Below are 72,089 nucleotides of genomic sequence, written 5' to 3'. Positions count from 1 at the left end.
ATAAAATCTAAATTTCAAAAATCTTAGATATTTGTTAGTGTTATTAATCTCAATTAAACTTATTACCATATACATATACATATATATATATATATATATATATATATATATATATATATATATATATATATATATATATATATATATATATATATATATATATATATATATATATAATATCAATTTAAATCTTTTTTCAAATTAAAAAAAAAAAGAAATTAAATTGATCATATAAAGTTTAAAAAAGAGAGTAATAAAAAATTAACAATATAATGTTTTTCCATAAACTCATTTCTTTTACTTCATAAAAAAAGTATGAAAAGTTTATTTTTCAAAAATGACGATTTTACCTCATTAATTTACATATACCTTTTATATTAAATAAAGATAACTTTCATTTTTATTTTACAATTTTTTTAAAGTGATTATAATTATAATATTTAAACTATCTTTATTTTACTTTTGATATATATATATATATATATATATATATATATATATATATATATATATATATATATATATATATATATATATATATATATATATATATATATCAACAAAAGAAATCTATTATATCCAGGGAGCTTAAAGTGAAAACTATTAAATCCGAAAAGTAATCGTTGGGTCTTGTTTGACATGAGATTATTCGATCTCAAATAATTAATTATTAAAATAACATATATTACTTTTATGGCCCAATTGATATCCGAGATTTGAATTTGATCGTTTTTATCACATGAAACTTAAACTTTGAATCTAACATTAACATTAGCTTAAATTATTGTAAATTGGTTTTAGTGATTAAAAAAAATTGTAGTATAAAAAAATATTTAAAAAAAATGTAAATAAAGGTAGACTTTTTATTTATATTTTATAAACATTAAAACCACGTAACATTGTTTACGATTTATTAATTTAAACGTATTTGTATTTTAAATTGAGTATTGTTTGGAGATATATTCATTCAAAACTGTATAATAAAGTTTAAATTTTAAAAAAGATGTGCGAAAATATTTGAAAAATTTGAAAAAAAAATATATATATTATTTTATTTTTACAAATGTAATAAATTAATTTAGAAAAAAATATTATTTAAAAATAAGAAGACTAATATTCAATTTTTTAAAGTCTCGTATAACTCAAATTTTAAATAGTTTGAGTCTTATACGAAACAATTCAATGTTTAAACATCATCAGATAAAAAATAACCTAAGTTACAACCCCAAACATTATATATTACAAATAAATAAATGTTATAATTAAAATTATAATTTCAATAAGTGAAAAATTAAAATACATTTATTATTAAGTTTTAAATAAAAACTTAAAACCATTTTAATCAAAATCTAACCTAACCAACATTCAAGAGAAAGAGAAACGCTCTGACCTCCACCTTCATCGCAGGGACTCTCAACCTCATCGCAGCCGCCATCGTCACTGCCTCCTTCATCGCATCAAACCCAAACGCAGGTAGGTCCTTTCGACTCTCTCTGTTCCATTTCTATGTCGTAGGTCTGTTAAGCTCCTAATTGATCCTGTTGATATAGCCGCCATCGTCACTGTATAGCTTGGAATTACTGCATGAATAATACCTTGATGATGTTGAAATATCTTACATCTTTGTTGTGTTTTTGTGATGAAATACACGAATTTGATGATGAATTTCACTCATGTGCTGAAAGTCAATTCATCAATAGAATATGTTATCATTAATGTGGAATTCTGTCTTGAAGGATATAATTGTTAGAGGCATAATGTAATTTTTGGGGTTTTCATCTAGTTTGTATTTCATTAGTCAGTGTGAATTGCATTTGATATGATTGCAACTTTCATGTTAATTATAGGAATTTTCATTTAGTTGCTGATTTCTTTAATGTTTTAGGTACGTCTTCAGATTGATACATGATTGACTACGAAAAGAGAACAGTTGGAGTCTCTGTTACTTGAGACACAAAGACAAATGACAAGACAAAGAGAAGAATTCTAGAACCTGGCGGCGTTTATGGCGAGATCACCTCCACCTCCGGATCAGTCTGTGTATATGATATGTTATTTAGACTTGCTTTTATCTTTTAATACTTTGATCGGTATATTGGATGATTGAGATTTTAGTTTATTAGATAATTGTATTTCTTGGATGAATTGAGATTTAGGTTAATTGGATGATTGTATTTTTGGGATTTTGGTATATGAAATTCAGTATTTTTAATTTATATATGATTTCTGTTTCAAATTGATAGGTTTAAATAGGTAATTATTCAGTTTACAATAGTTTTATTTTAAAAAAATCATCATAGCCGAAAGCAATAGGCTTCTGCACTTGGTAAAAATATACAATTTTCACCGAGAGCCTTTGATTGCTCTCACAAATACTCTCTTCTTTTCATCGAGGGAGGGCCTTTAATTGCTCACAAATACTCTCTTTTTTTTCACCAAGGGCCTTTGATTGCCCTCGCAAATACTTGTCTTCGAGAGCTAAATATGCCCTTGCAAATACTCTTTTCTTTTCACCGATAGCTGTATCACTGAGATTCTTCGAGAGCATTTATCGCCCTCAGCGAAGACTATCACCGAAGGTATTTGAGTTTTTTCTGAGAGTTTTTGCTCTCCTTAATAATCAATTTTTTTACTAGTACATTCAATATTCAGTTTCTTCGTTTCGAATTTAAATTCAAACTCAGACAGACACAAATATCTGAAATCGAACCATTGGTCTTTCGAGGAAGGCTAGGTAACAATTGGCACGGTATGCAGCAGTTATTCTTGTGATCTATCAATTATGTCATTATAAAGCTCTATTTCTATTCTATCTACCAAATTGAAGATAAATACAATATTGGTGATACAATTTGCAAATAGTGTAGAAAATATAAACTCTTTGTAACAAAGTATTAGCAATTAAGCTTTTCCAATGCATATATATTTTACCAAAGTAGTACAACCTTCACCATCAAAGCATTACCATAATTGTTTTGAAGTTTTCCTATGCATATGTATTTTTTAATTCTTTTTTCTATCCTGTTTTGAATTTCTCGAGCCAATTTTTTTTGTTAAAAATTAAATTAAAATTCAAAAAGGATATAAACTCACTCACTCCTTTTTCGATTTGAAACTAGAGTTGCAGTAAAATAGAAAAAATTAACATAGTCTTGTATTTTATTGCACTCGAAAAGAGCTGTAGCACTTTGTCTTATATGCTCTACTCAAAACAATCACGATCACCAACTCTTTTTTTTTTTTTTGTCATTTTCAAATAATTTTTGAATTTCAATTTTTTCTTATCGAGATTATAATTATTCATTTATAATTACGTCATATCTCTTCCTACAATGTGTCTAGTTATTGTTTAATACTATATCAAGAAAAGAAAGAAGTATGAAGTATTAAGAAAAATATGTTGTATTAACAAAGAATAACCGATCGAAATCTTGTACTTTTTTAATTCTTTTTTCTAACATGTTTTGAATATCCCAATGCACTTACATTTTTTTAGGTTTGAAACTTGAGTCACATCAAGAAAGAAAATTTTACATAAGTTCGGTGTTTGGTTACACTAAAAAAATGTCGCAGCGTTATGTCTTCCATGTTAGTCCGAAAATATTGGTTCTGATTATCGGATCTTATGAAAACAATTATGAGGAAAGAAAACGTTGGAAAAACTGGGAAGGACAATAAGATTTGGTGAAGAGGAAAAATTTTAAGAGTCTTAAGTGTTGTATATAAACCTTTACAAATAACCCTTATAAAGGAGTAATTAGCCTAGAAACCCTAAATTACTTATACATACAATACAAGCTCAAACTCATTAATAATTAAATAAGTCATAATTGCATTAAAAGACAATAAAGACCAACAACTTTCAATTTTCTCAATCAATGTTTAAACTCACAATCTCCCCCGTAAGCTTAATTTGGTTCGAGATTCTTCACGTCGAGTAGCTCTCGTATCTCCGTAAATTTGACTCTTGTTAGTGCCTTAGTAAAAATGTTTGCACGTTCCTCTTTGGTGCTTACAAACTCTACAACGATCTGTCGATTCTCGACGCATTCACGGATGAAGTGGAATCGAGTGTCGATGTGTTTGATGCATTCATGAAATACTAGGTGTTAGGATCGGGGACGCCCTTGGAGGACCGGGGTTGTTTCCGGTTTCTGGAAGGGTGGCCGCTTACAACACACACACCACTTTGGTGATAGTCCGGTTAGAGACTAAAACCGCTCTTAACACTACACAGATTGTCACAGACTCTTGAACCGAGTTCAAGTGCGGAAATGTCCGTTTCAATCTGAAGCAACGAATACGATTTGGATGAAGTTTATGAGGAGTCGGTTTAAGGAGTATGTATAGACCGGTTTTGATTATTGGAGTAGGATTATATTTCGGTTAACGTATTTCGGTTTTGGAGTAAATAAGCGGGAAATAAATACAAGACACGAGACAAGATTTTTTATGGATGTTCGGAGCAAACCCTCCTACGTCACCCCTTTTTCTCAGATTATGAGAAGGATCTCCACTAACTTTTATAGTTATAACAATACCTCCGGTCGAGCCCAACTTCGTTACTCGCCGGTTACACCAAACTCACTCTTTGATGTAATACAACAACTCAACACAACACAGTATAGAAAACTTCCGGTTTTAGACACACCGGTTTTGAATATACAAGTTTATCTCTCTAGAATCTTATCACTTGAATTGTATTGAATGATTTTCTTGCTTGATTCATTCGCTACTTCTTCCTTGCCTTCTATTTATATGAAAAGTATGACAACGGTCATATTTTCTCTCTCCCGGTAATGATCAAGAAGCTTGCACGCCTTCCCTCTTGGACAGATCAATTTGGACACATGGCAGACATGCGCTTAGCCGGTTTGCATGTTGGACACATGGCAGACATGCTCTTAGCCGGTTTGCATGTTGGACACATGGCAGACGTGCTCTTAGCCGGCCGCCTGACAGCTACCTGCTGTACCTGCTGCCTGGAGATTGCTTCTGGATTTGGACAAGCATGCCTGACAGCTACCTGCTGCCTGGAGATTGCTTCTAGATTTGATCAAGCATGCCTGACAGTTACCTGCTGCCTGGAGATTGCTTCTGGATTGATTTGGATTACTCATTTAATCAACCGGAACATTTATGACTGAGCGGCTGCATTTAATCAACCGGAACATTTATGACTGAGCGGCTGCATTTAATCAACCGGAACATTTATGACTGAGCGGCTGCATAAAGTGTCGGTTGACCAATCCGGTTTGACTGAACTTTACTGACCGGTTCTGGACTCCTTGACTGAACTCCGGTTGACCAACCGGCTGATTGCTTCTTGGACGAACCGGTTGACCGATCTCCTAACTGAACTCCAGTTGACCAACCGGCTGACTAAGCTTCTTGGCCGAACGGATTTTGCTCAATTTCCCTGAAATAGCAAAACTTTAAATATTATTTGCAGCCTGGTCACCTGTGTGACAAGCAGAGGTGTTAAACACTACGCTACAACAGCTTCTTGTTATATTTAAACCAATTAATATACTTGATATAACTTAGTGGTTTAACATATATATTTGAACTTAGTTTTATCTATTCATTAAACTTTTCATAAGTTATAACAATTATTTTCTATCAATTTCTCCCTTTTTGATTATTTAGAATAAATATTCAAAAATCGTAATGTGTGGCCGGTTCCACAAAATTAATCTACTTAATTTTTCTATCACTAGGTTCTTCATTAATGCTATTGCGGACTTGTTGTCGACATAGAGGGTTACCGACCTCGGCTCGCATCCGAGCACCTCGCTCAACAAGTTTCTCAACCAAAGTCCTTGACATGACACTACAGTAGTTGCCATAAACTCCGCATCACATGAAGATAAAGTAACAATTCGCTACTTCTGAGATTTCAAAGTGTTTAGATTCTCTTTGAGATAAAACACCATCCCTCTAGTACCTTTTTTGTCATCTGTGTCACCGACTAGGTCGCTGTTAGTAAAACCAATGAGTTTTCAACTTATCGTCCTCTTCTTAATTGAATCCCATAGCTCATTGTTCCCTTCACGTAACAAAAAATGTGTTTTACTACCTGTTGGTGTAGAGTGATGGGCTGCTCCATGTATCGACTTGTTATGCCAACTTTATAAGAGATATCGGGTCGAGTGTACGTCAAGTACATGAGACACCCGATGATACACATATACTCCTTCAGATCCACTAAGTTTTTTCCACGTCCTTTTCGAGCTGAAACTTTGCTTCCATCAAATAATTGCTCGAGTTGCAATCATCGATTACAAATTGTTTCAACACCTTCTTCGCATAAGCTTTCTACTTCACCTCAATGTTATCTTTCTTCTGGTCCACCTCAATACTAAGGTAGTATGAGAGTAGCCCGAGATCATTTATCTCGAACTCCTTCATCATCTACTTTTTGAACTCAGATGATGTAGCCTTTAGGTTGAGCAACATAGACTTCTTCTTCATTGTCACCATTGAGAAATGTTAATTTGACATCCAAGTGGTGAATCTCCCATCCACGGTGAGGTACGATGACAAGAACTAACTTGATTGTGTCAAGTTTCGCCACCGGTGCAAAGGTCTTCTCAAAGTCAATGTCTTGATTATGCACATAGCCTTTTGATACCAATCTTGTTTTGTGTTTGAGGATGTTTCCTTCGCCGTCTCTTTTCAACTTGAAAATCTACTTTAACCCAATGATCATGTAAGTGGGTTGTAATTCAGTGAGCTCCCATGTCTTATTCTTCCTGATAGACTCGAACTCTTTCTTCATGGCCTCATTCCATGGCTCTTCAACTATCGTCTTGTGATATGTTGTTGGCTTGTTGGTGGTGAGCAACAACAATTCATCAAGATTCATCTCTTACAGTGGTTCCTCCGCATAGACATCAGCGAGGAAATGATGTTTGATGGGGCCAACTTTGGTTGTGGACTCACATAAGATCTCTTGATGACGATGGGAGTTCGATGTACCTGTTGCGTTTTCTAACTCTGCTAGGTTGTCATCATCTCATAGGATTCTGAACTCAAAGGATTTTTTTACAAATTTGTTTTCGTCTTTGCACCACTCCCACTTCTCCTCCTCTTTGAACATGACATCTCTACTCACACGAATTTCCCCGCATGATGGATCAAGAAACCTATGCATCTTGCTTCTATCTTTAACACCAATGTACATCATGGCTTGACTTTGATCATCAAGCTTCATGAGATGTGGTCCCACAGTCTTAACATGTCCGGTACACCCAAATACTCTCAAGTGCTCTAGATGAGGTTGCTTAATAGTCCATGCCCGGCAAGGGGTGCAAGTTTCTAGCACCTTTGTTCGTAAACGGTTCAAGAGATAAACTGTATGTCGCACTGCCTCTCCTTAGAGATTTGTCGGTACCTGCATGCTCTTAAGTAAGCTCATCGCAGCACCCATCACAATACAATTTCTTCCCTCCACCATGTCATTTTGTTATGGAGTGTATGGTGGCATAATGTGACGTTCAACTCCTTCCTCTTTGTAGAATTCCGTAAATTTTTGTGATGTGAACTCTACACCTCGATCAGTAGGCAAAGTCTTACATGTAATATCGAAATTTCTAATAAGTTATTAGTATTCTGTAGTTGAGAAACTATATTTGTTCACATAGAGTTGCGACTCAAATATCAAATCGCTTGAGGGAATAACACATCCAGTTGATGAATGAAATGAGAAAGATGATTAAACATCGCCATAGAAATATGTAGGAAAATGAAATATTCGAAGATTATGCAGGCAATCAAAGAGAGCTAAAAATTGAATAGAGATAAAAAAGACGTAAAACTGAACGTAACTCTCGAGAATTGGCGAAGTCTAAACTATAGTAAAAAGGTAAGAAATCATAATAAACATTATTTAATTTTTATTGATATTTATTTATTTAATTTTTGTTTATAATGCTAAGTTTTTATTTTTTTTCCTTGGAGTGTGACTAATTTTCGATATTAAGTCCGCAAACATGTTTTCCTCTAAATGTCTAATCCACACAAGTTATTCTTACTTTTGTTACACCTTCTTTATTTTTGAAATTATAAAATCTCTCTCATTTATTTCTTTGTCTTTTGAGATAATGTTTCTACAAACTCATATCATCAACATGTGTTCCTCTAAATGTCTCAATCACACATGTTATCCTTACTTTTGTTACCCCTTTTTATCTTTAAAATGATAAAATCCCTCTCTCATTTATTCTTTATCTTTTAAGATGAGGTCATTTTAAAAACTCATCTCATCAACATGTTTTCCTCTAAATGTCTCAACCACAAAGGATATCCTTACTTTTGTTACACCCTCTTTATTTTTAAAATTATAAAATCTCTCACTCATTTATGTTTTTTTCTATTAAGATATGTCTTTCTGCAAACTCATCTCATTAACATGTATTTCTCTAAATGTCTTAACCACGGATGTGGATGTTATTCTTACTTTTGTTACACTCTCTTTATCTTTAAAATTATAAAATATCTCTCTTATTTATGTCTTTATCTTTTGAGATCTCTTTCTACAAACTCATCTAATCAACATGTCTTCCTCTAAATGTCTCAACCACACAGATTATCCTTACTTTGTTACTCTTTTGAGATGATGTCTTTCTACAAACTCATTTCATCAATATGTCTTTCTCTAAATGACTCAATCACACAGGTTATTGTTACTTTTGTTACACCCTCTTTATCTTTAAAATTATAAAATCTCTCTCATTTATGTCATTATGATGTCTTTCTATTTCTCTCTCATTTATGTCTTTCTCTTTTGAGATGTCCTTTTACAAATCCATCTCATCAAAATGTCTTTTCTCTAAATTTCTCATATGTTATCCTTAATTTTATTACACCCACTTTATCTTTAAAAGTATAAAATCTCTCTCATTTATGTCTTTAACTTTTGAGATGATGTCTTTCTACAAACTCATCTCATCAACATGTCTTCCTCTAAATGTCTCAACCACACATGTTATCCTTAATTTTGTTACACCATCTTTATTTTTAAAATTTTAAAATCTCTCTCAATTATTTCTACACTTATATTTTCTCTCATCTCCCATCATTTTCTCAATATTTTCATGTTCATCATCACATTCTTTAAATTCCATCATTTTGAACATCTTAATCTTCATCACCATCAAACTTCATATTTTGTCATCTCACATTTTCTACATATGTCTTAACTATAAAAGTTGATCCCAACTTCAATGTTCTTTTTACCGACTATTAAAGTCATGCCGACTGTTAAAGTCGAGAAAATCATTACCGATGGTAAGTCGAGAAAATCATTACCGATGGTAAGTCGAGAAAATCATTACCGACGGTTAAAGTCGAGAATAATTACCGATTGAAAATTCAATGTCAACCATGGGCCCTTCATTCGTCCCAAATTATTACACCCAAATTATTACATGGTCTCCCTGAAAATCTCTCATCATCAAATACATTTTTATTGATGATCAATTAGTTAATATCATCACCAAATTGCTTAACTCAAATCATTTTGCCTTGTTTAAGGATAATGTCATTCTCTCAAAAGACTTTTGGTTTTCTCAAGAGACTCTTAGTTTCATCAAACCATATTGTATTCTCTACATTCTCCATTTCATTATAATTTTCTCTCTACTTATCTTTCATTTCAATTACTTTAACTTACAATCTAATCCTAATATATTTATTATTTAGAAAATCAACTACAATTAGTGAAACTGAAATATTTTAAAAAGATTGAATATCGAAAATATCAATTTCAAAATATACTGGTTCGTCCAAAATGGTGATTTAAGATCTAACATCAAGATATGTTCAATACTGTTACCTGTACATTTGCACGGATCCATGCTAGCTGTGATAATAAAAACTCATAATTAATTTTTTTTATATATATAAAAGTAACGTGTAATAGATATTTGAATATTAAACTAAACATATCTTCAAGAATCTTTTGAATAAAACAAATTGATTCAATACCTTAGGTAATAAATTCACTACCATATAAATATAAAAAGTATTTATTTATTTTATTTTATCTTTTACCATAATATATTTAATCTAATAAAAAATGTTATAATTATAATTTTAATTTAAATATCAATTTTATCAAAATTTAAAATTTAAAATGCATTTTTAAAATTTTAATGAAATTATTAAAAACTTAAACATTTTAATCAAAATCTAACCTAATTCAACATTCAACTATTCATCGCAGCCGCCATCCTCACTGTCTCCCCTAGGCGACTAAATCACCAAACCCTCTCTCTAGGCCAAACACAGGTAGGTCCTTTCGACTCTCTCTGTTCCATTTCTATGTCGTAGCTTGGTAGTACTGCATTAATAATACCCTTGATGATGTTGAAATATCTTACATCTTTTTATCAAGTTCGTTGTGTATTTTTTTGATGAAATACAAGAATTTGATGATGAATTCACTCATGTGTCACTGTCATCAGATCAATTGTTAGTTGCTATTTGAATGATCATTTGATATTAGATATGATTTATTGGGGTTTTTATCTAGGTTGTCTCCCATTAGTAGTGTGAATTACAACTTTCATGTTAAATTTAGGAATTTTCATTTAGTTGCAGATTTCTTTCATGTTCAGAACGAAATCTCAAGGGTCTTTGGCTTCTCTCTTTTTAATACTCTCTTCACAATCCATCATTTTCACTATTCGTTTTTGCATGCCATCAACGACATGAAGAACATCCAATAGGTTTGATATCAGATATATGCGACGGTCTAGATTTGAATTCGGATGAAGAAAATGAAATTAAGCCTCTGAACTCATCTCTTTGGATTCGATCTAACCGATGAATATAATCGAACATGTTATGATGTGAGTCTCCTTTGCATTTGCTTGAATCTTCTTTTTAATTATTTTTGTGGCTTTATTGGATTGTAGTATCTAGGTTTTCTAAATGCCATATCCATATCATTGTTCCTCTTGCTCAGAGCCTTCAATCATTTTGCCATTTGAAGCCATGCAAAAGTAAGATTTTTCTTATTTGTCTTCAATAAATTTTATATTAATTCAATTGGTAATTTGATATCAAAATGAAAATTTGTGGGTTATAATGATGGGTTTTGTTTATTTCTCCCCATGCATGTTTTTGACTCGATCATATATATTATTGTTGTTGTAAAGATTTTTGCACAAATTTTTAATAACTTTGAGCAATATTTATTTTAGTATTTTTTTTTATTGATCTTTCTGTATCTAATATGAAATTCATATTAAGTATATAAAAGATGAACAAAAATTAACTGCAAAAAGGATATTGTTCAATTTATTAATAAGTGTTTTGATGTAATAATTTTTTCAGCAGTAACAATATTTGTATTGAAAACATACATATGAATACATATCAAATTAAAACCTTCATTAAAACTCGTTATATTTTTGTTTCGACATCAATTTACCCTTCCAAATATAAACGGTATATTGAATAAATAAATTAGAAATTCTTACTTTTGCATGACTTCTCATGGCCATATGTATGAAAGTCCTCAACAACACAAACATTATGAATAAAACTTTGCAATTTACCCTATTTTGGAAATAACTATTTCTTAAATTATAAAAACCTAGCCCATTTCATTTAATAAAGTAAAGTGAAAAATACAAACCAGATAGAAACCAACAATCCTAATAATTTCGGCTATGTTCAACGGTTCAATTAGACCGAAAAGATGAGTCCTAGAGACTCAAATTCAGTTTCTTCGTTCCAATTTGAATTCAAACTCAGACAGGCACAAATATCTGAAATCAAACCCATTGGGTCTTTCGGGGAAAGCTAGGTAACAATTGGCACCACCGTATGTAGTGGTTGTTCTTGTGATTTATCAATTTATCTACCAAATTGAAGATAAATACTATCTTGGTGATACAATTTACAAATAGTGTAGAAAATATAAGCTCTTGTAACAAAGTATTACCAATTGAGTTTTTCCTGTGCATATATATTTGAAAGCTTTCAGTGAACAAAGGAATCAAACTATCACTTCAAGACCAGGAAAGACGGAAATAGGCCTTCCCACCTCTAGCTGCTGGGAAAGAAGCCCTTCTCTGTTCCTTCTCTTCGGTAAGTGTCTTTGCATGTCTTAAGCATAGTAGGATAGATTTCTTTATGAATGATTTCAAGATGGCAAGAATCCAAGCTTTGGAAATAAGCCAATCATAGGCTGCACATTCATATTCAAGATGTTTTTTTTTTACCAAAGTAGTTCAATCCTCACCATCAAAGCATTACCATAATTGTTCGACATCTCTCTTTTCAATACTCTCTTTACAATACGTCGTTTTCACTATTCACTATTCGTGTTTGTCATCAACACCATGAAATCTAATAGAAGAACAACCAATAGGTCTAAATTTGAATTCGGATGAAGAAACTGCAATTAAGCCTCTGAACTCATCTCTTCAGTTTCGATTGAAGCGATGATTGAAATTGAACATGCTATGATGGTGAGTAATGTTTGCATTTGCTTGAATCTTCTTTTTAATATTTTTTTTGGTTTTATTGAATTATAGGATCTATGTTTTGATATTATTTCCTAAATTCTATATCCATATTATTGATTCTCTAGCTCAAAGCTTTCAATCATATTGCAATTTGAAGCCATGCAAAAGTAAGAATGTTCTTGTTTGTCTTCAATAAATTGTATATTATTGAATTGGTCATTTGATATGAAGATGGCATTTTGTGAGTTATAATGAAGGGTTTTGTTTCATATTTCCTCCTATGTATGTTTTTTACGAGGATATTATTGTTGTAAGAAAGTGTTTTGCACCTAGGACAATTTTTAATAACTTGAGCAATATTTATTTTAGTAATTTTTATTTATCTTTCTATATCTAATATGAAATTCATGTTAAGTATAAAAGATTAACAAAAAATTACTACAAAGAACGATATTGTTCAATTTATTAATAAGTGTTTTGGTACAATAATAATTTTAGCAATAACACTATTGGCATTGAAAATATACATATGAATACATATCAAACAAAAACCTTCATTAAAATTTCGAAATTTTAAGTTTCAACATTAATTTACCCATCCAAATATAAACAATATATATATTGCATAAATAAATTAGAAATCCTTACTTTTGCATGACTTCTCATGGCCATATGTATGAAGGTCCTCAACAAAAAAACAATCATTATGAATAAACCATTGCATTACCCTATTTTGGAAACAACTATTCTTTAAATTATAAAAACCTATCCCCTTTCATTCAATAAAGTAAAATGAAAAACACAAACCAGATAGAAACTAACCATCTTAACAAGTTATATTATATTCAACTGTTCAAGACTTAGTTTCAGTTTCTTCGTTCGAGTTTTCATTCAAACACGGACGGACACAAATATCTGAAATCAAACCCATTGGGTCTTTCGGGCAAGACTGTGGCAATTATGCAGTGATTGTTTTTGTGATTTATCAATTGTGTCAATATGAAACTCTATTTCTACTCTATCTACCAAATTGAAGATAAATACAATCTTGGTGATACAATTTGTATTTAGTATAGAAAATTAATATAAGCTCTTGTAAAAAGGATTTCTCATGTATATATATATCCTTATGCATATATATTATTACCTAACTTTGACATGAACATGGTATTGTGAAGGTATTATACTCACTTATATTGCTCATATTCATGCTTAAACAATTTACTAATAATAATTGTCATCATGAGTATTTACTTTCAATTATCGATTGTCATGAGTACAACCTTCATCATCAAAGTATTACCATGATTGTCAAGGTTGAGATTTAGCATACGGATTTTTTGTTAACTTTGTTCGGGAAACTGCTTTTACCATGATTCTATCTTGAATCTTTAGAATATTTTCAGGTTGAAGGTTAGTTGAATTATTTGTTAATATTATTTTGTATATTATTTTCCTGTTTTCTTACTAATTAATATAAATAATACGGCATCGCATCTTTTCTGTAGGGTTTTTTCTATCTTCATCTTTTTCTTTCATAATCTTTGTTACATCTTCGAGAGACGACGATATTTTCGATTTCAGGTCAGTTTAGTTATTTTATTTCCATTATAAATAATTAGTTTAGATCGCTATTATTTAATTTGTATAATATTTGTGTCCTATAATTTTCTTTTGCTATTATATTCATGTATAGTATTTTATTGTTCCTCAAATAAAAAACTGTGTTACAAATTATTTTTCAAATAAAATAAAAGAGTATGTTAGTAATCGAATATTTTTAAGAGAATGTGAAATGATTTTATTTAGTATAGTTTGCGAAAAATGATCTCCAAAAGTTTATGAAAAGGAAGAGATCAAAGATTGTACACGTGAAGAGTGAATTGGATGTTTATTTGGAAGAAGATACTATAGACCGTGTTGAAGATTTTTATATATTAATATGTTGGAAGATGAATGCTTGTAAGTATCCACTTCTTCAAATTATTGCTTAAGATATTTTAGCAATTCTAGTATTCACTGTAGCGTCTGAATCTGTTTTTAGTACTTCTAGAAGGGTGTTAAGTTCTCATAGGAGTAGATTAACTCAAAATATACTTGAAGCTCTAATGTGTACTCGCAATTAGTTATGCGAGTTTGAAAATATAGGTAATTTGAATATTTTATTGATTTGTTTTTAAACTCTTTATCCTATTAATAAATTTAATATATTATTCTTTATTTTTATTAGATGTTGATGATGAAGATGTTAAAGTGGAGGATGAAGAAAGAGGTTATGAATTTTTATGATGTTATTAATCAAGAAAATTATTTTGTCTTGTTATTTATTAATATTTTTTTATGAATGTAGAATCTAATGTTATTAGTGCCAAATGAACATTGTACTAGCCTACTATATCGTTTTTGAAAGTAACAAGAGATGATGAAATTGAGAAGAAGAAGAAGGTTAGATTTCTTTATCAAATATGTATAATTAAATATATAATAATACTTCATTTTATTTATTAATACAGAATGTGATCCTAATCATTAAAAATGAAGAATAGAGATTTAGTCCATTAGAGTTTATGTTATATTTTGAAACATTATTATTATTGGAAGTTTATTTGTTTTGGTATTTAATACTTTAAAATTATTATTATTGAATGTTGTTTTTGTTTGGTATTTAATATTTTGATAATTTATAACTCTAAATATATGAATTGTTTTATTTTATTATTTATATTTTAAATTTAAATTGTAATTCGGTTCCGGTGCACCGCGGGGAAACCATGTCCCCGATCGGGTCGGGGTGGGGATGGTATTGTCATTCACCGAACTGAACCGCCCCATTTTCATCCCTAATTATTTTTTTTTGGGAAAAATGACTTAGCGTCATTTCATTAAAAATTCAAAAAAATGGGAAAAAAACCACGAGTTTAAGAGATCAATCTAGACAGACCTAGAATGATTTTGAAGTCGTAACATTCTGAATAAAAGCTAAAAAACTAAAAATGTAAATGAATTATCTGATTACAATGCTTTCAATTCTAGTGAGTTTAAAAAACGGTAAATCCAGTTCCTACAGATATTCCAATTTTGCTCCGTGTTTGGATTCTTGTCCACGTTCCCGTGAGAGCGCTGCAATCCGATACAATATCTTTCCATAACTCTTCAATGCTCCTGCGGGTTCTGTCATATACCCTTGCATTCTTTTCTTGCCAAATGTTATACACCACTGCTCCAAAGCCGCACTTGAACACGCTTGTTGCAAATCTATTTCCCTTGACTTTGAGTAGTGCTGCATCTTTGATTTCATTCCATTCGCTCGGGAAACTGATCAGCTCCAGGTTTTTATAGAATCTGTCCCAAAGCTTTGAAGCAATACAACATCTCCCGAATTGGTGATCTATGTTTCTTCATTTCCTCTACATAGAAGACCGTTCGTGTCCGGGATGCTCATATACTTGCTGATACGATCACGAGTGTTAAGTCTTTCCAGAAGGCGAGACATAGGATGAACTGGTGTCTAGAGATAATCTTCGTTGACCATACAAGAGGAGTCCATTCTACTTTCTGTGCTTTTTCCCGTGTTACCTCACATATTTTCTTCGATACTAGCTTCCCATTGTCTTCATCTTTCTATTCATGAATATCCGGTCTGTCGTGTAGTTGTATTATCTTATATGATCAAATATCTTTTGTCCTTCTGGATTTCTTCTCAGGAGTGAGTCCCAATTTTCGTCTTTAATGTCTTTGATTTTCGCTTCTGTGCAGTCCCTTCTGATGCGGGTATTTTGAAACTCCTCCTTGTGGATGATAGACTGGTTTTCGAATCACGGGTTGTGCCAGAATAGAGTGCATTTCCCGTCCCCTAGCCGGATGTCATAAAGATCTGCAATATCGCTTCTTAGTTTAAAAATCTTTTTTAGAGACCAGCTCATACCTTCATTAATTTTGCAGGTCCAGATGCTGGTTTCGTATTTCATAAACCTCGTATGCACTCATTTGATCCATAGTGACTCCTAATTGCGCTCTAAAGCCCACAGATGCTTGAAGGTGAGAGCCTTGTTCCACTCGATACAGTTCTTCAAGCCGATGCCTCCCTCGTCTTTCGGTTTGCAGAGAGCGGTCCATTTGACTTTTTTTCCTTCTCTTCCGCTACTGCCCCAGATAAAGTTCCTCATCAGTGTATCGAGCTCCTTCATTACCTTTTTCGGAATGACAATTTGCTGCGCCCAGTAGCCAACTATGCCCATGACCACTGTTTTGATAAGTTCGATCGTCCCTACATAAGAAAGTTTTTTCGCTGCCTAGCTAGATATCGTGTTTTTTACCTTTTCAATCAGCGGCTTGCAGTGTGAGATCTCGATCTGCTTCGCGGTTAACGGAATTCCTAAGTACCTTACAGGAAAACTTCCTTCCTTGATGCCCATGATATTGAAGATGTCCTGTTTCGTTTCGTCATTTACGCCTCCATAATATGTCACATTTTTGCTTTCATTAATAGTTAAACCTGTAACCTCAGAAAAGAACGTTAGTGCAGCCCTAATAGTTTTAATGTAATCAATGTCTGCGTGCGCTAGAATGAACAAATCGTCAGCAAAACATAAATGGGTTACCTCCTCTACCTCACAAAATGAGTAAAAGATGTATGGACGATTCTTTCAGAACATCGCGAAGATGCTCTCAAAGATCGCGATTCATGCGTGCGCTAGAATGAACATCGCGAAGATGCTCTCAGAGAGGGGATCCCCTTGCCTTACCCCGTTTTCACCCTTGAAATAGCCTCCGTGGACTCCATTGATAACAACAAAGGAGGCGCACTGCGTAATCCAATCAATAAAATTCATAGGAAAAGCAGATACAACTAGAAAGTCTCGAATGACTTTCCATCTAATAGAGTCGAAAACTTTCTTGATATCTATTTTGAAAGCCACTCTCGGGGATATTGTCATCCCTAATTTTATGTATTTATAAATAGTTAGTTTGACCACTAGTCTAAACGTTTACCTATAATCATTCTTTTATGTTTTTTTCTATTTGAACAGACAGATTTGAACTTCATTTTAAACTTTATACAAATTTAAAAATGGATCAATAAGAGGTTCACCATCCTGTTTTAGAAAGAGAAGAACTAGAGGCATTGGATTTGAAGAGGTTTGACATCAAGCACGTTATCCCTCTCCAAAATTTAAAAAGGCGAAAATATAGTTAGCCTGACTAAGAAATAGCCTTGTAGTTGTCCGAGTAATTTCTCCTCGAGACAGTAGTGAATATCTCTCATGTCATTAAGAAGAAACATGTCACGTAATTTATAAATAATGGAGTTAATATGAGTCGAGGAGCTATCTGTATAGATGATATTGTCCCCTAGCCATTAACTAATAAGCACGACAAGTGATAAAGAAAAAGAGATGTATCAGACTTAGACTCAACAAAGCCAAGTGATAACAAGGCAATGCACAATGTGGAGTGTCAGGTATGTGGGGCTTGTTTCAGACCATAGATTAATTTTTTGTAAACGATAAAGTATAGACCGTTTTCTAAGCAGGTACGGGGATGTAGAGCAAAATGTTTTTCCGAATATCACAAACTATGAACCAAAACAAAACTCTAATTAAAAATACGTTTATATACGTATACTTTTTTTAATTTTAATAAAGTAAGTCTAATTAATTTTTTATTTTTTATTTTTAGAACAATGAGTTCCCCACGGATTAAACATATAGCCCGCAAATACACTTAACCATTTTACCAGACGCAGAACTTACCGTTTGACGGATCGAACCCAGTATCTCAGAAAGTCTAAGAATATTCACCTCTTTTTGCCGTTAAGATAGAAGAGGGGATTTAATATTTAATGTTATCTCTATTTTACAAAGACTATTTTTTATTTTCCAAATATAAATTTAGATATTAAAAAACCTTAGAACTCCGATGAAAGAAGGATCCCACCGTCATTGTTTTGGCTCTCGTCGCGGGTTACTTGTTGATTAGTTAGACCAACATTAAATACTTAATCAAAGTTTTAACTTTAATTTCTTATTTTTAAATTCAATTTGTAATATTACATTCTTTGTATTTAAAATTTTTTATTTTATTTTTTAAAGTAAGACAATTTTTCATTAATCCTAGTCTCGTGAAGATAGTAAGAATAGATGAAAAATCTTCGATAAAAAAAAATTATGATATGAATTGTCACAAGTTCAACAAAATAATCAAAATCACAAAAAAAATAAACTTTTAAGAATTAAAAAAAACAATTGTTCATTAATAAATTCATTTGTAAAACTACCTAATGATTTGAAAAATGAGTAAAATATGTATTATTAATTTTTAATTGTTTATTTTCTATCCATATATTACTTACAACTCTAGGGGTTGGTTGTACCATAACTTGTCATTGTGGTTCATTCCCACATATTACAATCTCTCTTGTAACAATCTATTAAACTAAAGAGAGAAATATTGTATTGAATTGTTATTTATGTTTACATAGATTATGTCTATTATATAGACATATAAAGAAACTAAATAATATAAGATTGATATTATCACAATTTATAATATTATGATAATATCTTACAAATAAACATTACTCTAAAATCTCACTCTAATATTATCACTCTAATATTATGATATTGTCATTATGATTATATATTACTCTAAAATCTCACTCAAACTCACGATGCAACAAAAATAAACATTGAGAGTTTGAAAGTCAGAAAACAAAAACGCGAACAATAATAAGTTACACATTATTCTTAATCTTCTTCTCTTCCTTCTTTTTCTCTTCTGTCCAATACATTGACCATCCACTAAAAAAATAACTCTTCTTCGATTCAGACCAACCAAAATTAACAACCAATCCAAAATCAATCAAAACAAGTTTCATAAACTCCTTGAAAAACCAAACTGAAATCAACAACACAAAAAACCAAACCAAACCAAAACAATGTCAATCAAACCAAAAAATTTACAAACTTAGGGAAAACCCAACTAAATTCAACTCCTTATTCTCAACAATAACCAAAACCAATCAAACCAAGTTTCACAAACATAGGGAAACACCAAACCAAATTCAACTCCATATACTCAACAAAACAACCCAAACCAAAACCAATCAAACAAAGACCAATCAAATCAAGCTTCTAAAACTCATTTCTGATTTTCTCTCCTCCAAGACTAATAATAAAACCAACATTCTTCTAAACAGCTAATTCAACCAAATAAACATTCGATCCGTCCAAGTTACCCTCCTCACTTAAGAACAAAACAACTAAACTCATTTCCACCAAGTTACATAAATCCCCAATTCAACTAGACGAAAACAAATCCACTCAAATGAAATCCAAAACCCCAAATAAGTTGTTTAATACCACCAACAAAAACTAATATTAATAATAAATTATTAGAGCCCTCCATCTATAGCTAAGGTAACCATTGATGGAGGCAGCGGAAGACTATCACTTGATTGACTCAAAAACGATAACAAGACTCGATACCATGTTAGAATAAAAAAATAAATATTGTATTGAATTGTTATTTATGGTTACATAGATTATGTCTATTATATAGACATTATAATTGACATATAAGGAAACTGAATAATATAATATTGATATTATCATAATTTACAATATTATGATAATATCTTACAAATATATTATATTATACTCTAACACAATCAATATATATTCTATAGGAACCCGAAGCATGAACTACCTCCGTTTAGAGAATTCTTCCTCTCATCTGATTCTTCTTCAACATTCTCCTTTATAGTTGTCTCTTTGACGAATTTACTTTCATTTTCACTTCAGTCGTTAGAGAACCATTCATTAGATACTTCATTACTGAGATAGCATTACATTCATTAGTAAATTAGTCCATATTTTTTAAGAAAATCCCAAAATTTCAAAAAAAATAAAAACTCACTCGAATTCTCTCCCTCGTTACGAGATCTAGGTGGAGTCATAGGAGTGACATAATCACTAAAATCCCCATTATTGATCGCCACGATTAAAGAAGATTGATCATCATTTTCAAGAATAAATGTGGGCAACCCGTTTGAAAGAACCATGGATAAATATTGCTTACTAGCAGTCTTGTAAGTTGAAGACATTTGTGTTCCTTTCTTAGCATAGAAAGGAATGTAAGCTGCCTCAGCTAACACAATATTCTCATTAACCCTAGTAACCTATAAATAGTAAAAGAAAGACATTTTGAGGTGAAGTGAGAATAACCAACAAATTTTTGATAATAAAAGAAGTCTTACATTATGATCATCCATTTTGTACCCTGCATCTGGTGAAGAACGAACAAACGAATAATAATGCCCAAAGATCGGAGAGGATCCAACATGGACCACAATTCCATACAAATCATACATCAATGGAATCTACATTTTCAATAAAAAAAACAAACACTGAATCAAAATTTTATTCAAAAACCAGAAATTTGAAGCAAAATAAAACTCACATCAGAATTCCAACATTGCCTAGTGTAAGGGCGAAGATCGAGCTCCAATGGAAATTCGATGTGCTTATCAATCTTGTCGAGAATGACACCGTTGTAATTGAACCTTTTCAAATGAAAAGAAGCAATAGAAGGAACTGTGTCCAACTCAAGTTGTTTCTCTATAACAACACTATCATTGCAACTTACACACGTAAAGATTGCTTCACCATCTCCGATTCTTTCAACATCCGTAAAAGACTTCAAAGCATTTTCTAGAGAAAAAGCATTTTGAATCTCTAAACTAAGGTCAATCACCGGTTCATAAGTGTCAGAATAATGACCACAATTGCAACCTTCAATCTAAAACCAATTGTAACAAATATTTTATTAAACCAAATTGAATCAAAAACAAAAATAATAACTGTTACTTACTCTACTAACAAGACAACCCTCAAAAATCTGTTTGACAAAATCCGATCCATATAGAGGGGCATGTTCAAGTTTATCCAACAAACACTGAAGAAACTCATGAGCATCTTCCTGTTGATCTTTCATTAAACAAGATGAAATCTCTAGAATTAGAAAGTTAAGAGTCACAAATTCAAATAAAATATTGAAAAAAATCAATAAAAATTAAATAAGGATACTGTCTATGTTGTGAACAATTATTGCAATACTATTTCCATCATAAACAATAATAGCTTCATCAAAAAGATGCATAATAGTACATATTAAACAAAACCCTTCAATAAAACCTACAGATTTTCATTGATCTCAAATTATCAATCAAAACATAAAATATTTATCAAAGAAATAAATTAAATTTCTTACTTTTGCATGACTTCTTATGACCAGATGATTGAAGCCCCTCAGCAAAAGGGACAATATGGATACAACATTGCAAAATCGCGTTTATGAAACAACTATTTCTTAAATTATCAAAACCCGGACCCTGCAATACAAAAAAAATCAGGAAACAAATTCAAGCAAATGTAAACTCATGAGTTTTCAATTGAAACTCACCACCATTACAGATTCTATTGCATTCAACGGCTCGATAGGATCGATGTGATCGGGAGAGATTAGTGTTAGAGTCTTAGTTTCAGTTGAATTCAGATATGCAGATATATCTTTAGATTCAGAATCCAGAAATTTCAATGAATCGGACTGATCGTTGGGGAAACTAAAAACAAGAGTATTAATAGGAGAAAAATTTAGGGTTTCTCCAGACTCTAAAATTTCGGGTGTTTCAGATTCCCGGATTTCAGCTAAGAAACCCCATCTTCGAGAAGGGAGTGAGAGAAAGAACAGGTGGTAGGAGAGAGAGAGAGAGAGCGCGAGAGCGAGAGGGATAGAGCGCAGAAAATGAGAGATCTGCTCGAATGATGATGGTATTTATACTAATTAGGTCAATCTTTGTTGTTTGGATTAGTTTGGTTAGGTGTTCATTTACAAATATTATTTTTGTCAATGTTTGAAAATTTATCTTCTAGATAATGGAGATGACACAAAAATTAAATAGCATACAAATAAAATAATTTTTTGATTACAATTTGAGACATCGAATTGAAGATGAATGAGAATCAACAGTAAAGTTTATAAATCAATACATACACACGATAATTTGTTTCGATTAACAAGAAACGCTTACATCGAAATTTCTAAGAAGTCATTAGTATTCTGTAGTTGAGAAACTATATTTGTTCACATAGAGTTGCGACTCAAATATCAAATCGCTTGAGGGAACATCGATGAATGAAATGAGAAAGATGATTAAACATCGCCATAGAAATATGTAGGAAAATGAAATATTCGAAGATTATGGAGGCAATCAAAGAGAGCTAAAGATTGAATAGAGATAAGAAAGACGTAAATCTCTAGAGAACGTAACTCTGGAGAATCGGCGGAGTCTAAACTATAGTAAAAAGGTAAGAAATCAGAATAAACAATATTTAATTTTTATTGATATTTATTTATTTAATTTTTGTTTATAATGCTAAGTTTTTATTATTTTCCCTTCGAAGTGTGACTAATTTTCGATGTTAAGTTCGCAAACACATTTATTCAATTTAATGGAGTTAAGACCATCACTCTCTCAAAACACTTTTGGTTTTCTCAAAAGATTCTTGGTTTCATCAAACCGAAGACTTATCATTAAATGTTACTTGCAACTTTTCATTTATTATCTTCTTTACTATAGATATTAGTATACTAATTCAATAACAATCTAACTCCTTAGAGTTTATCATCTATTTTATTGTATTCTCTAAATTCTCCATTTCATTATAATTTTCTCTCTACTTATCTTTTCATTTCAATTACTTTAACTTCGTATTGGAGCATTCATAAGGGTTAACACCCACGATCCTATCAAACTCTTTCAATTTGATTGAGGAGAAACTTATATGAGTTTTGAATTCTATATTGAATCGTGTTCACGTATAAATGAACAAAATGGTGTCGTCGAATGTAAGATACACCACCTAAAAGAAACGTGTCTCACTCATTTTGCTGATGTCTTTATCTTTTGAGATGATATTTTCTACAAACTCATCTCATCAACATGTTTTCCTCTAAATGTCTAAACCACACAAGTTATTCTTACTTTTGTTACACCTTCTTTATTTTTGAAACTATAAAATCTCTCTCTCATTTATTTCTTTATCTTTTGAGATAATGTTTCTACAAACTCATATCATTAGCATGTGTTCCTCTAAATGTCTCAATCACACATGTTATCCTTACTTTTGTTACCCCTCTTTATCTTTAAAATGATAAAATCCCTCTCTCATTTATGTCTTTATCTTTTGAGATGATGTCTTTTTAAAAACTCATCTCATCAACATGTTTTCCTCTAAATGTCTCAACCACAAAGGATATCCTTACTTTTGTTACACCCTCTTTATCTTTAAAATTATAAAATCTCTCACTCATTTATGTTTTTTTCTATTAAGATGATGTCTTTCTACAAACTCATCTCATTAACATGTATTTCTCTAAATGTCTTAACCACGAATGTTATTCTTACTTTTGTTACACTCTCCTTATCTTTAAAATTATAAAATATCTCTCTTATTTACGTCTTTATCTTTTGAGATTTCTTTCTACAAACTCATCTCATCAACATGTCTTCCTCTAAATGTCTCAACCACACAGATTATCCTTACTTTGTTACTCTTTTGAGATGATGTCTTTCTACAAACTCATTTCATCAATATGTCTTTCTCTAAATGACTCAACCACACAGGTTATCCTTACTTTTGTTACACCCTCTTTATCTTTAAAATTATAAAATCTCTCTCATTTATGTCATTCATCTTTTGAGATGATGTCTTTATATCTCTCTCTCATTTATGTCTTTCTCTTTTGAGATGATATCTTTCTACAAACTCATCTCATATACATGTCTTTTCTTTAAATGTCTCAATCACACAGATGTTATTCTTATTTTTGTTACACCCACTTTATCTTTAAAATTATAAAATCTCTCTCCTTTATGTCTTTTAACTTTTGAGATGATGTCTTTCTACAAACTCATCTCATCAATATTGTCTTCCTCTAAATGTCTCAACCACACAGACTATCCTTAATTTTGTTACACTCTCTTTATTTTTAAAATTATAAAATATCTCATATTTATGTCTTTATCTTTTGAGATTTCTTTCTACAAACTCATCTCATCAACATGTCTTCCTCTAAATGTCTCAACCACACAGATTATCCTTACTTTGTTACTCTTTTGAGATGATGTCTTTCTACAAACTCATTTCATCAATATGTCTTTCTCTAAATGACTCAACCACACAGGTTATCCTTACTTTTGTTACACCCTCTTTATCTTTAAAATTATAAAATCTCTCTCATTTATGTCATTCATCTTTTGAGATGATGTCTTTATATCTCTCTCTCATTTATGTCTTTCTCTTTTGAGATGATATCTTTCTACAAACTCATCTCATATACATGTCTTTTCTTTAAATGTCTCAATCACACAGATGTTATTCTTATTTTTGTTACACCCACTTTATCTTTAAAAATATAAAATCTCTCTCCTTTATGTCTTTTAACTTTTGAGATGATGTCTTTCTACAAACTCATCTCATCAACATTGTCTTCCTCTAAATGTCTCAACCACACAGACTATCCTTAATTTTGTTACACTCTCTTTATTTTTAAAATTATAAAATATCTCATATTTATGTCTTTATCTTTTGAGATTTCTTTCTACAAACTCATCTCATCAACATGTCTTCCTCTAAATGTCTCAACCACACAGATTATCCTTACTTTGTTACTCTTTTGAGATGATGTCTTTCTACAAACTCATTTCATCAATATCCTTCTCTAAATGACTCAACCACACAGAGATGATATCTTTCTACAAACTCATCTCATATACATGTCTTTTCTTTAAATGTCTCAATCACACAGATGTTATTCTTATTTTTGTTACACCCACTTTATCTTTAAAATTATAAAATCTCTCTCATTTATGTCTTTAACTTTTGAGATGATGTCTTTCTATAAACTCATCTCATCAACATTGTTTTCCTCTAAATGTCTTAACCACACAGGCTATCCTTAATTTTGTTAAACTCTCTTTATCTTTAAAATTATAAAATATCTCTTATTTATGTCTTTATCTTTTGAGATTTCTTTCTACAAACTCATCTCATCAACATGTCTTCCTCTAAATGTCTCAACCACACAGATTATCCTTACTTTGTTACTCTTTTGAGATGATGTCTTTCTACAAACTCATTTTATCAATATGTCTTTCTCTAAATGACTCAACCACACGGGTTATTGTTACTTTTGTTACACCCTCTTTATCTTTAAAATTATAAAATCTCTCTCATTTATGTTATAAATTAAAGTAATAATAATAATAATAATTAAGGAGTCTTTGGTTGTTAAAGAGCCTCTTGGATTGTCCAAGACTCTTGATCTTATCTAGTAATGAGACTTTTCATGTCTTTAGTTTAATGTCTTAGTTGCTTTACTTTATTTAAGGATTTTAATCGTGTTCTTATTTCAATTAAGTTCAATAGACAGAATCTCATTTCAGTTTGTTTCATTATCTAGAGTTTCTATTCACTTTCCAATATAATTCTTCATTGTTCGATCATCGAGGTCCTGGTTGTGACTTCGTTACAAGGTATCAGAGCTTTGGTAATATTGTTGAAGAAGATATCGTTGTTATTCGATATGGAAAGTGGTGGTCGTGTAGCTGGACTCGGTTTGGAGTTGTTAAACCAGTCAAACTACCGGATATGGAAAACTTGTATGGAATCATACATGGTTGGGAAAGATTTGTGGGACATCGTCGTAGACGATGATGATGTAGCTCCTGAGGATGTTGCTAAAAATGCGGAAGCATCGAAGAAGCGGAAGAGACTCAACGCAAAGGCAGAATTTGTGTTGAAGAGGTCAATCTCCCACAATCTGTTCGAACACATCATCGGTTGTGGATCTGCTCGTGAGATCTGGGAAACGCTTGATCGTCTTTTCAATAAGAAGAACGAGGCTCGTCTCCAGATGCTTGAAAAAGAGTTGGCAGCCGCAAAGCAAATCGGATCTGTCTCGGAGTTCTTTCTTAAGGTAAAGAACATATGCTCAGAAATTTCTTTATTGAACCCAGAGGAGAAAATCTCAGAGGCTCGAACAAAGAGACATATTGTTCGAGGACTTCGACCTGAATATACACCATTCATCACCTCAATTCAAGGTTGGGCTCAACAACCTTCACTCGAGGAGTTTGAAAATCTCTTGTCATCTCAAGAGTCGTTGGCTGCACAAATGACTGGAATGAGTATAAAGGAGGAGTCGAACAATGCGTTGTTCGTGAAGAAATCGAGTTGGAAAAAGGGAAAGTCGAAGAAGGAGGAAACATGTCAGGATTCTTCAAATATCCCTAAAAAACCCCTTAAGTGTTTCAGGTGCGGAAAGACTGGACACTTTAAGAGAGATTGTCGAGTAAATTTGAATGGAAATTTCGCTGGTTCAAATCTCAGAGAAAAGTCTAACCAGCGTGTTGAGGAGGACTGGGACAAGGCTTTTCATGTCGATGTGACGACTTCAAAGGAAAAGAAAACAGAGGCTTCTCATGGTAAACAGGAGATCGATCAAAGGTGGATCGTCGATTCAGGGTGCAGACATCATGTTACTGAAGATGATTCTGTGTTCTCGTCGAGTCGAGTTCATAATGGGGGCGGTGACATTGTCACGGCAGATAACTCGGTTCACGAAGTTAAAAAGGAAGGATCGGTTGTCATTGAAAGTGACAAAGGAGAATCTATTACTCTGAAGAATGTGTACCACGTCCAAGGAATTCAGAAGAATCTCTTCTCGGTTGCAAATATTGTAGATGCTGGAAATTTGGTATTGTTTGGTCCACATGATGTGAAGTTCCTAAGGAACGTGAAAGAAATCAAGGCGGATGTGGTTCATACTGGAACTCGAGTAAACAATCTTTTTGTCCTTTCAGCTTCAAATTCGTACATAGAAAAGGTGAACGACAAAAGCACCTCTTTTCTATGGCATGCAAGACTTGGGCATGTCAATATGACTAAGCTCAGTGTTATATCTCGAAAGAAACTTGTCGAAGTTCTACCTGAAGATCTGAGAATTGAGGAGGGCAGTGTGTGTGAAGGATGTCAATATGGGAAGGCTCATCGACTTCCTTTCGACAACTCTGTATCGAGAAGTAAGGGTCCTTTGGATCGAGTCCATATTGACTTGATGGAACCAACTCGAACTGCCTCATACTCGGGAAGTAAATATATGCTTTTGTTTGTGGATGATTTCTCTAGGTTCACTTGGATGTACTTTGTGAAAGAGAAGTCTGAAGAGTTCTCTAAATTTCTCGAGTTCAAGGAGACGGTAGAAGAGAACAAGAAAGAAAAATTCGAGTATTGCGGACAGACAATTGTGGGGAATTTTTCTCAAAAGAGTTTGAAAATTTTTGTAGGCAAAATGGCATAAAAAGAGAACTCTCCTGCCCTGAGACCCCGCAACAGAATGGGATAGCCGAAAGGAAGATTCGACACCTTACAAAGACTTGTATGTCTTGGTTGCATATGAAGAATATACCAAGGCAGTTATGGGTAGAAGGCATGAGTTGTGCTGCTCATGTCATCAATCGAGTTTCGCTTAGCCCGAATGAGTTCAAATCTCCATTCGAGATGCTTTTTGGTTTTAAGCCAAATGTTAAACATTTTCGAGTTTTTGGATCTACTTGTTATGTCCATATTCTAGACTCGAGAAGGAGCAAATTGGATGCGAAGACAGTCAAATGTGTGTTTGTCGGCTATGACCAGAGAAGGAAAGGGTGGCGGTGTATGGATCCATCAACCCACAAATGCACTGTGTCGAGAGATGTTGTTTTCGACGAAATTTCTTCGCACTATATGAAGGATGTTGAAGAAATTGTTCAGACAGATCTTCCCATTCCCACGTCTACGGAAAGCTCTTGTAGTAGTAATAATAGTGACAGGGGAGCCCTAACTTAGCTCAAGATACTTCAGTCGATGAAGGAGCCAAATGTGAAAGGTTACCAGGAAGTCTACATCAGGAAGAATCAAGTCAACAACATAATGGGGAATTTCGACCAAAAAGGAACATTGTAAGGCCCTGTCGATTCAGGGATGATAATTTTGTAACAACATTTTCTTGTTTCTTGGCAAACGCAATAGACGACGAGGAACCCACTTCTTATAATGAAGCAAAAAATGTCAAGGAATGGGTGACAGCAATGGAGTAGGAAATGCATGCTCTCAAGAAAAATGAGACATGGGACGTTGTTCCGAAGCCTCCTGATACTCAAGCAGTCACATGTAAGTGGGTGTATCGAATCAAGCGAAAGGCTGATGGAAGCATAGATCGATACAAATCTAGATTGGTCGCTCGAGGATTCTCACAGAAGTATGGAGAAGATTACGAGGAGAAATTCAGCCCAGTTGCGAAGATGACGTCAATTCGCACTGTGTTGTCCTTAGCAGCAAGTTCTCGATGGAAGCTGTGACAATTGGATGTCAAGAATGCATTTCTCTACCGAGAACTTGATCGTCCAATATATATGGAACAACCACCTGGATTCGAGAAGACTGATGGTTCCCAATTGGTCTGTAGACTTAAGAAGGCACTATATGGATTAAAGCAAGCCCCGCGTACTTGGTATGGAAAGATTGCAGAATATCTTCAATTTTGTGGGTATAAGGCTTCAAAATCTGACTCAAGTCTATTTATAAAGAAGAATCATGGACAGATGGTGGTGGTGCTTCTTTATGTGGATGACATAATCTTGACGGGCAGTAACTATGATGAGGTTGCTCGTCTACAAGATGAGCTCTCGCTTCGTTTTGAGATGAAGAAGCTTGGTGAACTTGGAACTTTCCTTGGTCTACAAATCGAAAATTTCGATAAAGGGTTGTTTGTATCGCAGATCAACTATGCAAAGAAGTTGGTAGAAAAATTTGGTATGACTGATGGAAAAAAGAGCTATACTCCTCTCGACGTAAATCCCAGACTTAGTCGAGATGAAGGAACATGTCTACCAGATCCTCGTCCTTATCGTTCTCTTGTGGGAAGTTTGATTTATCTGACTATAACAAGGCCTGACATTGCTTATGTAGTTGGAGTGGTGAGTCGATACATGTAGGAGCCAATGAAACCACACCTCGAAGAAGCGAAGAAAATTTTGAAGTATATTAATACCTCGCTAGATATTGGTCTACTATATGAGAAAGATGCGAAATTTGTTTTGCAAGGATATACAGATGCTGACTTTGCTGGAGATCGAGACGATCGAAGGTCCACATCTGGGTTTGTTTTTCTTTGTGGAAACACTAACATATCTTGGAGTAGTAGGAAACAAGGATCGGTATCCTTGTCTACAACAGAAGCGGAATACAAAGCATCAACTCACGCAGCACAGGAGTGCATATGGCTTCGTAGACTCTGGGAGGATTTTCATGTCAAGTTTGATCATCCAGTTCCTATACATGGAGATAATTTGAGTGTTATTAAATTGACTTCAAATCCTGTGTTTCATGCGAGGACAAAACACATTGAGTTGGAGCATCACTTTATTCGTGAAAAAGTACTAGAGGGAATCATTGAGATGGTTGCAGTAAGGAGTGAAGACAATGTTGTTGATATCTTCACAAAAGTACTTCCTAAAGGTCCTTTCGAAAATCTACGATCTAAGTTGGGACTAGTTCATCGGGCATCACTTTAAGGGGGAGTGTTATAAATTAAAGTAATAATAATAATAATTAAGGAGTCTTTGGTTGTTAAAGAGCCTCTTGGATTGTCCAAGACTCTTGATCTTATCTAGTAATGAGACTCTTCATGTCTTTAGTTTAATGTCTTAGTTGCTTTACTTTATTTAAGGATTGTAATCGTGTTCTTATTTCAATTAAGTTCAATAGACAAAATCTCATTTCAGTTTGTTTCATTATCTAGAGTTTTTATTCACTTTCCAATATAATTCTTCACTGTTCGATCATCGAGGTCCTGGTTGTGACTTCGTTACAATTTATGTCATTCATCTTTTGAGATGATGTCTTTCTATCTCTCTCTCATTTATGTCTTTCTCTTTTGAGATGATATCTTTCAACAAACTCATCTCATATACATGTCTTTTCTCTAAATGTCTCAATCACACAGATGTTAATCTTAATTTTGTTACACCTCATACGAGGTTTATGAAACACGAAACCAGCATCTGGACCTACAAAATTCACGAAGGTATGAGCTGGTCTCTAAAAAAGATTCTTAAACTAAGAAGCGATATTGCAGATCTTTATGACATCCGACTAGGGGACGGGAAAGACACTCTATTCTGGCACGACTCTTGGTTTGAAAACCGTCCTATCATCGACAAGGAGGAGTTTCAAAATACTCGTATCAGAAGGGACTGCGCAAAAGCGAAAATCAGAGACATCAAAGACGGGAATTGGAACTTTCTCTTGAAAAGAATTCCAGAAGGAAAGAGGATACTTGATCATATAAGTAACATACAACTACACGACAGACCAGATATTCATGAATGGAAAGCTGAGGACAATGGGAAGCTGGTATTGAAGAAAATATGGGAGGTAACCGGGAAAAAGCGCAGAAAGTAGAATGGGCTCCTCTTGTATGGTCAACGAAGATTATCCCTCGACACCAGTTCATCCTATGGCTCGCCTTCTGGGAAAGACTCAGCACACGTGATTGTATTAGTAAGTATATGAGCATCCCGGACGCGAGTTGTCTTCTATGCATAGGAAATAAAGAAACCATAGATCACTTATTCGGGAGCTGCTGTATTGCTTCGGAGCTTTGGGACAGATTCTATAAAAGCCTAGAGCTGATCAGTTTCCCGAGCGAATGGAATGAAATCAAAGAAGCGGCACTACTCAAAGCCAAGGGAAATAGATTTGCAACAAGCGTGTTCAAGTGCGGCTTTGGAGCAGTGGTGTATAACATTTGGCAAGAACGGAATGCAAAGGTATATAACAGAACCCGCAAGAGCATTGACGAGTTATGGAAAGATATTGTATCGGATTGCAGCGCCCTCGCGGGAACGTGGAGAGGATTCCAAGCACGGAGTAGAACTGGAATATCTGCAAGAACTGGAATTTACCGTTTTTTAAACTCACTAGAATTGAAAGCATTGTAAACAGATAATTCATTTACGTTTTTAGCTTTTATTCAGAATGTTACGACTTCAAAATCATTTTAGGCCTGTCTAGAATGATCTCTTAAACTCGTGGTTTTTTTTCCCGTTTTTGGGAATTTTTAATGAAATGACGCTAAGTCGTTTTTCCCAAAAATTTTGTTACACCCACTTTATCTTTAAAATTATAAAAGCTCTCTCATTTATGTCTTTAACTTTTGAGATGATGTCTTTCTACAAACTCATCTCATCAACATGTCTTCCTCTAAATGTCTCAACCACACATGTTATCCTTAATTTTGTTACACCATCTTTATTTTTAAAATTTTAAAATCTCTCTCAATTATTTCTACACTTATATTTTCTCTCATCCCCCATCATTTTCTCAATATTTTCATGTTCATCGTCACATTCTTTAAATTCCATCATTTTGAACATCTTAATCTTCATCACCATCAAACTTCATATTTTGTCATCTCACATTTTCTACATATGTCTTAACTATAAAAGTTGATCCCAACTTCAATGTTCTTTTTACCGACTATTAAAGTCATGCCGACTGTTAAAGTCGAGAAAATCATTACCGATGGTAAGTCGAGAAAATCATTACCGATGGTAAGTCGAGAAAATCATTACCGATGGTTAAAGTCGAGAATAATTACCGATTGAAAATTCAATGTCAACCATGGGCCCTTCATTCGTCCCAAATTATTACACCCAAATTATTACATGGTCTCCCTAAAAATCTCTCATCATCAAATACATTTTTATTGATGATCAATTAGTTAATATCATCACCAAATTACTTAACTCAAATCATTTTGCCTTGTTTAAGGATAATGTCATTCTCTCAAAAAGACTTTTGGTTTTCTCAAGAGACTCTTGGTTTCATCAAACCATATTGTATTCTCTACCTTCTCCATTTCATTATAATTTTCTCTCTACTTATCTTTCATTTCAATTACTTTAACTTACAATCTAATCCTAATATATTTATTATTTAGAAAATCAACTACAATTAGTGAAACTGAAATATTTTAAAAAGATTGAATATCGAAAATATCAATTTCAAAATATACTGATTCGTCCAAAGATGGTGATTTAAGATCTAACATCAAGATATGTTCAATACTGTTACCTGTACATTTGCACGGATCCATGCTAGCTGTGATAATAAAAACTCATAATTAATTTTTTTTATATATAAAAGTAACGTGTAATAGATATTTGAATATTAAACTAAACATATCTTCAAGAATCTTTTGAATATATATATATATATATATATATAATAAAACAAATTGATTCAATACCTTAGGTAATAAATTCACTACCATATAAATATAAAAAGAATTTATTTATTTTATTTTATCTTTTACCATAATATATTTAATCTAATAAAAAATGTTATAATTATAATTTTAATTTAAATATCAATTTTATCAAAATTTAAGATGCATTTTTAAAATTTTAATGAAATTATTAAAAACTAAAACATTTTAATCAAAATCTAACCTAATTCAATATTCAACTATTCATCGCAGCCGTCATCCTCACTGTCTCCCCTAGCCGACTAAATCACCAAACCCTCTCTCTAGGCCAAACACAGGTAGGTCCTTTCAACTCTCTGTTCCATTTCTATGTCGTAGCTTGGTAGTACTGCATTAATAATAAATACCCTTGATGATGTTGAAATATCTTACATCTTTTTATCAAGTTTGTTGTGATGAATTTCACTCATGTGTCATCTGATCAATTGTTAGTTGCTATTTGAATGGTCATTTGATATTAGATATGATTTAATGGGGTTTTCATCTAGTTTGTCTCCCATTAGTGTGAATTGCAACATGTTAAATTTAGGAATTTTTGTTTAGTTACAGATTTCTTTCATGTTTAGGAACTTAATTGACTAAACTTAGTTATTAGCTTTAATTTCCAAATTTTATTTGCTTTCTGCAGAGAAACTAGGTTAAGTATGTAAATTTGTGTGAATGTAGAAAAGTTATAAAATTTCTTATAGAATCCTTGAACTTGAAATACTAATATATCCTGAAACTATTTTTGCAGTTTCTTATAGAAATATGAAATGAAAGTTTTTGGTCAATTACACTTGTGACAATTTGATAATCGATAAGGAATTAGTCTAATCCATAAACAACCATATCAATATAAACAAACACACCCTTACAAACATAAATTGGGTTAGGATGAAACATCTAAAATCTAATATAAATAATTTTATCATATTTCTTCGTATCTTGTAGACTCCTTACTTTTCGAGAACGAAATCTCAAGGGTCTTTTGGCTTTTCTCTTTTTAGTACTCTCTTCACAATCCATCATTTTCACTATTCGTTTTTGAATGCCATCAACGACATGAAGAACATCCAATAGGTTTGATTTCAGATATATGCGACGGTCTAAATTTGAATTCGGATGAAGAAAATGAAATTATGCCTCTGAACTCATCTCTTTGGATTCGATCTAACCGATGTTATGATGTGAGTCTCCTTTGCATTTGCTTGAATCTTCTTTTTATTTATTTTTGTGGCTTTATTGAATTGTAGTATCTAGGTTTTGATATTGTTTTCTAAATGCCATAACCATATTATTGTTCCTCTTGCTCAGAGCCTTTAATCATTTTGCCATTTGAAGCCATGCAAAAGTAAGTTTTTTCTTATTTGTCTTCAACAAATTTTATATTAATTCAATATGTAATTTGATATCAAAATGAAAATTTGTGGGTTATAATGATGGGTTTTTGTTTATTTCTCCCATGCATGTTTTTGACTAGATCATATTATTGTTGTTGTAAAGATTTTTGCACAATTTTTTAATAACTTGAGCAATATTTATTTTAGTATTTTTTATTGATCTTTCTATATTTAATATGAAATTCATATTAAGTATAAAAGATCAACAAAAATTAACTAAAAAAAGGATATTGTTCAATTTTTTAATAAGTGTTTTGATGCAATAATATTTTCAAGAGTAACAATATTTGTATTGAAAACATACAATACATATCAAATTAAAACCTTCATTAAAACCCGTAATTTTTTTTGTTTCGACATCAATTTACCCTTCCAAATATAAACGGTATATTGAATAAATAAATTAGAAATTCTTACTTTTGCATGACTTCTCATGGCCATATGTATGAAGGTCCTCAACAAAACAAACATTATTAATAAAGCATTGCATTTAACCCTATTTTGGAAAAAACTATTTCTTAAATTATAAAAACATAGTCATTTCATTCAATAAAGTAAAGTAAAAAATACAAACCAGATAGAAACCAACAATCCAAACAAGTTTGGCTATGTTCAATGGTTCAATTCAGTTTCTTCGTTCCAATTTGAATTCAAACTCAGTCAGGCACAAATATCTGAAATCGAACCCATTGGGTCTTTCGGGGAAAGCTAGGTAACAATTAGCACCTCGGTATGTAGTGGTTGTAAAAGTGATTTATCAATTTATCTACCAAATTGAAGATAAATACAATCTTTGTGATACAATTTACAAATAGTGTAGAAAATATAAGCTCTTGTAACAAAGTATTACCAATTGAGCTTTTCCTATGCATATATATTTTTACCAAAGTAGTTCAATCCTCACTATCAAAGCATTACCATAATTGTTTGACATCTCTCTTTACAATACGTCATTTTCACTATTCACTATTTGTATTTGTCATCAACACCATGAAATCTTATGAAAGAACAATCAACAGGTCTAAATTTGAATTCGGGTGAAGAAACTGCAATTAAGCCTCTGAACTCATCTCTTCAGTTTCGATTGAACCGATGATTGAAATTAAACATGCTATGATGGTGAGTAATGTTTGCATTTGCTTGAATCTTCTTTTTATTATTTTGTTTGGTTTTATTGAATTATAGGATCTATGTTTTGATATTGTTTCCTAAATGCTATATCCATATTATTGATTCTCTAGCTCAAAGCTTTCAATCATATTGCCATTTGAAGCCATGCAAAAGTAAGAATGTTCTTGTTTGTCTTCAATAAATTGTATATTATTGAATTGGTCATTTGATATGAAGATGAAATTTTGTGAGTTATAATGAAGGTTTTGTTTGATATTTCCTCATATGTATGTTTTTGACAAGAATATTATTGTTGTTGTAAAGTGTTTTGCACCTAGGACAATTTTTAATAACTAGAGCAATATTTAGTTTAGTACTTTTTATTGATCTTTCTTTATCTAATATGAAATTCATATTAAGTATAAAAGATTAACAAAAATTTACTGCAAAGAACGATATTGTTCAATTTATTAATAAGTGTTTTGGTACAATAACATTATTAGCAATAACAATATTCGCATTGAACATATACATAAGAATAAATATCAAACAAAAACCTTCATTAAAATTTTGAAATTTTTTGTTTCGACATTAATTTACCCTTCCAAATATAAACAGTATATTGCATAAATAAATTAGAAATTCTTACTTTTGCATGACTTCTCATGGCCATATGTATGGAGGCAGTGTTCTAAACGGCGGTAGGCGGTGGCGGAGCGGTAAGTGACTGCCTACTGCCTCGGGTGCCTAGGCGGTGCCTAAGCGGTGCCTAGGCGGTTGAATATAAATATAATAAAGATGTTCTATAATTATCATTTTACTAAAAAGTCAAATTTATATTCTCTAACATAGTAACATTTAACAAAAATAAGTATGTAGACGAGCTGAAGAAGAGAAAGATGATTAGATGATCGAAGAATATGTAAATGAAAAAGAAGAAGATAAATGAATTGGAATGTAAAGAGTCATTTCAAAGAGTTTTTTTATTGATATATATATATTCATATTAGTAATTAATTAATTAAAAATAATAAATAATTAAATAATCTGACCGCCTCATGTATAGGCGGAGCGGTATTGGACCGCCTACCGCCTAGGCGCCGCCTAGACGGCCGCCTCGACCGCCATTTAGAACACTGTATGGAGGTCTTCAACAAAAAAAAACATTATGAATACAACATTGCAATTTTACCCTATTTTGGAAACAACTATTCCTTAAATTATAAAAAACCTATCCCCTTCCATTCAATAAATTCAATAAAGTAAAATGAAAAATACAAACCAAATAGAAACTAACCATCTTAACAAGTTAGATTATATTCAACTGTTCAAGACTTAGTTTAAGTTTCTTCGTTCGAATTTGAATTCAAACTCGAACAGACACAAATATCTGAAATCAAACCCATTGGGTCTTTCGGGCAAGACTATGTGGCAATTATGCAGTGATTGTTCTTGTGATTTATCAATTGTGTCAATATGAAACTCTATTTCTAATTTATCTACCAAATTGAAGATAAATACAATCTTGGTGGTATTTAGTGTAGAAAATAACAAAATATTAGCAATTGATCATCTCACATAAATAGGAAGGATTTCTCATGTATATATCCTTATGCATATATATTAATATTACCTAACTTTTACATCAACATGATATTGTGAAGAACATGATATTGTGAAGGTACTATACTCACTTCTATTGCTCATATTCATGCTTAAACAATTTACTAATAATAATTGTCATCATGAGTATTTACTTTCGATTATCGATTGTCATGAGTACAACCTTCACCATCAAAAGCATTACCATGATTGTCAAGTTTGAGATTTAGCTTACGAATTTTTGTAAACTTTGTTCGGTTTATTCTATAAAGTTCAATGATAACCAAATTATATACCTTCCTATGATAATTAGATTACATTCACCACTTGAATAAAAACTGTAGATCTCACTTTTATTCTTGTTGTAGGTGCAATTTTTCTACATCTTTAGTGTTCATCTTTTATTTTAAATTATAAAAATTATTAACAGAGATTAATTATATATACATAATTCTTTGAACACCTGAGATAAGTAAAATATTAAGTCCTTTTATGTATTTATAAATAGTTGGTTTGATCACTAGTCTAAACGTTTACCTATAATCATTCTTTTATGTTTTTTTTTTTTCTATTTGAACAGTCAGATTTGAACTTCATTTTAAACTTTATGCACATTTAAAAATGGATCAATAAGAGGTTCACCATCCTGTTTTAGAAAAAGAAGAACTAGACCATTGGATTTGAAGAGGTTTGACATCAAGCACTTTAGCCCTCTCCAAAATTGAATCTGGCTAAGAAATAGCTTTGTAGTTGCCCGAGTAGTTTCCCCCGAGAAAGTAATGAATATCTCTCGTGTCTTTAAGAGGAAACATGTCACGTAATTTATAAATAATGAAGCTAATATGAGTCGAGGAGCTATCTGTAAAGATGATATCGTCCACATTGACTAATAAACACGACAAGTGATAAAGAAAAAGAGATGTATCAGACTTAGACTCAACAAAACCAAGCGATAACAAGGCACTGCACAATGTAGAGTGTCAGGTATATGGGGCTCGTTTCAGACCATAGATGACTTTTTGTAAACAATAAAAATGGTGTGGTAAGTCAAGATGTGTAAATCCTAGTGGTTGAGCCATATAAACCTCCTCAAATAATGTTTCATGTAGAAATGTGTTATTGACGTCAAGTTGGTGGATGGGTCACTGATGTGTAACTACAAGGGAGAGAGTTGTTCGTATAGTAGTTGGTTTGACAATCGGGCTAAATGTTTTTTCATAATCAATTTCAGATTGTTGATGAAAACCTTTTAACGACAAGTCATGTTTTGTGACGTCCAATTGTACCATAAGCCTTACGTTTAAGCTTGAATTTCTATTTTTATACAACCACATTTTGAGAGTTTGTGGGACTTAAACCCAAATATTAATCTGAAGTAAGACATTAAACTCTAAAGCCATAGTTGCCCGCCAAGTTAAATCTTTATTGGCATAGGAGACACAAGTAGATTCAGTATTAGTAACAGAAGTAAGATTGATGGTAGGTTGATGAGATCAAAGTTTGGCTCACAAATGTCTGGTCAATGAGAATTGGATTAACCAATTTCTGAGAAGTCAACTTCATATTCTGAATCCTAGAATTTCTGATCATTGCCCGATTAAATTGTTCTGAAAAAAGGATAAGAGGTTCAAGAAGCCTTCAAAATCTTCAACTTTTGGATGGAAAACGACAAATTCAATGATATTTTTCAAAGTGTATGATCTGTAGATGTCAGGGGTTCCAATATGTACAGGGTTTCTGAAAAGCTTAAGATCCTGAAGAATCAACTCCAAAACTTTGACAAGAAAAAGTTCAGCAATATCTCCAGTAGAGTTTTGGTTGCAAGAGAAGAACTGTAAAAGGTTTAGAAAATTTTATTAAGGGATGATAGTGATGAACAACTCAATTAGACAGAGAGGGATGCACTCGAAAACTTATGGAAGCTGAGTCTACTTGAAGAGAACTTTGTTAGGCAGAAGTTAAGATAGAGCTGACTTTCGTTGTGTGATAAAAATACAGGTTTCTTCTACAGGAAATGCAAGGCTAGAAACATGAGAAACAACGTGTACAAGATGAAGAATGATGATGAAGAATATGTTCAGGGTCAGAAGGGTGTACAAGATCTGGCTATCGAGTTCTATAAGCAGCTAATTGATACAAAAAAATAGCATCAAAGTCACCTAAATTCCTTGTATCAGATTATTGATAGAAAATTTTCTGTTAAGGATAGTCGCGAGTTAATAATGTTGTCACGGGGGTTGAGGTTAAAGAAGCTCTTTTCAGTATTGATGGAAATAAAAGCCCGGGTCCAGATGGTTTCAATGCGAAGTTTTTCAAAGACAATTGATCGGTTGTGAGTAAAGATATTACTGATGGAGTTTTAGAGTTTTTTCAAAAACCGGAAGATGTGAAAACAATGGAATACAGCGGTCCTGACCTTAATCCCCAAAATTGCGGTGCCCGAAAAAGTACAAGATTTCAGACCAATTTCCTGTTACAATGTGGTTTACAAAATAATTTCAAAAATCATTTCTAAACGCTTTAAAAATGTCACAGGAAAAATAATAAATCTTAATCAATCTGACATTATCCCTAGTAGGACAATCTCTCATAATATTGTTTTCATGCAGAGCTTTTTAAAAAGTTACAAGAAAAAGAAAATATCTCGGAGAGTGATTTTCAAAATAGATATCAAGAAAGCTTTCGACTCTATTAGATGGGAAGACATTCAGGATTTTCTGGTTGTATCTGTTTTTCTATGATTTTTATTGATTGGATTATGGAATGTGTTTCCTATGACTACTACAATATAACTATACAAGTAAATAATATTTTCATATTTATTTTTAATATTTAGTATTTAGTATATTTAGAAAATAATAAATAAAAATTCATATTTTAATCGAGTAATGATAGGGATGGCAACGGGTACCCTACCCATCGGGTAGTGAAGTACCCATCCCCGAACCCGATTTTCAAATTACTACCCGAACCCGACGGGTATCTCTATTTATATCCCCATCTCTGATTCATCGGGTACCCCATTACCCGATATTAAATATTAAAATTTTATATTTTAATTAACTAAAATTATATAAATTAAATATAATATGTTACTACAAAATATAATTAACCTAAAACTATTAATAAATATTATATTCTTAAACAGAAAATCATCCACACTATAAAATATAAATTCATTCATACTACATAATATAAATTCATCCATACTAAAAAATACAAATAAACTTAAAAGTGATAGAACATAATTCTTAATTAAACACAAAAACTTCAAAAATCATCAAATTAGTTCTCACAAAAAACATCCTTCTTGAATACACTTTTTCAACAAATTTAAATACAACCTACAAAATCAATAAAAAACAATCAACATTAACAAATACAAAATATACTAATAACATACCTCAAATCTTTGACAAACAATTAATTACTTAGAAAATAAGGATTAATATGATTCTTTTACCTGGTCTTATATATTAATATTTTTCTAAAAATATTTATAAAAATAAATAACTAATATGTTGAACTATTATTCTCTAAATATAGTTAAACATAATATTTAAAAAAAAACTCTTTTATTTTTAAACTAATACATTGAACTAAATATAAAGAACTTTTAATATTCCTTAAAAAAAACTCTTTTGACCCTTTATTTTTACCTTTATAAAAAATAAATTTATTTATTGTATTAGTTTATTAAATAATAAATTATTTCATAAAAAATATTTAATAATATTAATATTCTATTATAATTTAGAACCCTAGCTTGTTAGTTGTGAAAATCCTTCTAACACTTGGATAAATTTATATAATGTTTGATGCGGTTTATTTAATCCGAGTCAAATAACTGATAGACATATTGTTGTGCGGAATGCAAGAAAATGATGAACAATGAAGTGTGGAAATAAACAGATGAAGAGAGATTTCTAATTGTCAAAAGATAAAGATAAAACAGATTACAGCAAAAGAAATAAACTACGCCTATAAAAATGCTGAAAACAAGAAACGTAAATACTAACTTAATTTTGCATAACTGTAGAATTAAATGTGATATTAATTCCTATACTAAAGGCAGATCGTTACAAATCTCCACCTTGCCTTAGTATCACCCAACAAGAAGAGCCTGATCAAACTACTTCCAACTGTCAACATTTAGCAGGTCCAAACAATGAGTGAATTTGTTAAGTGGGACCGGCTTCGTGAACATGTGAGCAGGATTATGATGTGTGCTGATCTTCTTCACTTTGATTCTCCTCTCAGTACGAAGAAAATGATAACGAACATCAATATGTTTGGTTCTATCATGATGCACTTGATCTTTGGCCAAACAAATAGCACTTAAGCTATCACAAAAAACAATTGCCTGATCATGATGGATACCAAGGTCACTGATTAATCCTTTCAACCATATACCTTCCTTGGCTGCTTCAGTTAGCGCCATATACTCAGCCTCGGTAGTGGACAATGTCACCGTCGACTGTAATGTTGCCTTCCAACTAACCACAGAGTCACCAAGGGTGTAAACATAATCAGTCATTGATCTTCTACCATCGATATCTGCAGCATAATCTGAGTCAGAATAACCAGTTACGAGACACTGGTTATTACTCCCATAAATGAGACCAACATCGGATGTGCCTCTTAGATAGCGAAATATTCGCTTTACCGCTTGCCAGTGTTCCTTACCAGGTCGAGACATAAACCTGCTAACAACACTAACTGAATAGGCAATATCAGGTCTAGTGCATACCATGGCATACATTAAACTACCTACCGCACTAGCATACGGTACATTAGACATGTATAACTTCTCAGCTTCAGACTGGGGTGCGAATGCAGACAAATGATCAGTAACAGCTGCAGGAGTATTGAGAGCCTTTGCTGTACTCATCCCAAAACGAGACAACATTCTCAAAATATAACTCTTCTGTGAAAGAAATAGTTTCTTTTGAACTCGATCTCTTACTATTTCCATGCCCAGAATTTTTCGTGCTTCACCTAGATCTTTCATATCAAACTCAGAACTAAGAAGGTCTTTCAGCTTTTGAATCTCCGACATCTTCTTGGCTGCGATTAACATGTTTTCTACATACAGGAGTAAATAAATCAAAGAACCATCACTGACTTTGTTGTGATAGACACAACAATCATATGCACTCCTATTGTAACCATGTTCAATCATGAAATTGTCAAACCGCTTATACCACTGTCGAGGAGACTGTTTAAGTCCATACAAAGACTTCTTCAGACTACAAACATGTGTTTCCTTACCAGGAACAAGAAATCCTTCAGGCTGACTCACCAGTATATCCTCCTCAATCTCACCATGTAAGAAAGCCGTCTTCACGTCTAATTGCTCGAGTTCCAGATCCTGATGTGCTACTATAGCTAGTAGTACCCTGATAGAAGTGTGTCGGACTACAGGTGAGAATATCTCATTGTAGTCTACGCCTTCCTTTTGACTGAATCCCTTTGCAACTAATCGTGCTTTATATCTGGTCCCTTCAGCACTAGAGGTTCCATCTTTCCTTTTGAAAATCCATTTACACCCAATGACTCTTCTTCCCTTAGGTAAAGTAACCAGCTCCCATGTATTATTCTTGTGAAGTGATTCCATCTCCTCACACATGGCAGCAATCCATTGCGCAGAATCAGCACCATTAACAGCTTCATTGTAAGAAGATGGCTCGTTATGTATGACATCTTCAGCTACCTGAAGTGCATAACTTACCATTACTTCAGTATCATTTATAGAGGGACTGATTGTCCTACTTCCAGGACCAGTTGAGATCTTTCTTCCCTCGATTGAATGAATTAACCTGTCAGGAGCTTTAATTTGCCTTCTAGGTCGTGTTGCAATGTCAGATTGACTTTCAGGTGCTCCAAATTGATAAACTTCCTCAGATGGCTTATCAGTATCGTGTGTCATGTCAGTTGTCCCTTGAACTGGAGCCACCTCAAGCTCCACCTATTTCTCGGTATTATTATTTTCTCCAGAAAGTGATGGCTTGATAGAGGAGTTAAGTATAAACTTCTCATTAAAGGTGACATCCCTGCTGAGGATTACTCTACCTTCAGAAGATGACCAGATTCTATATTCCTTGACTCCATCTCCATAGCCCATGAAAATACCCTATTTTGCCCTTGGTTCCAACTTTCCTTCATTAACATGATAGTAAGATGTGCACCCAAAGACTTTCAAATGAGAATAATCAACGACATTACCAGACCATACCTCGTAAGGGATTCTGCAATCAATCCCAGTGTGTGGTGCACGATTTATCAGATAGCAAGCTGTTAAGACAGCCTCGCTCCAGTACTTTCTAGTCAATCCCGCATTAGAGAGCATGCTTCTAACTCTCTCTAACAATGTTTGATTCACCCTTTCTGCTACACCATTCTGTTGTGGTGTACCTCGGACAGTGTGATGTCTTGCAATCCCCATATCTCTGCAGAACTCATTAAACTCAGATGAACAGAATTCAAGTCCATTATCTGTTCGCAGCCTCTTAACCTTCTTTCCAGTTTGATTCTCCACCAGTGCCTTCCAATGTTTGAAGGTCTTAAATACCTCGCTCTTATGTCTCAGAAGATACAACCAGGTCATCCTTGAGTAATCATCTATGAATGTTACAAAATAGCTATAACCTCCTATACCTTCAACTTGAGTAGGACCCCAGCAATCAGAGTGGATATAATCCAGTGTGCCCTTAGTTTTGTGAACTCCCTTACTGAACTTGCGGCGATGTTTTTTCCCGAAAATGCAGTGTTCACACAACTCAAGGTTGGTAACCTTGTGGCCAGATAGAAGATCTCGTTTGGACACAATTTGCATCCCCCTCTCCCCCATATGTCCAAGTCGCATATGCCACAACTTGGTTACATCAGAGTACCGATTCACAGATTTGGATGCGACCGCAGCGGAACCTGTCAGCGTCTTACCTTGTAGTATATACAAGATATTCTGTTTAATACCTTTCAGTATTATTTTTGAACCTTTACTGATGCACAATGTTCCTTCTTCACCGCTAAACTTGAAACCTTTAGCATCTAAAATGCCTAAAGATATTAAGTTCTTCTTCAGTTGAGGAACATGCCGAACGCCAGTTAGGGTCCGTATCTTACCATCATCAGTCAGAATTTTGATAGTCCCAATACCCACCGTTTTACATATGGCATCATTTCCCATGACAACGTTTCCACCATCATAATCTTCATAGGTATCGAACCATTCTTTGTTCGGACTCATATGATATGAACACCCTGAATCTAACACCCCACGTATCAATAGGGTGTAGAGAAGCGTTAGCTACAAGGGCAATGTCCTCCTCTGAGTCGGTGTCTCTGTCTTTATGTGCTATCGCAGCCGTAGAATATTTGCCCCTTTTCTTAGGACAATTATTCTTCCAGTGACCAGGTTCTTTACAATAATTGCAGATGTCTTTAGCATTAGGGCCCTTAGCTTTGTATTTCTAATCCTTCTTCTTTCCAGACCCTTTGTAGTTGACTGTGTTGGCAATCAACCCAGATGCTTGATTGTCTACAATTTCACCGCTCGCCTTATGACGCAGTTCTCTAGTATGAAGTGCTGACCGAACTTCCTCTAGAGTTACAGAGTCTTTACCCACAACGAACGATTGAACAAAATTTTCAAACGAGTTGGGTAAAGATACCAACAGAATTAATGCAGCATCTTCATCTTCGATCTTAACATCTATATTTCTCAATTCAAGTAATATAGTGTTTAACTTATCAAGATGTTCACGAAGAGACTTACCTTCAAGCATACGAAGACTGAACAGACGTTGCTTCAATAACAACTTGTTAGTCAGTGACTTTGTCATGTACAAAGCCTCTAACTTTGACCACAGACCGATTGCGGTATCTTAATCTGATACCTCAGTAATCACTTCATCAGCCAGACAGAGTAAAATTGTTGAGTGCGCCTTCTCTTCCAAGACCTCAAGTTCAGCAGTGATTTTACCAGAGGAAGACTCCTTTGCAGGACCTGCAACTATCTTCGCCTTTTCCTTCGACAATGGTGCCCAGACGCCTTGTTGTTTAAGCAAGGCTCGCATTTTGATCTTCCATAGACCAAAACTGTTTCGCCCTGTGAATTTTTCGATTTTCAGATTCATTGAAGACATTCTCTCGCCAGAAAACAAAAGTGATAATCTGATCGGATCTAACCCGCTCTGATACCAATTGTTGTGCGGAATGCAAAAAATGATGAACAATGAAGTGTGGAAATAAACAGATGAAGAGAGATTTCTAATTGTCAAAAGATAAAGATAAAACAGATTACAGTAAAAGAAATAAACTACGCCTATAAAAATGCTGAAAACAAGAAACGTAAATACTAACTTAATTTTGCATAACTGTAGAATTAAATGTGATATTAATTCCTATACTAAAGGCAGATCGTTACACATATTATATATAATGCAATGAAAGTATGCCTAAATCTCTTGTCGTATATATCAGTTATGTCTAGTATTAAAGAGATTCCACATATTAAATAAAAAGTCTATAAATAATGAAAGTATTACTTACATACTTGTGTTGTAGACTTGTAGTCATGTAGATCTTACAGAAAAAATCAACTTTGTTGCTGTTAAAACGGAAGAAAAACTACAAAATAAATATTGAAGATTAAGTAAATAAATAAATATAAGATTGTAAAAGTTGAAGAATAGACTGGAAAAAACAAAGTGGACTAAAGGCCAAGAAGAGGAGGAAACATTACTTTGCATAACTATGTAACTTATGTTGAAGAAGAAGTTGAAGAAGATAGAAGTTGAAGACTTGAACTTTTGAAAAGTAAAGTTGAATGGAGATATATGAGAGGGAAACATTTATTACAAATTAATGAAATTATGTTAAGCGTGTGCATGATGTATGTAGGAAATGATGGTAAGAGTAATGATAAAATAATTAATATATTTATTTAATGATAGTTAATTAGTTAGTAGTTGGAATTTGATAAGTCACTTAAATTTTATTAATATATATTAATATTTAATATATTCGGGTATCGGGTTTGGGTTTCCAACACTCCCCATCCCCGACCCCGAACCTGATCGGGTATCATTTTTCACTCCCCATTCCCGACCCCGACCTCGAACCCGATTTAAAATACCCGAACCCGATCATCGGGTACCCATTGTCATCCCTAGGTAATGGGTACCCGGCGAATTGGGGATGGAGATACAAATAGATATACACGTCGGGTTCGGAGTCGGGGATGGTTAATAAAATAAAAATTGGTTCGAGAATGAGTACTTCACTACCCCGCGGATAGGGTACCCGTTGTTATCCCTATCACCAACAGCTTGTGTAACCGATTCCATAAGAGTCAACTAATTATTTGTTGGCTCTTCCAAGCTTCAAACTCGAGGTTAACAATGCTAGATTTCTCCTCTTCATTGTTGATAATGAAGTCGACAATAGATGCAATTTCAACCATTGTGACTGGTGTAGGATAAGTGTCGGAAACAAATCGAAATAACCTATTGCTTTTAAGAATTGTAATGACTTGACTTATCTAGAGTTCAAAGTTATGTTGGCTGAGTTTTCTTCCAATATAAATTGGAAGAAAGAATTAGACATTAGTTGGTTTTGGTTTCTTTCAACCATTTTGGATCGAAAATATAAAGCTATCCAAGTGAGTGTGCTCTAATATCTAGTACAATGGTACCCGTATACTCAATACTCAATGAGTATTACTTATAGGTATCCGATAATCAGGTTTGAATATTTTAAATCGGGTTCAGGATCGAGGATGGGGAGTGTGCAAAACTCAAACCCGGTACCCGAAATATTAATATTAAAATATATATATATATATATATTAAAGTTTAAAATGACTTTTAAAATTTTAAATAATTACAAATTTACAATAAATATATTATTTATGTTATCTATATTCACACTCCACTTTAAGTCTTCGATATCATTTTAATTTCTCTTCCCATAGCTCTTAATCTTTCACAATTTTTATAACAAAATATTTTTCTCTTTCTACTCACGTTCACTTTTTATTTTCAAGTTCAATAATCTTTTAACATTTTTTACCTTCTCTCTAGTTTTTTTAAGTCAATATATAATAAAAACAAAATTGTTATACATATGAATATTTAGTATATTCTCATTTATCTTTATAATATTTAGTATATTTAGAAAATAATAAATATAAATTTATATTTTAATTGGATAATGAGGTACCCGTCGGGGATTGAGTACCCAACGAATCAGGAATGAAATATAAATAGAGATATCCGTCAGATTCGAAGTCAAGTAATAAAATGAAAATTGGGATATATACACGAGTAAGGTACCCTTGCCAGACTAAATAAGAAATAATAAAAGAAAAAAAAACATCAATGTTGCAATCATTTATTAAAAGTCAAAAATGGAAAATAATTTCTTCAAATGCATCAAACATGAAGAGAAAATTCTCGTGTAAATAGAATACTCGTCAAATCAAGGCTCATTGACACCCTTTGTTTATAAAGGTTAATTTTATAATAACATGATGTGAAGTGGTGATGGAAAAGATAGGATTAAAGAATATATTATTCATTTTATTTCCAATTATCTCAATATAATAGAAAGTTTGAAAAAATATAAAATCAACCAGTCATAAAAAAAAATCACACATCTACTAAAATTATTATATAAAAATATATAGCACAATACACCAAATCATGCAAATAATTTACTTCATCTTAAGTAAAAACAAACACAATCCTAAATCAATATCTTTCAATTTTTGAATAATCAAATATTATATCTCTTTGCTTTCCTTCTTTTAAATGCTATCAATCAATTTAGGTTATAGATTTAGTAATCTTTTTGAAAGTCGACTAACACTATAGAAGTGTTTATCAACTCGATTTTATTAAGGTTAAGATTTGTTAAATTATAGATATTATGTCAATTAATGATACATTGAGTATATATGTTTTAATTTTGTAATCATAATTAATTGATAGTTGTGATAATAGAAATTGTAATTTCAAAAACAAAAAGAGTAATGTGAATATTAAACCAAACATGTTATAATTTAGTTAAAAAAATCATTTATTTTATTTTATTTTATTTTATCTATTGCCATATCATATATTACTAATAAAAAAAATTAACTTAACCAACATTCAACAGTAGGGCTCACTAGGTTCGGTTCCCATCCTCCATTCCATTTCTCCAAGCTGAATCCTGCAATTAGAGAGAGAAAGAGAAACGCTCTGAGCCTCCACCGTCGCAGTCCACCGACCGCCATCGCAGCCTCCATCGTCACTGCCTCCCTCATCGCAGGTAGGTCCTTTCAACTCTCTCTGTTCCATTTCGATGTCTGAATGTCTGTTAAGCTCCTAATTGATCCTGTTGATGCCCATTTTTGTGATATGTTGGTATTACTGCATTACTAATACCTTGATGATGTTTTATCACGTTTTATTGTGATGAAATGGACGAAGTTATGATGAATTTCACTCATGTGTCATCTGAGAGTCAATTCATCAATAGAATATATGATTAATTGGTAGTTGCTATTTGAATGATGGGTTTTCATCTAGTTTGTCTCCCATTAGTGTGAATTGCAACTTTCATGTTAAATTTAGGAATTTTCATTTAGTTGCAGATTTCTTTCATGTTTAGGAGCTTAATTGACTAAACTTAGTTATTAGCTTTAATCTCCAAATTTTATTTGCTTTCTGCAGAGAAACTAGGTTCAAGTTTGTGAATTTGTGTGAATGTAGAAAAAGTTATCAAATTTCCTGCAGAATTCTTGAACTTGGATATGACTTCAGCTGTTAATCCAGAAGTACTAAACTTTTTATGCAGTTTGTTATGGAAATATGAAATGAATGTTTTGGTCACTTACACTTATGACAATTTTAGAATCGATAAGGAATTAGGACCATAAAATGAAGTACCCGATATGATTTATTGTTGTATCCTTCGACTGTTTGTGTTACTTTGTGACATACACATGCATGCTGTCATGTTAAAATATATAGTGTTGTAATGTTTGTATAATTTCTATATTGTATTTGATAATTGCATTTTTCATAGTCTTAATGTACTATTCAATATTGAATCTTACTTAAGACTATGACAAATGTGATTGTCACGTGGACACTAGAAATGATACAAACAGCGAAACTATACAGCATGACAGTATGGATTCACATACGGTTGAGATAACTGACATAAAAAAGTGCTTCCAAAGAATGTAGACATGGTTTCTCATTTAGATCTGGATCCAAACCAAAAAAGAAATCAAATTTGGCTTATTGGGCCTATTTAGAAAACCTTTTTGATTTGAATCCGGATATAGTTGAAAACTGTATAAATATCTTTGGAACCACTTCTTTTTTGTTGTTGCTAGTTATCTCATTTGCATGTGGATCAATGTGTGTATCCGAATGAGATGAGATTACGTTTAGAAATAGAATTTAGTTAGACACAAATTAAAAAATTATTGACGTTTTCTCATCTCATATCATGATCCAAACCCAAACTAATGTTTCAAGTCTTTTTTTGTATGAATACTTACAAGATTTTTGTTTTTGATCTTGATCCGGATCTAGATTAAATTTCTTTGGAACAGTTTTTTTCTGTGATTATGTGGATCTTACGTTTGGAAATAGGACTTAGTTAGACACAAATTCAGAAATTATTGACGGTTTCTCATTTAGTTTCCAAATGGATTGTCTAAAGTCTTTTTTGTTTGAAAAAATGATAAGATTTTTTGTTATTGATAACCTAGGGCCACAAACACCATTCTTGTGTTCAATACAAATTCAGAAATTATGAAAGATTTCTCATCTAAATCTGGATCCAGACCTAAATCAGTTATCTCATCTCTATTTGGATCCATATTTCAAATGTAATTATTTGGTCATAAATTCAGAAATTATTTACCAAATTAGTTATCTCATCTCTATGTGGATCCATATTTCAAATGTAATTATTTGGACAGAAATTCAGAAATTATTGACGGTTTCTCATCAAGATGCAAATTTTCCAAATGGACATGTTTCAAATCTTTTTTTGTTTGAAACATTACAAGAGATTTGTTTTTGATATCATAGGGCCCAAACAACCATGCCTGTGTTCAAGACCCCATTCAACGGCTACTCCGTGAAGTTTAGCCCCTTCTTTGAGAACCGCCTAGCTGTCGCCACTTCCCAAAACTTCGGAATCCTTGGAAACGGGCGTGTCCATGTTCTCGACCTCGTACCCACTGGACCCATCGCTGAAATCGCAGCCTTCGACACCGCCGACGGAGTTTACGACGTCGCGTGGTCCGAATCCCACGAATCTCTCCTCATCGCCGCCAGTGCAGATGGTTCGATAAAGCTCTACGATCTATCCCTCCCTCCCGCCTCAAACCCTGTCCGTTCCTTCCAAGAGCACACGCGTGAGGCCCACTCAGTTGACTACAACCCCGTCCGCCGTGACTCTTTCGTAACCGCCTCTTGGGACGACACCGTCAAGCTATGGACGATTGATCGCCCCACGAGCGTCCGCACATTCAAGGAACACGCCTATTGCGTGTACTCCGCCGCATGGAATCCTCGCCACGCGGACGTATTTGCGTCGGCCTCAGGCGACTGCACTGCCCGAATATGGGATGTTAGGGAACCGGGATCGACTATGATACTTCCCGCGCACGAGTTCGAGATCTTGTCATGCGATTGGAACAAGTACGACGATTGTGTCATCGCGACAGCGTCGGTTGACAAGTCTATTAAGGTTTGGGATGTTCGGAGCTATAGGATCCCGGTGGCAGTGCTGAATGGGCATGGTTACGCGGTGAGGAAAGTGAAGTTCTCGCCGCATAGAGGGAGTTTGATCGCGTCGTGTTCTTATGATATGGCGGTTTGTTTGTGGGATTATATGGTGGAGGATGCACTAATAGCTAGGTATGATCATCATACCGAATTTGCAGTTGGTGTGGATATGAGTGTTCTTGTTGAAGGGTTGTTGGCTAGTACTGGATGGGATGAACTTGTTTATGTTTGGCAACATGGAACTGATCCTAGAGCATCTTGAAAGGTTTCAAGTTCTTGATCACCTTCTTTGTGTTATTTTTTTTCTCTTTCTATTTGAAGGTATAATTTTCTATTGATACCTACAATTGTGGTGTAATAATTGGAATTTTATGTGTATTAATAGTATTATTGAAGAAGTTAAAACTAATAAAATAAAACTCAAATGGGGAATATTATCATAAAGTTTAGTTTAATTGTTTAATTTCCTTACAAAAGAAAGATAAACTTTTGAAAACATTGTGTATTTGAATGTTGTTTAGTAATATGGTGTATTTGAAATACTTATGTAAATAAAGATACAAACAAATGCAATGGTTCAAGTATCATTGATATCCTACTTATGATAGTATCACGATAATAATTTAACCCTAACCGTTGATTCACACAATTGGTCGCTTCATTGATGAAACGTCTAAGTCAGAATTCGGGTCATGGCTACGTTGGTTCGATGTTCTACCGAGAAAATTAGGCACGACTAAGATGGCCTGTAAGTCAGAATTTGGGTCTTGGCTATGTTGGTTAGTTTGATATTATACCGAGTAAATTAGTCACAACTAAGATAGCCTATAAGTCAGAATTTGGGTCATGACTATGTTGGTTTGATGTTCAACTGAAAAGAATTCTAGTCTTTTTGTTAAATAAGCATACTTTTCCATCACAAAACATTGATATGAGATTACATATTTTTTTCATTCTCTTGATAGTTTTATTTTAATTGCAATAAATAAAAAGTGTTTTTCAATTGGCTTATAAATAAAGCAATGTTGCACACATTATGCAAAGAGCAAGAGTTTGAGTCTATAACATTAATGGTTAACAGGATGAAAAAAATCATAAATTGAATAAATTTGAAAACATCACTTTTGTTGGTCTAAAAAAACAGTTTAGAGACATGTCCATCTACATGCCTATAAAATATCTTTCATAATCAAACATGTAATACTAATAATGGTGATGCTTCACAACAGGATTATGTATAAAACCAGATCATAAATAAATTGATTACCATTTCTCTTAAAGAGTTTGCCCTTTTTTTTACAAGAAAAGGCTCAATAGAAAATATTTTCAAATATCCAACAAATTTCTTAAAAACCATTAACCATATCTCTAATTAAAGCACAAAGTCTGATGGATACCATTCATCAGCAAATTTATAGTCATATTTTCTATCCAAAAGTATATTCCTGGTCTGACACTCTCTACCATCTATGCAAAATAAAAACAAACAAAGAAATATTATAAAGTCTTCTTCTATAATAGCACCATGTTTTTCTTCACATTGTTTTCAACAAACAGGTTGAACCGAACAAAACCGACCAGCCATCAGAGAATTCTATCTTGAAGATCTGTCATTAAATTGGATGCCAGGCTACTCAGTTTCTTCCCAGTCTCTCCTGCTATGTTCTTTAGCGACGACAGATCTTGTTGTGCCTGACAAAGAGTTAAGAGAAGAAAAAATTAATGTCGTCTTATGCCCATAAAATTCTTGTGCAGTTAATGACATCTTCCTAGTGTAAATCTCTTGAATAGTCTGAATTGGATTGATGAAATGGGGATTTGATCTTCTGTTGGTTGGTGAATCTTCCAAATTTTTGGTTGATTGAAAATGGTGATGTTTTGGTGTTAATGGTGTGATCATGGTTTCCTTGCTTGAAGATTGTTTGGGCTGTGTAGTTTGGTTCTTCACTTGTGTCTTTCATTTGTTGTTTGTTTGATATTGTCTTTACTTTTGTGTTTGTTGCATTGTGATTTGAGGTTTTGTCTCAATCATATGCTTTGTTGTGTTTGAAGTGTTTCCTCTTTGTTTCCTTTTCTTTTTGTATGAGACATGAGTTTTGACTCTTTCAAATAGGACTCAACATTTTCTCAAAAAAAAACTTTTGATAAAATATGAAGCTAATGTCACAAAAGTACTTAAAGACTATTTTGCCCTTAACAACGTAATTTGATTTAATTTTCAGGGGTTAAAGTTTTCTTTGTACGCTCATGATACTATATTACGAGTTAAGTCCTTCGTAGCTTACCAATTTAGGTTATAGGTATTCTAGCTTAATTTGAGATAAATCTAAACAGTTTTAAATAATAGTTATGAAACAAACTTAATTCAAATAAGCACTTAATCTTATAGATTAAGAGATAAGTTGTGATATCAATCACTGGCAAAGTCTTCCCCTTTCTCCATTAAAAAACCCTACAACCCAACCTAGGGTTTGTAGGAGTTAATAAGAACGATCATACTAACTTTTATTAATATTTTCCAAAAGAGAACTTGAAATCACAATGAAGTGCAATATACCTGGAAAGACAAGCGGTTAATCAAGTCAGATGCATTGAAGTCATTCATATTGTCTGAACCCTGGCCAAAAAGATCTGCACTGGAGATGGCTGTGGAACCCTGAGAAAACAACACAAATCCTTGAATTCAAACAGAGGGCTATTAAAGTAACTTGTATCAAATGAAACAACTTATACAAAACCAAAAATAATAATCACTTTAAATTTTAACTTCGGCAAGTTTCCAATGGATTATGATTGTGATGAATTACCAGTAAAAATAGGCTCTAAGACAAAATGAAGGACTTAAGGATAGTTAAAATTCCTATCCAGGAGAGTCAACTATATTCCTTCACCTTGATAATTGAAATTCATGGTTTCGACATTAAAAATGTGATATTCCACATTATCCTCTATCAAATCAAGTATGAGTTGAATCTATAACCATTAATAAAACTATAGGTTTAAAAGTCGTAAAGTCTCTCAGTTTTAGTTCCCTTCCATGATAAAATCTAAAGAAAGCAAAAGAAAATGAATCAAAGATTACAGAAACAGCACAATACCGAGTAGCTCTGCAATGATATTTGAGCATCCATGGCAGATTTGTTTTGATCCCCAAAGAATTGGGCTGATGAAATTGACTTGGCATTGGTGAATTTCTTTCTCGCTTCATCAGTTTCCTCCACCTGATGCATAAAAATGTATAAGGTTATGTTAGGTTTAAGCAAAATTGGAATTGGGGATCCAACTCCAAATCCTTTGTTTGTTTGATGACTTAAAGTAAGGAATTGAAATTGAAATTATAATTCAAATGCAATTGAATGCATGACATTTTATGTTTGAGTTTCATCCTTTCTATTTAGGTTATTGCAATTTTATGATTTCTCCAAACATAAGAATTTCAATTCCAAACCAACTTAAAATCAAGAAACTTGTAATACAACTCCAAGCATTCCATTTTTTTCAGTAAGATGAGCAAATAACAGAACTGGGATTCCATGTTTTTGAGATTAATCAGCCAATAGCAAAAATAAAATATTGAACCAGCCACAGTAGATAACCAAAATAGCATAACTTGTGAATTTGGAATAGAAAAAATAAATAAATAAAGAATAATGTTTGTGACAAAAAATTCAGTATAAAAAACCAATGATCAAAAAGAATAACTTAAACTTTTTGGGGATAATAAGAATATCTGGAATTAAAGCTTGTGTGATGTGGTTTACTTAGAACTTTTTTCAAATAAACCACTACTCTATCATCCAGTCACTTCTTTCTATCAAAGTACTCAAATCATCAACTAAAATACCAAAACACCCTTCACTTTTTATAATATTTGAAACTCTTAAAAACTAAGGGTAATTTGGTAAAAAGGTCCAAATAAACTGTTTTTTTCTAAAACAGCATCAAACAAGATTTTTTAGCCATAAACTAGTTTTTTTTAACAAATAACCCTAGATCACACAAGCCCTTAGTAATGCACATCTGGACAAGTGCAATCTGATAAACAGAATAAGTTGGTGATTAAGGGGTCAAAAAGGAGGTGATTCAACATAATAAGAGGAAATGCTTCAATATAATCCATGATATGATTCACATCCCCTATGATATATAGTTTACAGATGCCCTGCCTAAAAAAGTTTTAGATCTGGTGAAATATTATATGAGATGCCTCCAACAATATTGATACTTCCTTTACAGTATTAAAAATAATGAAAAAAAAAACACAGTAAGACTGCTTACTTGAACCTTAGAACTAGCATTAGGTTTCTTTTGAAACCCATTGTCCATCCCAAAATCTGAGAAGAAGTTTGACGACTTTGGAGGAGCAATGTGGTTAATCACATAACTATCCCCAGAATTCGTTTGATTAATAGGTTCATCTACATACTCAAAACGAGATGTAAAAGATGAACCAGAACCAGAACCAGCTGCTGGGATGCTGCTCTTTGAAGTGATAACCTGGGCAGGTGGCTCCTCAGGTTTCTGGTCATACAGGTTTTCACTTGCCTGCATTAAATGAAAGCATGAATGAAGAATAATTAAAATAGGAAGTGTGTAATCAGCAAATTATAGAATTCTCAGCCTAGAATATTTCAGAGGCTGATAAATCTATTGCAATGGCTCATTTGGATACACTTTATGAGAAACTGTCAATAGATTTCTTTAGAAACTCTTTTTTTCTCTTACATAACTCATATGGACGTGGATACAGATGGAGTTACGTCATTTCCATTCAAGGGTTCTTTAAGTGTTTTCTCACCACTTAAAATGGGCAAATCTTTTTTTAGGAACGTGAAATCACGTTTAGAAACATAACTATTTTAAACATATTCCAGATCCAAAAAGTATTTCCAAATGAGATTCATAGTAGCTTTTGTCTATATACACACAAGAATTTAAAAGAATGAATTCACCTTATTGGTCAGTTTTCGAGCACCTAGGCCAGTAGATTTACCAGCCTTTTTTGCACCAAGAGGCTTCTTAACAGTACTAGTGGTTACAGTATGAGATTTCTTGGGTGAAGAAGAGATTTGAGAAGTCTCTTGTTTTTCCACCACGATTTCTTTTGGTGGTTCCGTGGTATTCACATGAGAAACACCATTAGAAGATTCTGTTGATTGAGAGGCCTTGGGTGATGATGGCAAAACAGCTTCATCAGCTACACTCTTGGCTACTTCTTTTGTGAGTAATTGCCTATATAATTCAGCAGCTCTGGAAGTATATTTTGCCTCAATTTTTCCAGCATCAGTCCAACCATGTTGCTTGAAGAAAGCATGAGCACGACTATTTCCTCCAAAGCTCATCATTTTTAACTGTTCTGGAGTCCATGAATCCAAATTCGTAGACCTTCAAATGCAATTAACCATGAAATTGACATGAAAAATAATTAAGACTAAATAATAGTAATAAAGGACATTCTATAAAATGCTACAAAGAAATAATCCAATACAAATAGAAAAATAAGTCCTATCGACAAGCTAACATTTACATATGCCATGTCAAAGAAAATAATTGAGTAGAATACCGAAAATGTATAGGTGGTTAATATATTTCAAAGATAATTTAATTAGAAGATGAGTGGTGAAAATAGACAATGACTAAATAATAGAAGATAGTAAAATGATGATTGTTTAAACAGGGGATTTAAACTTGTGATATAACTATTAATTATTGAACAATGATGAGGCATGTCAATAATTAATAGTGGATAATAGAAGGAATCCATCAAGATTACATCCATTCTGACTATAGTGGTTTACGTATTTAATAAGCTTTATACTTATTTCACTAAATACAATTCGGATTGTCAGAGACTAGTGTTACTTTCTAATATCTGTTGCAGTCATGTCAGTTGAATGTTTCTAATGTGGATTCAGTTTCATTTCTAGTTAATGAACAAATAACAGTAAAAAACTACACTTCCAGGTGGTTAAGTTAAGTTCTCAAGACTAGGTACTAGTAAGGCCAAGGTTTTTAATCCCATTGAAACATTAAGTTGGAAATGCCTCGTTTTAACTATCATCTAAACTACAGAGTCAAAAGCAATGAATATATATTTACAGATTAATTATAATTGCCTAAAAAGGTCCATTATATATACATTAGTAGATTTATTTTTCTTTGAAAAGACAACAATTTTCATTAATCACAAGTTCAGACAACAGCATAAACAAACATGATAAATCCAACACCTTGTACTCAAACGAAATCGGAGGAATCAACAGTAAAGAAACCACAGAATGCATCAAAGTGTTGATATTTTGAATAACCCTTTTCTATCTGTTTTCTTTTTATATACTTTTTGAGTAAATCAATTCCCAAACATTCAGTGCCAAGAAACTCTATGTTTCAAGTCTCCTTTTTCTCGGTGGATAACAATTTCAGACTGTATCAAACTAGATCAAGAAGATATAATAAAATGTCAAGTCTCCTTTTTCTTTCATGATTTCTGATGAATTATTTATTAGTCCTCTAATGGAATTCAGGGTACATTGAAAATTAAAACACATCTGAAAGCCTGTGTGCTTAATTTTATGAGAGATCCAATCCAACTAGCACGGTCTAACTGTGGTTTAGTTAACATAAAACAACAATGTGATCAGAACTGTTACATTAGATCCACAAGGAAAAGCAAGATCTTAGTTCCTATTTCCCAGATTAAATTACAACCACATGTAATCTCACCTCACGAAGCTAATATGAACACCGAGACTCCGATGAACAGCGGAGCAATCAATGCACAAAAAGATCCCATAAGTCACAGATGCCCAATTCGGATTTTTGGTGTTACAATCAAAACACATCTGCAAAGTAACAAAAGGCGGCAATTTGTAATGCGTTTATATCCAAGATTTAGTAGAAGAAATACAGATCTGAATGAGATCTGAAGAGGGAACGATAAGAACTGACCTATGAGTACGAAAATGATGTAGATACGTACCTTGTTCTCTGATTTGGTTCTCAGCTTCCTGAAAATCGCTTCCTTGTCGGTAAAAGACTCCGTCGCCATGGTAGATGAGTGAAAGCGAATCCGATAGGAGGAGATTTCGATGCAGACAGACCCCCTCCTAGGAAAGAGGGAGCGTTGAGACTCTGAATTGAGAGAGCGAGAGGAATACAAGGCAAGGCAAAGAGCAAACCAAACCAAAGCAAAGCAAAAGCAAAAGCAAAAATGTAAAAACTGACTCTTTCTATATTTCTTGGCTACGCATTCACTATTTTTTTTTTCTTTCACAAAATATCAAAATTGTGATTCAATTTTAATGATATTTTATTATATGCCCTCAAATTATAATTGTAATCATTTTAGGCTTTAATTTTTTAGTGTTTTTTTTTTTTAGCAATCGATATTTGAACTTTAAATTTTATCGAAATTTTATCGTATGGAACTACTATCACAAATTTAATCGTTAAAGTCGGCCTTAGGATGAGGCAAGTTAGACCACCGATCTCTAAAAAAAAGAAGTAAACAAATTAACCTACCAAAGTTTAAACATAAGACCTAATAATATTTACCTAAATAAACTAAATTACTTATATTAAATATAATATAAAATAGATCGTTGTGTTATGGTTGAAGTTCTACATGTCGAAGTTGGTCATCAATAAGTTACTTCTGAAACAACGTATGTTCATTCTACGAATATAGAAAGATACAGTAAGTCAGAAAGACGTCAAGTCTGCCCTTAATCATAGGGATTTGCACCATAGACGGTTGTTTATCAACGAAGGTGATGAGCGATGAAAAGAGAAGAAGTACAATAAGTCGTCTACTTCAAAGGGTCTTAAGCCGAATAATGTCTGTAATTACTAAAAAGAGCTTTTTTGTTCCAACTTTGATAGTTCTGCAAAGATGTAGGGATTGTTCGTCATTACACAGTCAGGCATACGCCACAACAAAGTGGTACGATTGAGAAGATCAATTAAACATTTTTGAAGAGAACGAGGTGCATGTTCTCTACTGTAAAGCTCGATAGAAGGTTTTAGGAAGCAGTAGTCACTACAACATATTATTTGTTAAATTGTGGACATTACATCGAGATTAAATAAAAACACCTTACAAGATGTGGTCTGACAAGTTATCTGAATTTTTTTATTTCACAATTTATAATCATGTGAATATGGTAAACTAGAGGCAAGAGAGAAGAATGAAGTGTCAAAAGATACAGATTATGGTCTCAATCTAAGAGAATAATTATTTTGAGTAAAAACATCATCTTTGATAAGAATCTTACACTTAGCTCTATTGTGAAGTCTGTAACAGAAAGTAGCAGTGTTGATAAACAGGTGGAGATAGAGTTTTCTCTACAAAAAAAAGAACACCACGTTGAGGTTGAGTTGTCAAAGCCTGAACTATTAGATTCTCAACCATTTTAATATATTCATCAAAGTGTAGTTGAATGTTGTCATAAAGGATTGAAGTTAAACCGCCTTAGAGATACATTTATAAGGATATGGTTGGTTATGCACTACATGCTACTATGGAGGAGGTGGATACGTTAGAACTATTCACCTACGAAGAAATTGTATTCGGTTCTGAAGTTGCACAATAGTTTGCAGTAATGAGAGTCAAGCTGAAAATTGTTGAATAGACTTGAATATTTAAGTTAATAAAAAAAGTTGTTAAGTTGTTTTAGAGACAACTCTAGATCTAAAAGAGAGAGACGATAAAGTATCTGAACCATCTTTAGCATTGACTAATGCATCTAGGTGATTTCTGACATTGACTAATTCATCTAGGATATTTCTACCATTAACTAATACATTTGGTCCACCTTTGATATTGTTTAATTCAACTAGGCCATCTTTGGCATTGACTAATGTATCTAGACAACCTCTGATATTGACTAATGCATCTGGGCCACTTCTAGTATTGACTAATGCATTTGGAGGCACCTTTGACATTGACTAATGCATCTGGTCTACCTTTGATGTTGTCTATTACATCTAGGTCACCTTTAACATTGACTAATAAATCTAGGTCAACTTTGACATTGTGTAATGCATCTATGTCACCTCTAAAATTGAATAATGCATATGAGTCATTAACTAATGTATATGGGTCATATTCGACATTGACTAATGCATATGGACCACATCTAATATTGACTAATGCATCTAGGCCACCTTTGACATTGACTATATAGGTCACCTCTGCCATTGTCTAATACATATAGGCCACCTTAATTTGGCATTGACTAATGCATATTGACCACATTTAGCATTGACTAATATATCTTGATCATCTCTAACATGATTAATGCATTTGAGTCATCTCTAGCATTGACTAATGCGTCTGGTCACATTTATCATTGACTAATGCATTTGGGCCACCTCTAGCATTGAAAAATGCATATTGATCACCTTTAGTATTGACGAATGAATATGTGTCATCTAGCATTGACAAATTCATTTAGGTCATTCAGCATTGATGAATGCATATGGGCCATCTAACATCGACAAGTGCATTTGAGCCATCCGACATCGACAAGTGCATCTAGGCTATCCGACATCGATGAGTGCATTTGGGTCAACCGACATCAACGAGTACATCTGGCCATTGATTAATGCTTTTGAACATTTAAGAGAATTCAAGTCAAGGTGGAGATTTGTTGAGTTGTCTTGAATTTGTAATGCAAGGAAAGAAAATATTGAACAAAAGAAAATTATATTTTTTTGATGTATAATCTTGATTTAGGGAAATAATATTAACATAAAAAAAAATCTAATATTTTGTATGGTAATATAACTAAGAAAATATTATGACAATATTTTGGAGAATCTTTGACAAAATATTAGTATTGACATAGTTGAGGCTTATTTAAAGATGTAGTCGACTTTAGAAAAATAAAGTTTTTGCCTTGAGAGTATCGTTTTTTGTCTCAGTTTTGTATCTATTAGGGTTTTAGGGGATCAAGTACTGTTATATAAACTCGTGTCGAAATTCTAATTTGTCGTGGTGTAATCTATGTTATAATCTACTTAATAATATTATCTGTTTCTAGTAGACGTAGCCAAGTTTAATCTTGGTGAACCATGTTAAATGTGTGTCTTTTCTTATTGTTTACGTCATCTTACGTATTTCTGTAACAACAGTTTTGTCTTAAATAACTTCGAATTGATTTTTTTTCTTCACTCATGCTCTAATACCATGAACAAATTCAATATGAATTTGAGTATTAATCAAAATGAACTAATAGCTAGAAGAATTGATGAAGAGTGAACTAAAAAAATAACTCGATAAACTTTCTTTCTCTTATTCATGTTTATACTTACACAAAGTTGTATTAAGTACATAACTTTCAACTATGTTATTTAAGTCCCTACACTTTCAGTTCAATTAAAAACTCTAGATGCTCTTAACAACATTAACAATTAATTACATGCTCCTAACAATACTTGGTAGTTAATTAACTGCTATAAATAATATAACAAATTACAAACAATATATTTAACAATTATAAGTCAAGGATTTATATTCAACAATATTCATCAATTATTTCTTCAGCATAGACAAGTATGAATATATATTGCCATTGTGATACAAGAACAATGATGTGTCTAACTTTGATTGAACAAACTCAATGGTCGACAAGGCATGGTTGAGGGTGGAGTGTTATGTATGAGGAGTCTGCTTGAGTCCATAAATTTTTTTGTTAAGATGATAAACATGATTTGGGAGTTATGGATGGATAAACCTAGGGCATGTCCCATAAAACTTCTTCAAGTAAAGCACCATAAAGAAATGCTTACTGACTTAAGTTGATGAATGCGTCATTGATGATTAACAACAAGAGAAAGAATTGTTTGTATTGTTGTTAGCTTGACAACTGGACTAAAAGTCTCTTCATAGTCAATGTCTGATTGTTGATGAAAGCCTTTAACAACAAGACGTGTTTTGTGGTGTTCAATAGTATCATCAACTTTGTGTTTGAGTTTGAATACTCATTTGCAACCAACAACATTTTGAGTATGAGAGCGATGAATAAGATCCCATGTATGATGTTGCAGTAGAGCATTATACTAAAAACTTATAGTCATTCTCCAAGCTTGATCTTTATTGGAAATGGAGACAAGCTTGATCTTTATTGGCAATGGAGACTGAAGTTGGTTCAAATGTAGAGTTTATATTAAGGACAACAGATCGGAAATGTACAAGTTTTGGCTCAAGTGGTCATTGGATGTATACAGTAGACGGTAGCATGAATTGGAGAATGACGAGTGAAAAGAGAGAACAATTGTATTTGTATGAGATGTAGGTATGATAAGGGAATATTGAGTGTGTAATATGAATAGGAGAAGGTGGTTGTGAAAGTGAAACATGTGATTCAGTAGTAGTGGTGTTAAATGAGTAGGATTTGGAGAGATGGTAGTAGTTTGGAGGATAAATGGGGGTGAAGGTGAGATTGTTGTCTTTTTGACAGGTAGATAACAAGTTAACATAACAAGTTAACAGTGTTAGAAATTATTAAGACAAAACCTCATTTTGTATAATTTCAATAATAAGAAGCCCCAAATTGTAATATTTGAAAAAAGGATATGAAATCTCAGTTGGCCCCAAATAAGAAGCCTCAATTTGATAATTCGGCATTGTAAACATGAAAATTTGACATTCCCTATTTTACAAATAATATTAAAATAAAATTTTGAATTTTTAAATTCAAAATAACTCAAAAATAGATTAAATATCAAGTTATAGTTAATTATTGTGATAATTAAACCCTAATTAGGAACATTAAATAAAAATTCAAAAATAATTTGAGGTTAAAATATTTTATTTATTTTAGTCAAATTAAACTCAAGAAGAGGTTGAAATTAATTAATTATGATTTTAAAAATAAATTATGTATAATTTATTGCTTGAAACAATTAAATAAATACCCCAAAATACCCAAAAATTAAAATAATGGACATGATTTTTGATTTTTATTATGTTTTCAAAATTATTTTTTGTGGAATTTTAGTGAAGAAAAAACGCAAGAAAGGGTTAAAAATTCGATTTCAAATAACCCTTTATAAAAAATAAAAAATAAACTGATGATCCGGTGTAGCCGAAACCAGGAAAGCTGGTTGCAACATGAATGCAGACCACCGGATCAGCGTTGGATTTTCATCCAATGCTCAGGAATCATCCACGCCGCCCGTTGGAATGGAACAAACGCGCGCCCGAGCCGCATTGAATCAACTAACAGGATTAGGGATGGCAATGGGTACCCTACCCGCTAGGTAGTGAAGTACCCATCCCTGAACCCGATTTTTATTTTATTACCAAACCCCAAACCTGAACCCGACTGGTATCTCTAGTTGTATCCCCATCCCCGATTCGTCGGGTATCCCCATTACCCGATGAAAATATGAATTTATATTTATTGTTTTCTAAAAATTAAAAACACAAATAAAAATATTACTTATTTGCATTATTATATTGTAGAAGTTCAACAAAATATAACAACATTGTTGTTATTATTACTTGAAATTCAGCCAAAATTAGTGAGAAGTTGAAGAAAGTTGAATGAATGTTAAACTTGAATACAAAAATTAGACAGAATTTGAAGAAAGTTGAATGAATGTTAAATTTAAAAACAAAAACTAGAGAAAAGTTGAAGAAAGTTGAATGAATGTCAAACTTAAAAACAAAACTAGAGAGAAATTGAAGAAAGTTGAATGAAAGTTAAACTTAAAAATAAGAAATAAAGAGTGAGTAGAGAGATAAAATATTTTGTTATTAAATAAATTAAAGATTAAAGTCATGGGGAAGAGAAATTGAAATGATGATGGCATGGAGCATGGGTGTCGGTGTGTAATAAATAATATATTTATTGTAAATTTATAATGATTTTAATGATGTGGAATTTGAAAATATATATAAATATATATTAATAATGGCCAGAATTACAAATTGAGGCTTTTTATTGAGTGTCAATTGCAATATCGGACCTCTTATTTAAAACCTCACAAATTGGGGCTTTTCATTGCTAATTTTTACAAAATAAGGCCTCTCACTAACAGAAATAGATGTCTGTTAAAAATAAATTAGGTGACATTTATATTTATAAAAGAATAAAGACATGTGGTTATACACGTGGCAATTTAATTTTATTTAATAATTGTTATTATCAAACAAATTTATTCATTCAATTAAAAATAAAAATAATTCCCAATTTTCTCTCACAATACACACGTCTTCCCTCTCCAGGTGAACCCTATCTCCATTTTTCCATTCCTCTAGGTATCATCATCGGCAAATCGGCGCCGTAAAATCTCAGTCGCCGTCGCCGGAGTAACTCTCGACCAATCGCCCTATAACTGCAAAGCTAAACTCGAAGGTTGTCGCATGAGTCTACAATGGTTGAAACAAGATTCTAATCGAATGAGGGTCAAGTTTGCGAAAGATGGTTGTTTGTGGAATTTTTTGCAGTTATAGGGCGATTGGTCGAGAGTTACTCCGGCGATGACGATTGAGATTTTACGGCGCCGATTCGCCGATGATGATACCTGGAGGAATGAAAAAATGGAGATAGGGTTTACCTGGAGAGGGAAGACGTGTGTATTGTGAATGTGTATTGTGAGAGAAGATTGAGAATTATTTTTATTTTTAATTGAATGAATAAATTTGTTTGATAATAACAATTATTAAATTGCCACGTGTATAGCCACATGTCTTTATTCTTTTATAAATATAAATGCCACCTAATTTATTTTTAACAGACATCCATTTCTGTTAGTGAGAGGCCTTATTTTGTAAAAATTGGCAATGGAAAGCCCCAATTTGTGAGGTTTTAAATAAGAGGTCCGATATTGCAATTGACACTCAATAAGAAGCCTCAATTTGTAATTCTGGCCTATTAATAATATATAATATATATTTCGGGTATCGGGTTTGGGTTTTACACACTCCCCATCCCCGACTCCGAACCCAACCGGGTAATCATTTTTACTTCCTATTCCCGATCCCGACCCCGATTTTAAATACCTTAACCCGAACTCGACCATCGGGTACCCATTTCCATTCCTAAAGGGGTTGGCTAACCCCGTTAGCCCAATCACCTAAACGCCAACGGACCTCCAACAGATCACCTAACGGCACAATCAATAATAAAAAAACATCATTTTAGGTGTCTTCTTCGCTAGAACGGGGCGCTCGTCAGAATCGCGACTAATTGGCGGCGATTCTTCCAGAAGGGATTTTTTCCTCATTTCTCCACTTTATCCCTTCGTTTTTCTTCCTACGTGTTCATATTATCCTCGCCTATAATAGTCCTAAGCCTATTTATCTTATCTTACCCTAGAACTAGGCTGCCACGAATGATATAAGATTTAGGGATAGAACTTCTAATCATCAAGTTTGACTTGAATTGCTCCTCCTCAACCGACCTAAAGTTACTATAAATAGTCCTTAGGTGTTTCTCTACCAATCCATCAAACAATCAATCCATATTACACTACAAATCAAAGAATTCAGATTTTGCCAAAAACTGATTTTTGTGAAAACCATCTCCGACGATCAAAGCTTTGATCTAGGCTTCTAGAAAGCTTCCAACAACTCCTTGGAGTGTTCTCCAATCGTTGGTATGAATTCAAAACCTTTGTAATTCAATTTGTGTTTGAAAATTAGATTTTTCCATGTTTGATCGGTTTAATCTGTTCTAGGGTTTAATTGTGTGATTTCTTTGTTCAAAATCAATCCATGGATATGAACTTTTTGTTGAAAGAGATTCGATCAAATCAAACTAAAACTCAAAAAACGAAAATTTGAATTGAAAATCTGGATTCTTGAAAATTCATGTTTTTGAGTTTTACTCTTGTTTTTTTGACACAAATAGTTGTTAAACATGTTTATAAACATGTTAATACATATGACTGTAACATCATCCTGATCATGTTTGATCCAGCTGTGTTTTTGAAAAAAATGGATTTTGATTTCATCTTCAAAAACTGTTACAGTGATGTTATGATGTTCTTATTTTGGTTGTATTCAACTATATTCATCATTTCAAAACTAATGGAACAAAAAACAGACCTTGAAATGGCCTAATTCAAAAGATCCCAGATTTTGACCTAAAATGGTTTTTAAAAATTGATATTTGTAAAGATCAAATGATCGTGATTAAGATTAGGGCTTTTATTCTCCATAATCATATGAATCATCTACAGCTTACAAATCATGATTCCATGATCCGTGTAAAAAGTTATAGCCTTTGTAATTTATGACCAAATCAAGAACCTTTAGTCCCCGACGACCGAGTCTTGTAGGACCGGAACCGAGAAATAGGACTGAGGATCTTCGGTCCAGAACGAGACCAAGGACCCGTATTTTTGAGTCAGGACCGATGCCGAGAACCGATGTTCTTGAGTTAGGCCCGAGATTCAAAACCGGTGTTCTTGAGAAATGACCGAGCAACCCGACCGAGGTTTCTAACCTCAGACCGAGAAGTCTAACCTAGGACCGAGCCTCTCAGACCTAAGACCGAGCAGCCTGAGTTCAGAACCGAGCTTCCTAAACCCTGGGATCGAGCTCTCCGGTCCCTCGACCGAGTAGTCTGAGTTCCTCTCGAACCCAGGATCGAGCCTTCTAGTCCCTTAACCCATGCTCCTGAGCCCTGGTTCAGACCACCACAGTCTAGACCGAGCCCGTCCGAGCCCATATCACAAAAACCGAACCCATACCCTAGGACTCCGGTCCTAAAGCATGTTTGGTTCCACTTTTCAAAATTCAAAATTATTTTTATAATTTTGGAACCCCAATCCATTTTCAAATAATCCCGAAAGGTTAGAAAATGATATTTAAATATTTTCAGGATATTTCCTAAACAAATATTTTGGTTAAGGCCCGTTTGGAATTCATTTTTAAATTATAACACTTTTCATTTTTCAGAATTTCTACTCAGTTTTATATCAACGCAATCGCAGGTACACCCTTCTAAATATTTTTTGTATAATTATTTATACAATCTAAATGTATCCTTGATTAGGACCTTCGGACTACTAATTGAAGAAAATAAATGTTATAAATAAATCTTAAATAGTCAAATTTTATTTATTTTAAAATTTTAAAATCGTCATTTGACGGACGCGGATGACATTAGCGCGAAAGTCTTTTCCCAAGCGTAACCAAAAATACGCACCCTTTATAAAAACTCTAGTATAAATACGTTTATACACGTATCATTAGCGCAAATAAATAATCTTTTAAATTAGTTATGTTTAATCAGACTCTATTTCAAATAAATAATCTTTTAAATTAGTTATGTTTAATCAATTTAAATCAGGTTTCAACTAAAATGTTATTTGGTCCCCAGATTATTAAAATTTGAACAAAATTAATTATTTTTATATAATTAACTCCAAAACTCCCATGTATTATTTTAAAAATCTTTTAAAATAATGTTTTCTTTTAAAAGACGTCTGATATGCAAACTATTGTTGAAATGCATTGAATCTCGAGTCACCCCGCGATATTCCCCATATTGTCATGTGTCCACGATCCACAACACGCTAAACTAAGGGAAGCGATTTCTGAGGGTTACAGGCGCATATATATATATATTAATAAATTGTTAAATTGAGACTAATAAAATTTTAGAATTTTTTTTTTAAATTCACAATTTAGGGTTTTTATTGTTAAAGTTATAAAAAATAATATTTCTTCTTAATGTTTTCAAATGTTAACATATTATTTACCTGTACCGGAGTTTGATTTATTTTTTTTAACCTTAAACAATTATGTTTAAGTATTATCATATTTTTTTAGATAAATAAAATATAATATTTTAACATCCCTTTAAAATAAAAGAATTTTAAAAAGATAGTTACAACTTGAAATACAAATTAAACACAAATTATCTGATTAAAATTATCATTTGTCTATCCTGAAGTGTTCCTAATGGAGAGTTTACCTTTGAATTTATCACACTCAAAATAAGTCTATTTGATGTCTTCTTTTCTTGGTCTACCTAAACTCATTCTTCATTGTCATTTTTTTCAAAAAAAAAAAAAAATACTAAATTAAAACAATCAAGCCTCTTTGTGTAAGTAAGCAATTAGTCGGGGAAATTCATTCATCTTTTACTTTTTATGTATTTTTTTTTTCTCTTGGTTAAACTCAATTATTTTAGGTCTTGCTCCATGAGCATTATTTAAATATTTTTAAATAATTCATTATATTTTCACATATCCTTTCCACCAATAAATGAATCTATTTATCAATTAAAAAATATATTTTCTTTTTAAAAAATATTTGTATTCAATATTACTCCTCTTTAATCTTCTCACATAATAAATCAACATTTCATAATTCACAACAAACAAAATTATTTAAATAATTCAATAAGTAATTTATTCTAACAAGACCTAATTTGGACATTTAATTATAATAGCTGAAGCTATCTCAAGCTACCACCAAGACACCAAACCTGGACCGAGTTAGAGACCGATAGTCCATGTTTGTTTAGATTTCTGAAATTGAAATATTTTGATGTACAATGTTTTATAAACAATGAATTAAAGTTGTATTAAGAAAATCTAAAATTTGATTTTTATAATCTATATTATTAGTGCATAAGAATTATGGGGATAACAATCTGATTTAATCAAATTTTTTTGGATAAATGTAAATTCAAATATTCTTAATTGGTTATACTCTATCAATTCATATGCATTTAATTATATATTCAGCGTATTAAATGTATTAAATCTTGACTAAGTTTCATAGTCTTTTTGTAATATAGGACATTATTTTAATAAATAAAAGTTCCAATTATTAAATTGAGTTCTTATTGGAGACATTGAGATTTTCTTTCAACTTTACAATATTTGAGAAATTCTTATTTTTAAGATTATATAAAATAAGGTTATTTTCTAACAATTTTAAACTTCAGTTAAACAAAGTTTTACGTGACATCTACAATTAAAAATAAACTTTCATTTTACTGTGTGATTACTCCGTATCCAACTAAGATTTTTCTTTCGAACGCACATTTTCTCAACACTAAGATTCTTCTGTTAGAATTTAAAGAGACATTTATATATTTAAATGAATATATATGGTCATTGATTATAATAAGTCAATATTATGTGATCTAAGGATGTTTGAGATTTGACTTAAGGACGTTATTGTTATGAATGTTAAATTGTGGATACCTTGCGATATTTCTAATTTGATGAGAGGTCAAATTATAAATTAGCGTAATGAGGCAGTTATGACGGTTATGGTCCCCAAAAGGCAGAAGAAATTATAAAAGGGATGTTGGTTGATAAAAAATAAGAACGAAATTATTTTTATCACACGCTCTCTCTGAATCCCCGTCATCGGAGAAATAAGGCTAAAGGATTTCTGCCCTTTTGAAAGACCATCTCATCTAATCATGTCTAAGGATCCAGGTATATATATTCCGTTTTTGTCTTTCATATCTTATCTTAGGAACAAAAATGAAGATTTAGGGTATTATAGTTTATGATTTAAGTTTATTATGAAATTATTTTAATTAATTCCAACATATTCATGTAAAGGCAGTAGCTCTCAGCCATGAATAAAAACTACGACAATACATAAGTCCTTCCATCACATATTGGGTAAGATTCATAATCTACTATTCTTCTCTCCATTCCTTCATTTATGTGCACAATAAAACAAATAATTGTTTCGAGTTTGAGCTGGTAAGGACCTATTATCAAATTATAGCATGACTCCAATAGTGAAGTTGTATAAATAAATCGATATTCACCGGTCATGGCACTCCAATTTCTACATATACCTCGGTAGATTTGAAAAAAAAAACAATATCTATTAGTCAATGATAAAAAGTATTGAATTCGTCATCGCCACTAAATAAAAAAAATGAACTAAAAGATGAGTTTGATAATGACAATACGATATTGATCAAAAAATACGTAATTTAAAGTTTTACTTTTCGGTTTGAAATGATACTCTCCAAAATCACAATTGGAGGGTAGAGTTGTGATTGACCGACAACCAAAATAACCGAAGAGTTAAGATAATGAGCATAAAACCAAATGAACGAAGGGGAATGGAGTTTGATACGGATAAATCAGAAGGTAAAGGAAGAGAAGAAGAGTCGTTTGAACGAATAAAAGGTGAAGAGAGTGTTTCTCATCAAATTAAAGAAGATTCATATTTTTAGTGACGTGTTTTTAACGAATGTTAACATTGTTCAAACAAAAATGTAAGCATAAAAATTTGACTTACCTTATTTTCAAATAGTATTAGAATTTTTATATTCAAAATAATTTTAAAAAGGAATGAAAATCTAATTAAGAGTTATTTATTGTGATAATTAAACTCTAATTAGGAAAATTGTTCAAAACTCCAAAAATAATTTGAGAATAAAATATTGTATTTATTTTACTCAAATTAGACAAAAAAAAAGAGGTTAAAAATATTTAATTGTGATTTAATCATGAATTATGTTTAATTTATGACTTAAACCAATATAAAATATCCTAAAATTCCCAAAAATACCCAAAAAATAAAATATGAACATAATTATTATTTTGGTGATAGAAATATTTTTGTGGAATTTTTGGTGAAAAAATGAGTGAAAAAAAGATTAAAAATCGATTTTTAATAACCTTTTAATAAAAATAAAATCTGATAATTTGGTGTAGCAGAAGTTATTTTTAATTTTTGTAGCAGGATTCTGAGTCATAGATCAATCTGGATTTTTATCCGGCGCTAAGAAATGCGCCACACAGTCGGCTATAGTCAAGCTCGTGCGCGCCTACCACACTGAATCAACTAATGGGATGGACTAACCCCGTTAGTCAAGACCGTTGACTGCGAACGAAATGCGAACGACGTTAGAAGAAACAACGTTGTTTCGGTCTTCTTCTTCATTGGATCGCGATGCTCGCCAAAAATGAGACATCGTCGATGCGTTTCTTCCAAAAGCTCTAGCTTCTTCGATAGTCGTATCCACTAATTTTTTCACCCACGTCTCCACCTCATCATCGCCTACAATAGGCCCTAGTTAGGTTGTACACCTCGCACTAGAAATAGGTTGCCACGGTTGAGGATAAGATAAGGGATAAGACTGAAAATCGAAGAATTCGAGTTGAATTGGCCTTCCTCAACCGACCTTCCCCGACTATAAATACTTCCCTTTGGTTTGTAAACCAAATCATCAAACAAATATCAATCAATCACCACCTAAATCAAAGGTTTGAAGATTCCGACGAACTAATTTTTTTTGAAAACCTGCTCTAACGGTCCAAGCTTCGATCCAGGCATTGGGATAGATTCTAACATATCCAAGGAGTGTTCTCCAGTTGTTGGTATTCTTCTATATCATTTGTATCATGATCTGTGATTGAAAATTTGATTTTTTTTTTAAATTTCTTGTTTGATAGGGTTTGATCTGTTTTTGAGCTTGATTGTGTGGTTTCTTTGTTTAGAATCATTATATATATCATGTATGAACTTTCTGTTGAAAGAAATCATATCAAATCACTCTAAATCAAAATTTTCATAAAATTAAATTTAAAAACTGATTTTTTTTTTAAAATCTCATGTTCTTGTGTTTAATTCGATATTTTAATCCAGTCAGTTTCTATACATGTTTGTTAACATGTTAGAATGATTTCTAACCAACTATAACAACGTTTTGATCATTTTAATAAAACTGATGTTTTTAAAAATTATGCTTAAAATTAGATTTTAAAAAATTCGTGTTCTTGGTTTTAATATGGATTTTTTGATCCAATTAGTTGTTATACATGTTTCTTAATATGTTAGGATGAATTCCAAGTAACTGTAACATCAATTTGATCATGTTTAATCAAATTGTGTTTTTATTTTTTTTTTAATTTTGATATAATTTTCAAAAACTGTTTTAATGTTTGAATGATGTTCTTGTTTTGATTGTGTTCAACTATATTCATCATTATAAAGTTAAATCAGACTTTGAAATGACCTAATTTGAAAAATCTCAAAAATTGACCTAGAAATGGTGTTTAGAAATTGATCTTTGTAAAGATCTTGAAATCGTGATTTATGTTAGGGTTTTTGTTTTTTATGATCATATAAACTAACTATAGCTTACAGATCATGATTTCATGATCTAAATCAAAAGTTATAGCTTTCTAAAATTTTGACCAAAATAAGAACACCTCGGACCTAAGGTTTTAGCCTAAAACCGATATTCCTCGGTCCTATTCTTCAGTCGCGACCGAGAAAATGAACCCTAGGTAAGAACCCGCGACCGAGAAAACCCAACCTCCGAACGAGG

The 72,089-nt window shown here is 32.5% G+C and overlaps 3 protein-coding genes across 3 annotated transcripts; 1 reads left to right on the top strand and 2 right to left on the bottom strand.

Annotated features, from left to right (window-relative positions):
• Positions 1-12,023: 12,023 nt before the first annotated feature.
• Positions 12,024-22,203, bottom strand: LOC124924240 (ubiquitin carboxyl-terminal hydrolase 20-like). Its single transcript, XM_047464300.1, has 9 exons — positions 22,199-22,203; positions 21,945-22,104; positions 21,753-21,873; positions 21,569-21,676; positions 21,354-21,493; positions 20,943-21,281; positions 20,740-20,862; positions 20,400-20,661; positions 12,024-12,202 (listed from the first exon to the last, which is right to left on the bottom strand). Exons 1-9 carry the CDS (start codon positions 22,201-22,203, stop codon positions 12,024-12,026), a joined length of 1,437 nt encoding a protein of 478 aa, XP_047320256.1.
• A 25,973-nt stretch (positions 22,204-48,176) lies between these two features.
• Positions 48,177-51,273, top strand: LOC124927031 (peroxisome biogenesis protein 7). Its single transcript, XM_047467370.1, has 2 exons — positions 48,177-48,325; positions 50,107-51,273. Exon 2 carries the CDS (start codon positions 50,120-50,122, stop codon positions 51,068-51,070), a length of 951 nt encoding a protein of 316 aa, XP_047323326.1. The 5' UTR covers positions 48,177-48,325; positions 50,107-50,119; the 3' UTR covers positions 51,071-51,273.
• Positions 51,274-52,180: 907 nt separating this feature from the next.
• LOC124925629 (probable ADP-ribosylation factor GTPase-activating protein AGD9) lies at positions 52,181-58,002 on the bottom strand. Its single transcript, XM_047465685.1, has 7 exons — positions 57,788-58,002; positions 57,532-57,650; positions 55,761-56,193; positions 55,087-55,353; positions 53,907-54,029; positions 53,366-53,464; positions 52,181-52,500 (listed from the first exon to the last, which is right to left on the bottom strand). The coding sequence occupies exons 1-7, from the start codon at positions 57,854-57,856 to the stop codon at positions 52,393-52,395; spliced, it is 1,218 nt and encodes a 405-aa protein (XP_047321641.1). The 5' UTR covers positions 57,857-58,002; the 3' UTR covers positions 52,181-52,392.
• Between the last annotated feature and the right edge of the window lie 14,087 nt (positions 58,003-72,089).

Source organism: Impatiens glandulifera, chromosome 2 (assembly GCF_907164915.1).
Source record: "Impatiens glandulifera chromosome 2, dImpGla2.1, whole genome shotgun sequence".
Classification (NCBI taxonomy): domain Eukaryota; kingdom Viridiplantae; phylum Streptophyta; class Magnoliopsida; order Ericales; family Balsaminaceae; genus Impatiens; species Impatiens glandulifera.
Note: the sequence above shows the minus strand (reverse complement) of the source record. Positions and strands in the feature narration are given on the sequence as shown.

Bases quoted from the DNA above. Each gene is read 5' to 3' on its own strand.
- LOC124925629 (XM_047465685.1), bottom strand. From the start codon at position 57,856: ATGGCGACGGAGTCTTTTACCGACAAGGAAGCGATTTTCAGGAAGCTG. The intron at 56,194-57,531 runs GTGAGATTACAT...TTGCATTTGAAG, and splicing joins GTTCATATTAGCTTCGTGAG to GTCTACGAATTTGGATTCAT. The intron at 52,501-53,365 runs GTATATTGCACT...ACTCTTTGTCAG, and splicing joins TTAACCGCTTGTCTTTCCAG to GCACAACAAGATCTGTCGTC.
- LOC124924240 (XM_047464300.1), bottom strand. The intron at 21,677-21,752 runs GTAAGAAATTTA...GAAAATCTGTAG, and splicing joins TCATAAGAAGTCATGCAAAA to GTTTTATTGAAGGGTTTTGT. The intron at 21,494-21,568 runs GTATCCTTATTT...TTCTAATTCTAG, and splicing joins AATTGTTCACAACATAGACA to AGATTTCATCTTGTTTAATG.
- LOC124927031 (XM_047467370.1), top strand. From the start codon at position 50,120: ATGCCTGTGTTCAAGACCCCATTCAACGGCTACTCCGTGAAGTTTAGC.